At 32.4% G+C, this 71,302-nt stretch overlaps 7 protein-coding genes and 2 pseudogenes across 10 annotated transcripts in view; 4 read left to right on the forward strand and 5 right to left on the reverse strand.

Moving 5' to 3' along the window:
• Positions 1-3,536: 3,536 nt before the first annotated feature.
• Positions 3,537-6,106, reverse strand: LOC110717979 (annotated as a pseudogene).
• Positions 6,107-7,581: 1,475 nt separating this feature from the next.
• Positions 7,582-16,963, forward strand: LOC110717395 (lysine--tRNA ligase, cytoplasmic-like). The gene is made up of 17 exons (XM_021896079.1): positions 7,582-7,816; positions 7,907-7,985; positions 8,733-8,798; positions 8,938-9,103; positions 9,192-9,285; positions 9,526-9,611; positions 10,111-10,229; positions 10,313-10,375; positions 11,724-11,849; positions 13,279-13,561; positions 13,651-13,747; positions 13,854-14,010; positions 14,992-15,135; positions 15,221-15,289; positions 15,371-15,514; positions 15,648-15,715; positions 16,757-16,963. The coding sequence occupies exons 1-16, from the start codon at positions 7,728-7,730 to the stop codon at positions 15,711-15,713; spliced, it is 1,848 nt and encodes a 615-aa protein (XP_021751771.1). The 5' UTR covers positions 7,582-7,727; the 3' UTR covers positions 15,714-15,715; positions 16,757-16,963.
• A 2,534-nt stretch (positions 16,964-19,497) lies between these two features.
• Positions 19,498-22,159, forward strand: LOC110717840 (annotated as a pseudogene).
• Positions 22,160-29,841: 7,682 nt separating this feature from the next.
• LOC110717823 (RHOMBOID-like protein 13) lies at positions 29,842-31,902 on the forward strand. The gene has a single exon (XM_021896604.1). It carries the CDS (start codon positions 30,369-30,371, stop codon positions 31,182-31,184), a length of 816 nt encoding a protein of 271 aa, XP_021752296.1. The 5' UTR covers positions 29,842-30,368; the 3' UTR covers positions 31,185-31,902.
• A 2,011-nt stretch (positions 31,903-33,913) lies between these two features.
• Positions 33,914-39,228, reverse strand: LOC110717639 (protein ENHANCED DISEASE RESISTANCE 2-like). The gene is made up of 3 exons (XM_021896390.1): positions 38,963-39,228; positions 36,195-37,157; positions 33,914-34,512 (listed from the first exon to the last, which is right to left on the reverse strand). The coding sequence occupies exons 2-3, from the start codon at positions 37,139-37,141 to the stop codon at positions 34,509-34,511; spliced, it is 951 nt and encodes a 316-aa protein (XP_021752082.1). The 5' UTR covers positions 37,142-37,157; positions 38,963-39,228; the 3' UTR covers positions 33,914-34,508.
• Positions 39,229-40,461: 1,233 nt separating this feature from the next.
• LOC110717738 (protein STRICTOSIDINE SYNTHASE-LIKE 13-like) lies at positions 40,462-48,219 on the forward strand. Of its 3 annotated transcripts, none has more exons than XM_021896499.1 (7): positions 40,462-40,831; positions 41,465-41,561; positions 45,400-45,527; positions 45,931-46,522; positions 46,737-47,021; positions 47,219-47,386; positions 47,679-48,219. In XM_021896499.1, the coding sequence occupies exons 4-7, from the start codon at positions 46,152-46,154 to the stop codon at positions 48,085-48,087; spliced, it is 1,233 nt and encodes a 410-aa protein (XP_021752191.1). In that variant the 5' UTR covers positions 40,462-40,831; positions 41,465-41,561; positions 45,400-45,527; positions 45,931-46,151; the 3' UTR covers positions 48,088-48,219. The 3 variants fall into 3 exon arrangements, with proteins under 3 accessions (XP_021752191.1, XP_021752192.1, XP_021752193.1); XM_021896500.1 differs by having other exon boundaries at positions 41,469-41,561; XM_021896501.1 differs by lacking the exons at positions 40,462-40,831; positions 41,465-41,561; positions 45,931-46,522 and having other exon boundaries at positions 44,788-45,527.
• A 68-nt stretch (positions 48,220-48,287) lies between these two features.
• Positions 48,288-50,818, reverse strand: LOC110717739 (B3 domain-containing protein REM5-like). Of its 2 annotated transcripts, none has more exons than XM_021896503.1 (6): positions 50,712-50,818; positions 50,165-50,531; positions 49,796-49,914; positions 49,316-49,517; positions 48,959-49,092; positions 48,288-48,691 (listed from the first exon to the last, which is right to left on the reverse strand). In XM_021896503.1, the coding sequence occupies exons 1-6, from the start codon at positions 50,778-50,780 to the stop codon at positions 48,449-48,451; spliced, it is 1,134 nt and encodes a 377-aa protein (XP_021752195.1). In that variant the 5' UTR covers positions 50,781-50,818; the 3' UTR covers positions 48,288-48,448. The 2 variants fall into 2 exon arrangements, with proteins under 2 accessions (XP_021752195.1, XP_021752194.1); XM_021896502.1 differs by having other exon boundaries at positions 49,271-49,517.
• Positions 50,819-54,588: 3,770 nt separating this feature from the next.
• On the reverse strand, positions 54,589-59,232 carry LOC110717754 (ataxin-7-like protein 3). Its single transcript, XM_021896518.1, has 4 exons — positions 59,038-59,232; positions 58,596-58,669; positions 55,276-55,587; positions 54,589-55,130 (listed from the first exon to the last, which is right to left on the reverse strand). The coding sequence occupies exons 2-4, from the start codon at positions 58,638-58,640 to the stop codon at positions 54,948-54,950; spliced, it is 540 nt and encodes a 179-aa protein (XP_021752210.1). The 5' UTR covers positions 58,641-58,669; positions 59,038-59,232; the 3' UTR covers positions 54,589-54,947.
• A 3,357-nt stretch (positions 59,233-62,589) lies between these two features.
• LOC110717980 (B3 domain-containing protein REM8-like) overlaps positions 62,590-71,302 on the reverse strand; it is an 11,509-nt gene continuing 2,796 nt past the window's right edge. Inside the window, exons 4-9 of the mRNA XM_021896782.1 lie at positions 70,735-70,812; positions 68,025-68,382; positions 63,752-63,967; positions 63,113-63,237; positions 62,712-62,949; positions 62,590-62,600 (exon numbers count right to left, since the gene is read on the reverse strand). Of these exons, the coding sequence (XP_021752474.1) occupies positions 62,590-62,600; positions 62,712-62,949; positions 63,113-63,237; positions 63,752-63,967; positions 68,025-68,382; positions 70,735-70,812 (1,026 nt within the window). The remainder of the gene's footprint in view (positions 62,601-62,711; positions 62,950-63,112; positions 63,238-63,751; positions 63,968-68,024; positions 68,383-70,734; positions 70,813-71,302) is intronic.

Below are 71,302 nucleotides of genomic sequence, written 5' to 3' on the forward strand. Positions count from 1 at the left end.
TATGGCATTATCAAACACGGTAAGAAGACTTGAAGTCAACTTTTTTGTTGTTAAGGGAAAGACTTGAAGTCAACTTAGTGAGCAAATATAAGATCAGACTTTAATTTGTGGGATTGGTAGAATTTTCTAAGATACCAGGCTTCCATAGCATTTTGTATGGAAACTAGGTAGTACGTGTGCGATGTCCGGGATGTTAACTCGGTATATTTATGTTAAAAGTGATCGATATTATTAAAAATAGGAAGTTGATAAAAAAAAATCACAAGAAGCAAAATACTACTACGTATAATTGAAATCATTAGTGTAACAATTTTGATTAGATAAACTTGGATAGCAAACTAACCAACCAAATGGCAGGAAAATAATAGGAGGTTGTTATGAAATATTGGGTGGATGCCTATTATCCTTCTTGTATCATCCAAAATATTCTAAATCTAGGGTTTATTGTTTCCAAGTAAACCCTAATTATATTGTACGTATATATATTCCAATCATATGGAATAAAGATACATATTACTTCTCTCTCAATCTCTCTCCTATTCCCTTTATTTTATAATACGTTATCAGCATTAAAGCTTTAAACCATCAATTTAGATTAAAACCTAGCTAACAATCTAGATCAAGTTTCCGACGGACTTTTCCGGTGCTGGAAAATCACTTCCAATGACTGATTTCCGTCGAAAAAGTGTTTTCGACGGAATTGCCGTCGGAAAAGATCGTTTTTCCTACAAAAACGTTTCCGATAACCGGTTTCGACGGAAATTCCGTCGAAAACGTGTTTTTTGACAGATTTCAGGGTGTTTCCGACGGAATTTTTCCATCGGAAATCGGCAAATTTCTTATAGTGTATTCAGCTTTATGGAACACATGACAAAAACACTTTGGCTGAAGGATGTGATGTATCTATAATGTAATATAATTCATGTGGTTGTTAGTTGTTACCATATTTTGCAATAGAAATTAAAAAACTGAGTAGAACTATCAGTATAATGTTGTCAAGTTTCTCAGACGTGTTAAACTTGAGTGGCATCAATGCTTGCCTTAGCTTGTGCACGTCAATCTATTTCATAACTCACTCTCAGGCCTCATTCCTGATGGCCTAGCTCGGTGCCTCAGTTGCCACAGCGCGAATCTTTAGACTTGTCAAATAAAAAATTAGAAGTGAGGAAGTATTCCCTTTAATCTTGGGAAGCTTTCGTCTCTAAATTCCCTTGATTTGTCAAACAATAGCCTGTCCGGGACAATTGCACTCCAGCTGCAGGCGTTTGGGGGGTTGCTCTTTGCAACTAATTTTGGCATTTGTGAACAACCAAATATCCAGGATTGCACTATGTACGTCAGTACGTGAGTGTCGGGGTTGGATTCTACTTCGGATTTTAGTGTTGAAACATTATTGGAGATATGCCTTATTTCAGTTCGTGGATGATATCATGAACAAAATTTATGTGACAATTACTATATATATACATGCTCAGGGAAAATCTCAACTATAACGTGTAATCACATTAGAGACATTCTATGCAGTTTGATTGGATTTGAGTTTGTGTTGAAATATAGATAACCTATTTTTGTGCTCATGCATTGACTTGTTTCATTGAGAAGAATATCAGAGATTTTGCTCTTCATACAATTGGAAAATACCAGATCATATGTTAAATATATTGACAAAGTAGTTCTACATTTTGTTTCATTTTATTTGCAACACTTTTCATTTTATACTTGCTTGTTAGTTCTTATTTCAGTCATTGATATATTTAATTATCAATAACAATTAAAAAAAAAAATTGATTTAATGACTATTATAAGTTGTGGCATGTCCAAGTATCCAAGAAGACCATGTTTTTCTCGTTATAATAATAATAATAATAATAATAATAATAATAATAATAATAATAATAATAATAATAATAAAAGAACCGTATTTCTCCATAACCATAAATCACCGAAAATAGTCAATATAAATGCACAAATCAAAATACTGCATGTATAAAGAACGGAATTTTCACCATATACCCCTGAACTTTTTTGAATTCATCATATACCCCCGAGTTTTCACAAAAATACACCATACACCCTTGATGAATAATGATTGTTAACTTCGTTAGCCATTAAGGTTAATCATGACCCGAAATCACCCTAAATACATTCCACTACCTCTAAAACCACCCTAATTCCTTTTTCCCACCTCCAAAACCACCCCAAATTTCTTTTTCTCATCATCAAAATCAATCATACGGACATGGTTATGGAGATTTGGAATGGTTTCGGGGGTTGAAGAAAGGAGAGGAGTGATTTCGGGGATGGAGCGAGAGACTTAGGGTGGTTTCGATGCATAATTAACAAAATTCCACTTATCTTGTTGTCATTAGGGGTATATGGTGAATTATTATAACAATTCAAGGATATATGGTGAAAAAACCGTATACAGAAATAGAGGAAACAATAAAGTATAATGGTTTGAAGACATTGGATATTGTTATATAGAAGCACCAGTGGTCTAGTGGTAGAATAATTACCCTGCCACGGTACAGACCCGTGTTCGTTCCAGGCTGGTGCAAAGCTATGAAGAATTCTGCGCATGATGTGGCACTTTAGGGTCCGCCACCCTCTTCTGATCAACCTGAAGAAGCTAATGTGCATATGAGCTTTTTTTTACCTTTTTTTAAAAAATATATATTTTATTTGTTATTTTATTTATTTTGAAGTTGGACCAAATACCATAAACTTTAAATTTTTACATTTTAGTTTGTCAATGCACCATATTAATTAGTTCTTTCAAAGAAATGCAAAGGATGTTTGCTAATAGCTTGTAAACCAGGATAGAAATACAACTATTTGTTAATATGAGTATATATATTTTTTTATGTTACTCCGTACAAGGTAACAACGAACATGAGTAAGATATACATGTATGGGGATTTTCATTAATAGACTCTCCAAGAAAACAACACGTGATAGAAATCAATACTCCATAGAATATTTACTTGTATAATTAAATTAGATAGAATATGAACACTCTTGAATTTCAAATAATTCATTCATATATCCAACTATGAATAAATTAAAAATTCACTGCATTTTTAGATCATCATCCCCAGGTTTCACAACACAACTTATTTCATTTAGTTTTTCAATCAAACAAAATAATTTAATTAATTTTCTAATAAAATGCAAGTATAAGGAACAGATCGGTGATTGTTTCGTGTAGTAAGAGATCTTCAGTTTGTCCTCTCAATAAAGATCATTAGACTCTAAGTCGACTACTAACATATAAGAGAATTTATTTGTCATTATAGTTGTAAGTCACATGATATTTTCCATGTTAGAATTGGATCACACAATAACATAAATTATATACAAATATTAATTAACATTTGAATTGCCCTTTCTAGTCGCAAAACTACAACTCAAGGGCTTTAACTGAAAACACATATATATTGTTTACATTATGTTTACAACTCCCTTCGTTTCACAATATTCTTTCAAAATAAAAACTATAAGCATGGTATTTATCGTACAGATAAGTGCAATCAATGTCAAGAGCTAAGTAATTGGCGAACATTAATAGGTGAAATATCAGTAATATTCCCATCAATTAGACGTTTAGCAATACTTTGATCTATCACTGCAAACACTAGATGTTGGGTTACAGGGAATTAAATCCCCCAATAAACTCCCAACACCAGCGTTATGGCAACATGGTGAACCTATTATCTCCACACCTGTCATATTTTATCATATAACAAAATTTAGTTATCAAATTTGTATGATACAATTCAAAATTAAGGATGATATGTGGGTATTTTATTACGGATTTCACAACATATTTGTTCTAATTGGAGTCGTTATGGATATGATTTTGGTGGTTACACATTTATAGGGACGAGTATGGATATCAAAAACTATAAATAGTGGCTAGATGGTGGATTTGGAATCATAAATACTCACTTCATACCCAACTATTTCTCCAATAATTGAACTGATCCCCACCTTACATCACAATTATTTTATAATTTTATAGATATAAATATATACTCCATAACTCTTCTAGGTTGGTATAGGAACTAGAAAGATACTAGGTGGTTCATATGTGTTTAATCAACACGTATATATGAGAAGTGGATATCTGCTTAGCTGGTGGAAAAGGTGTGAATTTAGATCAATACTTACTTGGAGGGATATGGATGTTAGATTATACCAACCATGTTAATTTTTTTGGTCCGGTATAAGGGAGGGGGTTTCCAAGCCACACCCACTCCGCTTGTTTAACTTGTCATCCTTATTCAAAAGACTATTCACTTCTTAAGTTTAAATCTTTTTTTTTCTTTTTTTTGACGGGTTCTTAAATTTAATCTTGCCTATATATGCTGAGGACATTGATATACATGCACTATACACATCCCAATTGTAGCAAACTTAAGTGTGCAAAAACATTGTCGAACTTTAGTTTTAAATTTACAAAATAAATAACTAAATGACATATATATGAATCTAAAAACATACCATATGATCGGTAATTATAGACGAGATCGGTAAAAATGCCGTAAGCATCTCCATAAAGGAACTTAGATCCCTTAAGGTTGTTGTTTAGCTCTGTAAGAAGGCTCTTTAATTGGACATTATATAATTGAGCTAGTTGATTAGGGTACGCAGCACATTGATTTCCCGAACATAGATTTATTCTTCTCTCAAACGGGGTGCAACCAATTTGTGGAACATTTGTCACTAATATTTTCCTAGCACCCATATTATAAAGCCTCTGTTCAATATCACATGAACCAACATTAGCTCATACAAACATTATTTTAGAGATGGTCCATAAATCTAACATTGTACATTTGTACTAGGAAGCAATATAAACACCGTCGTTTAAACTAGTATATATATGAGAGTTAATTAGTTATAGAAAGACTAGTATATTAACTATTATGTTGTACTTAAAAAATCACGTGAGTTACGTGGTAGTAGAATTAACATCTTGGATTTATCTCTAATTTAAGTACTATAAGAATTAATAGTCTAATAACTATTAGTAAAAGAGAAAGATTTGATATAATGAAAATATTCATTATAACTAATTCAATTACATTTTACATTATATTTGTATATTATTAATAATTCTTAGTCAAGATCAGTGTATAAGTATGCAAAAATCAGAGTGATGCACTTATCAAAAAATATATAAGTATTATAACAAAGTAACAATAAACCTAATTTTTGCCAAAACGGCATAGTGCTCCCAGTTTGCTAATTAATGACATTCTAACTTTAATTCTTTTAAAGAAAAGCATTGTAGAATCTTGTTGTATATTGTATATGTCTCACCGTAAGTTGTAGTCTAAATTTAGATATCATGGTATCTATGAAAGCGTCAGGCTGCATCAATATATGACCTCTGATAATAACTGGAAGTAAGTAATTAGCAATGAAATCATTGGCACCAATTACTACGGAAAAAAAGGCTTTATTCATAAGCTCGTTTGTTGCTGCTTCTCCTATTTGAGCGATGATATCTTGCTCTGTATTTGCAAAATTATCTAGTTGCGCGTCAAAATTTATCCTCCCAATCTAGCATGTGTGACATGTTTATAGATTAGTACATATCTTAATCTAAAATAACGCAATTGAAATTTTCATTATGTTACAATATATGAAAAGAAGTTGTCATATTTTTTAAAATAATTCTTAGACGAAGAAAAAAGAGGTGGTCTTACAAAAATGGAGCCAGTCTCGTTGAGAATTCCAGCACCACCAGAAGCATAATTGACCCCTTTCAAAATCACACTCCCTTTTGTTGTTGGAGCCAAGGATGGCGGGCTATTTCCAAATTTACCAAGTGTTTGGGCTAAATCCATTAAGAAAAAAAAATAAAAATAAATAAAAATAAATAAAACCCCTATTTATATGTATTGTCTTACCACAAAGCTATGCTACATGTTATGTTCTTTATTAATTACGAAATATTAAGTAAAAATTGGGCTTAAATTGATATATGATTTGGGCTTAAGTAACACTTTTATTAGGTTACAGGGTACCTTACAGGTTCGGTTCCAAAAAATCGAGAACCTGAACCGTAATCTATTGCAACATATTCTCTATTTTATTACCCGGAACTGGAACCGGAACCTATTGTACAGGTTTCGATTCCGAAACCTGCGTTTCTTAAAAGGTTCTGGTTCAGATTCAGGGTACTCTGAATTTTTTATCACCCCTATTTAAGATTATGAATAAATATTTGATGTCTTTCTTAATTTATATTTACACAGTGTATTAAAAGACGTTCCAAATGATGTATATGTGCCACGTGATACTCTCCTCTATTTCTTTCTTATTAAATGTGTTACATGTCACTCTCCTCTTTTTATTTCTTATTGCATGATGTCATCATTATAAAATAAAAAAAGATTTAGAACCTCTACCTCTAAAACTAAGTGTCTTACCACCAAGCTACGCCATATGTTATGTTCTTTATCAATTACAAAATATTAATATTTAGTGGATTAAAATATGAAAAAATAAATTAATTACAAAAAATTGAATCCTTAATTTAAATGTATACTAATAATCGACCACATTTATTTGACGTGGGGCATTACACGGGATAAAATACTAGTTTGGTATTAATTTAGAAATGCATGACAAAATCACATACAAATTAGTAATGTTATATTTTCATTTGTTTATTTCGTATAGTAAAATGTTACACCGCGTTTAATATAGTCTACATACCAAGTAAATTAATTTTTGAATACCTACATACTTCTTATAATTTTACGTGTTCATGTTTATATAAAAATATTCGAGAAACAAGGGGTTCTTGGAAGAAAAATTGAAGCAAGTAATAAAATCCGGATGGAGTAATACTTCATCTTCCCCCCCTCTCATTTTTTACTCTTTCTCAACCCTTCATCTCATCCATTCTAAATCTATATCAAGATCTATACTTTAAGGAATAATAGTGGAATTGAATATACGGGAGCATTCAAAGGTAAATAATATATCTCAACTTTATTAATATATGGTTTTTTAAAATTAGGCTTTTAAATTGTTTAAATTCAATATTAGCGGTGCCTTTTAATTTGTTTCCGGTTACAATAATGTAAGAAGAGTTTATATGATTAGTTTTGTACAAATGATTTTATTCACCTTTGCATTATCATAGCGTGTGTTTCTTAATATTAATAAGGAAACATTTTTTTTAATGTTTTTTTATTTTTTTTATATATTTATATTATAAAAAGAATGTATTGCATTTTTTTACATAGTATTTCATTTTACTAATAAAATACAATTTAAATTAACAAATGTATTGATTAAAAAAAAATAATCTAAGAACGAACAATCCGAATATACAATAGTAGTACAATTATTTAATTAAAAAAACATATATTTAACCAGAAAAAATTAACTCTAGTGCATCGCGTGGGCTAAATACTAGTTAATCTTAAACATTTGAGAAGTCAAATTTTTAATTTTTTTATTACTTGGTGACCAAGTAACCCAAAAATACAAAACTTGGTGGTGACCAAGTAATAATGGTTTATTATTATTATTACTCTACAAAAATGTCCCCATAAAATAATTCTATGAAATGAAACAATTGTAAAGCCCAAACCAAAACCCCTAACACCTTCCTTCTCTATATCACTCTACTCACTCTCAACGCCGCCCTTCTTCAACCACCGCACTCTTTCTCTCTCCTCTCTTCTTCTTCTCCGCCGTCATTCATGGCGTCTCCGGCCGACGACGCTGCCAAGTCCGTCGCTAATTTGTCTATGGATTCTAACCCTAATCCTGAACCCGAACTCAGCAAGAAGTATCATATCATTCAATTCGTTCAATTTGTTTTTTTTTTTTTTTTTTTTTTGTACTTGCAATTTGATTGATTTTGTTTTTCTGGAATTAGTGCGTTGAAGAAGCAATTGAAGAACAAGCAGAAGGAAGAAGAACGTCGTCGTAAGGAGGAGGAGAAGGCTGCTAAGCAGGTATTTGGAAAATTGGAGCTTTGTTTTTGTTATATTGATTGAATTTTGTTTATATTTTTAGCCAGAATTATAGTTGTTGGAAGTTTTTCTATGAATTAATAGTATGTGAATTGTAGATGACTTGCTAAGTAGGTGTAACAATCAATTATTTGGAAATTTGAGTTAATTTTTGTAAATGTGATTATAATTTTGTAATTTGTATTCTGACATTTTGATTGTGTGAAGTTTTTGTATGAATATTGTGTAAATTTGTTGAATTGAGTTAATTTTATTTGGAAAGAAGTGCAACTTACTTTAGTGAGTGATAGATATTGTAGTAAGTAACTATTTGTCGCAGTTTTAGGTTATATTTTGTACTTGTATATATTTTATATCCTTATTTTAATAGGTTTCTTAGTGTGTTCGGCAAAATGTAGCTATAGAGGTAGCTGTTAGCTTTATGTGTAGGTGTGGAAATAAATAATTAAGTATATTAGCTCTGAAATTCTAAAAATATACGGAGTAGAAGAAAAATTCCAACAGCTACCTAGCTTTTCACAAAAGCTAATAATATTAACTTTTCACATGCTACTCCAACCACTAAACTCTACTCCCACCATTACATTGCCAAACACGAATATTTTTTTACTAAGTAACGGCTTGAATAAGTCAAATCACTAAAAGCTACTCAAAAGCTAGTGCCGAACACGCCCTATTGTTTAATGATTTTATTTGATAATTGTTTTGTAACTTTTGTTTTGTTTGTAGGCTGCAATGCCGAGCTCTCAAGGTCAGAAGGCTCAATTAGCTGACGATGAGGATATGGACCCTACTGTATGTAATTTATTCGATATTTTTGTTAGCTTTGATTAGTTCATCGTCGTGTTCACGGTAGTTATTAGGTGAATCTTTTGAAGATAGGGTTGTTTTGTTGATTTTATTGAATTTGTGGGTTTTTTTCGTTTTCCGGCAGCAATACTTTGAGAACAGGGTGAAATCGCTGGATGCACAGAAGGCGGCAGGAATCAATCCGTACCCACACAAGTTCTTTGTTACATTGAGTATCCCTGAATATATTCAGAAGTATGGTGTTTTGAACAATGGGGACCATCTTGAGGATGTGCAAGTATCGATAGCTGGTAGGGAATGTTAGGTTTGTTAGCAAATTAGAGGTTCATTGAATGATTAGCAATTTTGATAATGTATGTGTTGCCTTTTCTTTTCAAGGGAGAATCATGAGCAAACGTGCATCGTCTTCAAAGCTTTTCTTTTATGATTTGCATGGCGAAGGTGTCAAAGTCCAAGTGATGGCCGATGCTAGGTAATTGTTTACCATGTTATTACTCTTCTGCTTTCACATTATGCATACATGGGTTGTAATGTTTGTTGCGTAGAATTTATGAATGAAATAAGGTACAATGACACCTTCCCTACTTAAGGAGCTTTTTTGGTGGTAAGGGGGTGGGGGGTTGAGGTACTGAGGCTGTGTTATTTTTGTAGGAACACTTCTTTTTAGGTCTCTCCAAATCTGCTCTACACTAGTAACTTTTACGTTTTGCAGGACTTCTGAGCTGGACGAAGCTGAATTTTCGAAGTTCCATGCTTCTGTGAAACGTGGTGATATAGTTGGTGTAACTGGATTCCCAGGTTAGTGTTTTAGGATTTGTGATTTTGTCTGAAAATGCTGGTCTTTTTACAATTAATGCTCGGAGATACTCAGTGTCCCATATTGTTTTACCTATCTTTTACAGAAACACACATACGAAGTATACAATTTATTTAGGGGATGGAAAGGGAGGAGGGGAACTGGTTGGGTAGGTGAGATATGTCGAGCATTTGCAAAACTACATTTCTTTGCCAGGTGTCCCTGCGTAGTTAATACTTAGTTTCTCATTAATGTTACTATAGGGTTTGTGAAACTTCCAAATGAATGGATGTTTAAGTGTCCATTTTTAGCTTCTTGTTGTAAGACAAGTATAGAAACTTCAATGTTAGTTTTTTTTTGAAATTTTAACAGAGTTGTAGATCAATTCTTTCCTGAGTCTTCTTGAGGTTACCTATGCAGTGTTACCTTACATATATGAGCTGTCAATCTTGCCAGCCTTCCCTCATGCACTGACATACGTCATATCTTCCTCTGATGCAGGGAAAACAAAGAGAGGGGAGCTAAGTATTTTCCCCAAGTCTTTTGTTGTTTTATCTCATTGCCTCCATATGATGCCTAGACAGAAGCCTGGTGCTGCTGCAGCTTCAGAGAACACCAATGTAAAGATAGTCAATTTTCCTTTTGTTTGAGCGGTGCCTATTCAGTTTTCCAGCTCTACTTATAATTTATTATTCTATTTCAGAAAGGTGAAGTCTGGGTCCCTGGAAGTACAAGAAATCCTGAGATGTACATCTTGAAGGATCAGGTACTAGAGTTTTTTGAAAAATTATACTTTATGCCAGTTTACTTTATGTTATGCTCCCTCTGCTTACTTCATCCCTCCATCATGCAATTAGCTTTCTGGCTCCTATGTTATGCCAGTTTACTTTAGGAGCTATGGGCTTGTGCATTTAATTAAATCCCTACTTCAGGAAGTCTTCCTCCCTTTTCCATAGCACTGTACTGATGCCTAATGTATTGCACCATTACTAATTTCATAAATTCATACAACTATGTCGTAGTGTTCAGTGTTGGTTGACCCACTCAATGATTATTGCTATTCTGCTCTGGTTAAATGATGCTTTGCTGGTATTTTACAATGTAAATGTGAAAAGCTACTCATGAAAAGCTGTAGCTGAACTAAATATCAATCCCTATTATCCTGTCTAGTTTGTTGCCATCATTACTTGCAGTAAGCTGTATAGAATTGTTGGGTTTTTCTGATGGTGAGTCATTAAAGTACATATCTCTTCTTGTCTCATACTTTCTGTCGGGGGAGGGGGGAGAATTTTGTGATGTCGTTAACAGGATATAAAGGAAATGCAAATGAAACCTGTTGTGAGCCTGGGTTTGCCTTTCCCACTAGGGAATTGTATTTGGGAATGTACGTTTGTTACTCGTAACCGAAATCTCCCTGATACACTTTGTTGTGTTTCCAATTTCCAAAAATCAATATACAAAAAAAAAAAAAAAAACCCGAAATACTGTAGCGGCTGTCTCCTATTCTTTTCTCGTGGCGTCTAACCATGCTTGACTCTATCCGTTGGCTGTTGTTGCTCTTCTGATTTCCGGTGTCTGTTGATCGAATGGATGGTTTGTTCAAATATGCCTGTTGGGTTTTTCTTTGGAGAAAGAGGGGACAAATATATGGGGAAAGAGTAAATCTGGGACTTGAGAGAATTAAAATGATGAGATAGGTAGAGTTGGTCAACTGATGAGAAACGAAGGAAGTATTTTGTCAACCACCAGCATGGTATGGGTATTATCCATTCCAAACCCATACCTCCCTTGAACCAACTTAGTCTTTGGAGCTCTCTCAAAAAGGAGGATTATTTATTTTGTTGACCTAATATATTGCATATTATTTTATGGTCCACATAATTCTATGTTTAGGGAATGACACTATATTTTAATGTTTGAGGTTTTCTCTATAGGAATGTTAATCAATTATGCATTGCCAAGGTGTACATGTTTAAAATGCTTACTGCTGTGTATGGGAATGTAAACATTGTTTTGTTTCCTTTCCAGCTTTTACTTCTTTATTTGTAAAAAAAAGGTTTCTTCTTTTCCTTTTAGCCACGCTGATTTCAAGTTTGTTCTCTTTATAATTGTAGGAAACCCGTTATCGCCAACGATACTTGGATTTGATGTTAAATACTGAGGTCAGAGAAATATTCAGGACCCGTTCAAAGATTATTCAATATATCAGGAAGTTTCTTGATAATCAGGGTTTCCTAGAGGTAAATTTTTGTTTCTTCTCAGTTGAAATTTGTGCTTTCCTCTTGTTTCTGGAAAGGAAATTTTCTCTATGTTTTCATGATTTTTTTGGGTGATTAAGGGATTAGCATTTCTTCTCTTTGATCCTCACAATGACAATTGTTTTGTGCTTGTGGGTTCTGTACAAGTAGTTTAATATGCTGAATATCAAGAAAATATTTGTCATGTGCATGGGAAATTGACAACAGCACATTTCTAACGCTTCACTAGGCACTACTCTTACCACCAGAGGATTATAGCAAATTATCATTAATAGCTTAACCATTGAACTACAGGTTGCAGGTCAACACTGCATCTGATCAGCACTTAAGCTGGGACTACAAAACATCTCTTTACTCTGCTCATTATTTACCAGTAAAATGTCGCCATGAGTTCATTGTAGCTGTTCACTTTCTTGTTGTGACGGTCATTATTGATATGTCATAATAGTATTCTTGATTGGTGACTTTGAATTTGCTAGGCAGGTGGTTATATTAGGAGAGTTGGATATTGGATATTATGGAAAATGTGCATATCAGCTTATGTGTGGGATGAGAAGCATGTAACACTTTAAACCAAAACCATTAGACAGACAAACTACTTTAATATATATCAGAGGTTCTGTGAACTTAAAGTGTTACTGGATGATTAATTTGTGCATTAATGGATATTGCTTATTCTTATTGCATGCAAGACACTAAGTTAAGCAGATTTTACTGAGAAGGGTAATTGGATCATATAAACTGGTGGTGGCTGGGTGGAACCAATGGTGATTCCTGTTGAGGCATGTTAAGTCCAGGTAATAAATACTACTGAGGCTGCAGAAGGATTGATTAAAATGGTAATTAGGATTCAAATATAGGCGAAGATAAATCGTTGGTGGAAGGGGTGAGGCAGTGGTGATGGTTGCTAGGGCTTGATGGAGGAACCTATGACAACCCATTATACCCCTATGTTGAGGAAATAAGTACATCCTCTAATTAGACCCCTTACCAATGTCTTATTCCCAGTTATTATTTATTCTAAAGTTATTTGCCACTGGCCCTTACTCTTCTTATAAAACTATCAAGATGGATAAACTGTTATTGTTCTTTAAAAATGCCCAGTCCTTATTTGGAATAAATGTGATTTGGCAATCCATATCCCTTCATAATGGCATACTTGTTTTAAACATCCATATCCCTTCATAATGGCATACTTGTTAGAATTCTGATGCATAAATTAGTGGAGGATCTGCTGAAATTTCATGTTCTACCTTGTTATTTTTATTCTTAAATTTATTTTATTGTCAATGTATGATATTTTATGGAAATTATGTGGCTAAACAATCCATCATCTCTGGAATCCTTTCTTGTGTCTGGAAGCACTCATCAACTATTAATAATGCATAATCGATTATTTCCTTCACTTCAGGTTGAAACACCAATGATGAACATGATTCCTGGTGGTGCGGCTGCACGTCCATTTGTGACCTATCACAATGACCTAAATATGAAGCTATATATGCGTATTGCACCCGAACTGTATCTAAAGGAGTTAGTTGTTGGTGGATTAGACCGTGTCTATGAAATTGGGAAGCTGTTCAGAAATGAGGGTATTGACCTGACACATAACCCTGAGTTCACCTCATGCGAGTTTTACATGGCATTTGCAGATTATAATGATCTGATGGAGATGACTGAAAAGTTGTTGAGTGGTAAGCACCTCTGAGATAGATATTCTTGGTGTACTTTTTTTATTTTCTTTTTCTCCGCAGGTAGTTCTTAACCATTTGTGTTCCAACAGGGATGGTGAAGGAATTGACTGGTGGGTATGTCATTAAGTTTCATGCAAATGGGCTAGATAAGGAGCCTATTGAGATTGATTTCACTCCACCTTACAGGTATGTCTCTTGTTAATACCATCTTGATTATTTTTACTTTGAGTGTTTTAATAATAGATCTTGGATATTGCATGTGTTAAATACCCTTTGAATCCTGAAATTGCAGGAGGATTGACATGATAGAGGAATTAGAGAAAATGGCGAATCTGTCTATACCCAAGGATTTAGCTAGTGAAGAGACTACTCAATATTTGATCGATGCATGTGCAAAGTATGATGTGAAATGCCCACCTCCACAAACAACTACTCGCTTGTTGGATAAAGTGAGTTTCTATTTTTCTGTATGATGATGTGCATGTGGAAATATTTAGCCTCAACATCAAAGTTCCCTTATATTTGAGATGGTTATTGCAAATCTTATAGCATGTGCGTTTGTTTGGCAAGTTGTTCTAATGTTTGTGGTTGTTTCACCTGAAATCCAATGTTTGTGTTTGATAATAGCTGTGAAACCATTTGTGTTGCATACTTGTTGGAAATAGCTGTCTGCTTTTGGTGAAGCGCACGGGAAGTTGTGTGGGCAGTTTTCCTTACAGGCCCATGTGTATATGTGTGTGTGTGTGAGAGAGAGAGAGAGAATAATTTCTGATGACAAAAGCAATGTTTAGGCTGTGACTAATTGATTTAGGATTTGTTCTCCAAATTAAGGAGCACTTTATAAATAACAAGATAGTGGAATTTGGCTGATTAAAAAAGAACAGAAAAGTGGGGTTTGGTTAATTAAATTATAAGGAATAAAGACATAAAGCTGAAGGGACATTTATTCAAGGACAGGATTTTTACAGGGAAATGAGACTTCTATTGGGGACAGAGGGAGTATGTTTTTGATCTTTACACCATGTTTAGATTGAGAGAAATGAAAGGAAGAGAAGAGAGGGAATTTTCATCCCTTATTTGGATAGCATATGGAAGGAGGGATGGGATGGAATTGGAAGGATCCAATTTCCTTTAACTTTAATCAACCAAACCCTTCAACATTGGAAAGATTTAGAAAGAAAATAGATGCTCACTCATCCCCTCCCCTTCCTTTCCCTTCATAATTGCTATCCAAACATAGTGTTAGGCCTGTTAGACTTTGTGAAAAAACAAAAATAATGTTTTGGGTTATAGTATTCCATTATAAACAAGTACAATTATGCCTCATCAGTTATTTCAGCTATTTGCATCCCCCGGTTCTGTGCCCGCTTTGTTCCCACCCTATCCCCACTTCTCTTCTGAAACATACTATGCTTTAATCTTATTTGCAGTTGGTGGGACACTTTTTGGAGGAAACTTGCGTTAATCCAGCTTTTATCATAAATCATCCAGAGATAATGAGTCCTTTAGCTAAATGGCACAGGTCAAAGCCTGGGTTGACTGAGCGTTTTGAATTGTTTGTGAACAAGCATGAGGTATGTGGCTGACCTTTGTCCTTTTCATATCATTGTTATTCTTCCAATTTAGCTTAATGTATTTGTGTTTTTTTTCATTGCTCAGCTTTGCAACGCGTACACTGAACTAAATGATCCTATTGTACAACGCCAGCGTTTTGCTGAACAACTGAAGGTGCTGAAAGCTTGTTCTTAATCACTGAAATATTGGTCATGTCAGTATCCAAGATTGTTTTAAAATTCTCCTGTTTTTCAGGATCGACAATCAGGTGATGATGAAGCAATGGCGTTGGACGAGACATTTTGTACAGCTCTTGAGTATGGGCTTCCCCCTACTGGTGGATGGGGAATGGGTATTGATCGACTTACAATGATGCTGACAGATTCCCAAAATATAAAGGTTAAATTCTTATTCCTTCTTTGTGCACATCTTTGTCTGCATGTGAATGTTGGTGCATGCTAACTAATTAATTCTGTACTCCTAAATTTCATGGTTGCCTGTTGAGGCCTGACTTCTTGTGTTGCATGTACAGGAAGTCTTGCTCTTCCCTGCTATGAAGCCTCAGGATGAGCCTTCAACCACACCAGCTAAAGCCTAAAGGTACTGCAGCTCTTTTTGATGTTAAGCTAAACATAATTTGTAGACAAAATGCCTTTTTGTTAATGTTTAATCCAAACATAGTTTGTAGACAAAATGCATTTATCTGAGCTAGCATGGCTGCAGCATATTTCAGTTTGTTCTCTATTTTTAATGTAAGACTCGACTAAATTGTTAAAATATGGTAGATTCACCATAACATTTTGATAATCAAAATTTCTAGTTTGCTAAAATGTGGGTTTTAGCTTTGAGCCACCTGCTCCTACAGTCCTACTTCGTACTTATTCCTATTTAAATTAATGGTTGACAACCTTTAAATTCTCATTGCCTGTACCTAATATCATACAAGTATATTAGTAGTCCTCAGCTTTGCATCATTTACTATGTAGATGGGCATTTTGCTGTGATGTTAAAATACTTTCAAAAGATTTGAAAATTAAGTGGATATACTATCTTAATTGTCATGGTTGGAAGTATTTGGCATGTGACTTTGTTTTTTATAATTTGGTGTTAATTTCTAAATTAATAAGACGATAGAGATTGGTAGTTTTGAGAAAAAAGTGTGTGGGGGGGCAGCTATGACAGATTGACAGTGCTTAAGAGAATTATTGACGGAGGAAAATGAAAAAATGTTGCTGTTAGGGAGAAACTTGCAGTGACAGCAACGTAAGGGTATTTTCCTGGAAAAAGATTCATTTGGCAGAGGAAAATGTGACATGATGGATTCAGTATATGAAATTGGGGAGGAACTAAGGAAGTTGAAACCAAAAAGGTTGCTTGCTGGTGAACATTGAGAGAGTTGAAAACGTGTGTTTTCTAGATTGTTTTCAATCCTTGCATATATAGTGTCTGCTTCCTTTTGTTTCTGAAGTTTCAGAAATGTAGATTCCATAGTCGGCTTTAGTTTTAGAACTGGAGCACAACTAACCGTTTTGCTTAGCCCCTATCCTCAAGTCACAGTAATTCTTATGGAGTATATTTTTGGCAGTTCAATTCTCAACATTTATTCTAATAATAATTCATCTTTTTCTGGGACATTTGCAGGTGGAGCTGAAGAACACTTTTGTTGACACCACTGGCAAATGTTATGTGATTACTTTAGGTGGCTTGCTAATTGAATAGTAAATCATTTTCAATACTACTCCATTTTTGTTACTCTAGGAATCGTGTCATTCAGCTTTTTGTAACAGAATCATTAAATCTGATTATTTTCTGCATATTATTAGTATACATCTGGCTGTTTCCTTCTCATGTTTGTATGTTTCATATACTAACTAAATTAGCTGAACCAATGCTTGATTTTTGATGTTAGAACCTATCCATGAAGCCATTGCAGTAGCAATTGTCTAATCTCACGTTATAATTCAAAAACTTAATGTATCAGTCGGGAAATACCAATGTCCCCTATTATGTCTAAATTATCCCAATTATTAAAAATAAAATAAAAATAAAATCTACCTAAATTGGACCCTGAGAAATCCTTTTCTTACACTTGCATCAGGATAATGCATACGAAAATTTCCACAATTTTGATGATATTGGTTGATTACTGTATATCGTTTGATGTTCATCCCTTTGAACTGTATTGTTTATAGTTTCTTATCTATTTTAAATGTTTGGAACTTTGGATATTAATTGGTGTCTCATTAATCAATTTGGATTTTGGTACCGGCATAATTTGAAATTTTTTACTTGAAATGATTGATTAAATTAAATTCCTTTGAATAAAAATTACATATTTTATCATAACCATTAACCAATTAAAAATACTTCTTTTGTTCCATTTTTTTTTTAGGAAAAGTACCGAGTAAATTTATTAATTAAGGGACAAAATGTCCGAGAGTACATAAGGAGTAACCTCTGAAGGGCAATGATTAATCCAAATTTGCTCAACACCAAAAAAAACTATTCTAGCAAGATGATGGGCAACAACATTCCCATCTTTTAACATGAGACCACGCAAAGGAATTAAAATCACAACATAAAGACATAGCATCCTCTAGCACACTATCAGATCAGAGAAGAAAAGGGCTTCTTTTTAGAGCTTATCCACCAGAACTTTGCAATCCGTTTCAATAATAACATCTGCATAGCCGTAACGCTTAGCCAGATGTGCAGCCATAACCAAAGCTTTCCCTTCAGCCACCAGTACTTCTTTTGTTCCTTGTTGTTTACCTATGAGTATTAAAAGTATATTAGTGTTGTTGCACACATTAAGCATGTGTGTTGCATTGTAGGCTTGCAATTAAATTTGTACTTCCGTAATACAGTATTTGTTGTGTCCTAATAGTCTAATACTTCCTCTGTTTCTATTTATATGACTAACATTCTTAAAATGGAAATGTCATATTAGTTGACCCATACTATATATGGTAAACTTTTAATGGATAAATTCTCTAAATTACCCTCAAAAAGTGCACATGGGGGCAACTTTTGGGGTAATAAGATAAGCCATGTGCAATAAGGGACACAAAACTACAATTTCTCTCTCCTCTCCTTAAATATTGTGCCAAAGACTATGGATCAAGTAAATAGAAACAGAGGAATTTGTATTGCAACAATTAATGTGTGTTGCAACAACTAATGCGAGTCTATCATGCAACACACATTAATTGTTGCACATAATAAGAATCGGAGGTAGTATTATCTTAGCTGCAATATCATTTTATTTTATTATTTTATTTTAACCAATTTACATTGCTTAATAATTTGTATGGGTTATTGAAAATCAATATGGCTATTCAATTGATTTCCTTAAAAAAAAAAAAAAAAAAAAAAAAATCCTATTCGCTCTCTGTCTCCCCTCTCCTCCTTTTTCCCTCTGGAGTTTAATATTTATTAGCCGTTAGGCTGGAAATAGTCTAATTTCTATTCCGACCCATTCTCCTTGTTCTGTTTAAAATTTCATTGTTGTTTTCAATAAATCTACACGAATAGTGCAGATGTATTAGTCAATGGTGGAGTTGTTGGTTGTTGGTGTAGTTGGTCATTGTGTTAATTGTTTGTTTCTCCAAGAGAATTATTGTGGGTTAGGGTTTTCCAAAAAAATCAATCTTCTTCTGTCCTATTATAGATGTCGTATGACTTTTTATTAATGAATTGATTATTTAAAAAAAAAAAAAAATTAAAATGGTTAATCTTAACATCAAACTCTATTTTTTGGTAAATTAGACAAGATTTGATTACATTGCATTACAACATGTTTGGATGCATAAGATTAGATAAAGATCCAATTGAGTTTAGGTTAACAAACATAAGAATTTCCAAGTTCAATTTACAATTAATTTTTTTTTTGACAACTACAATTAAATTAAAATTTAATAAATTCAATTAAGTTTAGATATATGCAAATTAGGTGAATAATATATTTATCCAAAACTACCTTAATTAAAATTTAGATAATTTCAATTAAGTTTAGATATCATACAAATTAGTTGAATAATATATTTATCCAAAACTACGTTTATTAAATTTCAATTTTTTCTAAAAACATACTCCGTATTTAATATTTAGATCTTATCCAACTTCAATCCAAGATTATTCGAATTTGCTAAAAACATTACCAAGACCAATATAGAATAATCTTTAAAAATCCTATTTCACGTGAATCTTCCCAAAAATAAATCATTAATGAAATATTATCTAAAGCTACTTTATTACTTAATTACAATTTTACTCCGTATATTCTTATCCAAGTAATTATCATAATCCTTATCATAATGTAATTGTTAGCCCATTTAAACCTATAAATACCCCCTTAATTTTTCTTCTTTTCTTACGTACCTATTCATTGACTTAATTATTCTCTAAGAAATCAAAACCTTAAATTTTTTCTATTTTCTCTTGTTAATTCAAAAAATAATGGAGCTTGATTTATCCCCAAAGTTGTCAAAGAAGATCTATGGAGGTGAAGGCGGTTCTTACCATTCTTGGAATCCCTCCGAACTTCCCATGCTTAAAGAAGGTGACATTGGAGCCGCTAAGCTTTCTCTTAACAAACATGGTTTCGCGCTTCCTCGTTACTCCGATTCCTCTAAGGTTGCTTATGTTCTTCAAGGTATAATAAATCTTTTTTTTTTTTTTTTGAAATACCCTCAAATTTTGTACTTTATTTTTTCTAGCATGATTGATGTTTGAAAAGTTTGACGTAGTATTAGTTATTTCTTGATTTAGTTGTTTTTAAACATTTATTATAATTTATTAGTTTTTGAATAATTAATACATTAATCGTTTAAATTGATTAACTTAACTTGAATTTATTTTTCGCACGGCACTAAAATTATGATTTTTACTAAACTGAAATTATTTTTGCTGAACTAAAATTAATAGAGCCTTAGTACTCTCATGAGTTATGACAGAGTGTAACATATAAATTATGCATTACTCGTATTAATTTATATACAAATATTATGCAGATGTATTAGAGTTTGTGATAATTATTTTAAGTCAGAAACATTGTTAATTGTTTATGTTACATGCATGGTCAAGCAATGTCAATTTTAGACTCGTTTTTGGGTGATCGAAAATTCAACATATAATGTGATGGATAGTTTGATGTGTTGACCTTAGGCTTTGATGATAGATAATAATGAGACCTTAGCTTGTAGAATTCATATGAGATGATCTTATTTTGGTTTTGAAGATCTCTAACTCGAACTTTCTGATTCAATTCAAGAAATTAAACTGTCAATTATGGTGTTCTAACACCGCCTTTTTGTTACTACTTTTTATTCAAATACTTGGTCCTTCAGTTGTATGATTTATGTAACATTCTAAACATATGATTTTTGCTACATTAGGTGGAGGAGTAGCTGGAATTGTACTCCCTGAACAAGAAGAGAAGGTGATTGCAATCAAGAAGGGAGATGCAATTGCTCTGCCTTTCGGCGTTGTCACATGGTGGTACAACAAACAGGACACTGAACTAACTGTCCTGTTCTTAGGTGAAACCTCCAAGGCTCACAAGCGCGGTGAGTTCACTGATTTTCACCTCACCGGAGCCAATGGAATCTTCACCGGATTCACAACCGAGTTTGTAGGGAGAGCATGGGACTTACCCGAAGAAATAGTCAAGACCCTAGTCAATAACCAACCCTATAATGGCATAGTCAAGCTTGATGAATCCCACAATATGCCCGAACCAAAGAAGGAACACCGTGATGGAATGGTATTGAAGAAGCACCCTTGGATGTTGACATCAAGGGTGGAGGAAGAGTAGTAGTGTTGAACACTAAGAATTTGCCTTTGGTGGGTGAGGTAGGCCTTGGGGCTGACCTTGTTAGGCTCAATGGGAAAGCTATGTGCTCGCCCGGGTTCTCTTGTGACTCTGCCCTTCAAGTGACCTACATTGTTAGAGGGAGTGGCCGAGTTCAAGTCGTTGGGGTTGATGGTAAGAGGGTGTTGGACACGACGGTCAAGGCCGGAAATTTGTTCATTGTGCCAAGGTTCTTTGTGGTTTCTAAGATTGCTGATGATGAAGGTTTAGAGTGGTTTTCTATCATTAGTACCCCAAAGTAAGTACATTCTTTACCTTAGTATATTTGATACGTAACATTAGGAATTCTCTCGTGAAGAGGGCTTCCAAGTATTTTTTTTTCCTTTCCTTAACAATAATTACTTTGCATATACTTGTTAAACGTGACATGAAATATGTAACTTAAATGTTTTGTTGTGGTGGTTGCAGTCCTGTTTTTACACACTTGGCCGGGAAGACTTCAGTGTGGAAGGCATTGTCACCACAAGTGCTAGAAGCAGCCTTTAAGGTGCCTACCGAAATCGAGCAGCAGTTTCGATCGAAGAGGACTTCCGATGAGATCTTCTTCCCTCCTCCAAATTAAGAAGATGATGAACTATTGCTTACAAGAAATTTACTACAGTAATTATGTTTTAGACTATTAAGAATAAGCGATTAATTCGCATAATAGCGTACTCCTTACTTTAGATTTTTGTCCCCCAAGAATTTTATTTCAAATTTATCATGGAAATTCAATAACAATTTATTGGTTATGTTTTCGTAAAATTTGACACTTAATTGCTTTTTTTTTTTTTTTCCTGGCTTTCCCTTTTATCCTACCAATTACTTCCATTCTCTAAGTATTTAACTACTTTTATGGGTTTTTAAATTGATTTATATTAAATGATTGCATGTGTTATGATAGTATTCAGTTAAACGTATAAGATTAAACTAGAGAATGTGAACTAAGAGCGTGATGAAGATTTTTTAAGTGAGTCAAATACTTACGAAGAAAGAGGACTATAGACTATAGACTATAGGCTGTTGTGAAATAAAAAAAAACGAGAGAGAAATTGGAGAGAGAATAGATCAGTCTATATTATTTCATAGAGTGCGGATATATATACATACAATATAACTGGGGTTTGTTTAGATAACAATAAACCCTAGATCTAGAACATTCCGAAATGATAAAGGAGGATAATGGATATCCACAAAATATAATATTTCATAACACTCCCCCTTGGATGTCCATTATCGAAGAGTGTGCCTCGTTAAAACCTTATTAGGAAACCCTGTGGGATAAAAACCTAATGAAGGAAAAAGAGTACAACATTCGTAATACGTTCGAGATGCCGCCTCATTAAAAACCTTACCAGGAAAATCCAATGTGGGAAAAAATCATGGTCAAGGGAAAAAGAGTGCAGCGCATATTTTCTCCCTCTGATGAATACATAACTTGAGATCTTCTATTACCGCAACAATGAATCCAATATGGTTGGATATCTTCACATATGACGCAGAATAGTATCATTCCATGATTTTCGATCCTCCCAAATCTTCAAATCTTCATGCGAACAAGTGAGTCTTCATATCGATCACCATACCTATGATAATAATACATGTGTTTGTCCACACTTCATTTAAAATCTCTGTTTAAAGTTGTCTTAACCATTATACTTATGCCTTCTTCTGGACGTCGTGAATAATAGAAATTGATGATTATTATCCGATCAAACATTCCTTAATAATTATAGGGCAACACATGATATTATGAATGTTGTTCTTCAATCTCGTATGAATTATAATATAATATAACACATGTAATTATATATATTGATCATGGTTCTTCTGGACCATAAGAAAGCAGTCTCGCGCATAATTATCCCGTTAATATTCTTTAGAAGTTTCATAATTGACACGATAATTTTTCCGTGAGTACAAATAGTAAATCTCATTAACTCTCATATGCTCAAACTTCAGGTTGAGATGTCAATGATGTAGTTACATAGGCTTTTCAAGAGTTTGATAATAATTGCAATATTCAAGATATAAACTTTGTAGGGTTGGATATTTAAATACGTCGTATATAAGTTTTTCAGGAACTCTTCTTATATGATTCACAACGTGAAATTAAATCAGTGACATTAATAATTTCATCACAACTGTAAGCCCATTGGAATATTTCTTTGTAAGTTCCCATCAATGTTGTAAATACACCTTACTATACTTTGGACGAACATTTACACATACCACAATTATTATATAGAAACTTGTGCATGTAATATGAGATATAGAAATCATGATAAGATATTGAGCAAAATATACAATGAGTAATGCATCTAACAACTTCCTACACATGCAATAAGTAATTCATTAATCTATGACTCACACATGCACATGAACATAAGACTCAAAATGATGGAAGACACTATACAGTGTGGATTTAAAAATCCATATTTCATTAAACTTCTGGTCCATAATAAACTTTTGATCATTTTATGTCGACATCAAAATGGACATATATATTTCAGATCCCTTATTCATAGTCCATTCTATCATGCATATGCATATTATTCATCGATTCCATTGTGTACCGGCATCATAAAATTTCTTTAATGTACATTCCACATGCTATTTTGCAATGATATCTAAATACATTTTCAATTGGTACGTACCATTATGACTTTCTCATGTCATAGGCCATTTATTATAGTTCAGATATCTATATATACCACTTTTATTTGGGGTATTTCATACATTATGGTATTTATATACTATTATACTGTTAAAAGTGTTAACTGCACTATCTTGTCACATATCATATCTTTATTTTGGAACCGTCATCCAACCTACACTTCAGGTGTAGTGATTCAAGTATAATTGACAAGATTTTATCTCAATGTATACACATAATATGACCAAAATGTATCTTCAACGCTGTGCAACATGAGTCATAACTAAATATAAATCAAATCATAAATGTGCAACATATCTTGATAATATATAGACAAAAGTTGGCATATAACTTTTCAAACTACCTTTATAGGGATCATCAATTATATATTTTCCAATTGTTCCAACTTTTGCTAATTCTTCTCCCCCTAAGTTGATAAAATATCTCATTTATAGGGGCGTCTAATTCTATACCAACTTAGTATACAAATTTGCATTAAAATTCCTTTCATCGGGAGGATCACAATCAAAATAATTATCTTAGAAGATTTGTATTAAACAAATTTTATCTCTTCTAGAGAACAATTTCAATGAAGAATCATTTCTTCATTAACTTTACATTGCATGTGTATTTATTGTTACACTTTCCATAATATGTTCTCTTCTGGAAATCAATGTCAATAGGGAGACATCAACTGTGCAGCTGTACGTTTTTCCTTCTTTTCCAATTTCTTATGTGCTAACATATAATAGCCCCAATCAAAAAATTGTTGTACAAGAATAAATCACTTGCTTGTAATTCAGCTAGGTGGTGATCTTCTGAATCTTTAAAGAATTAAATATTGTATTTGATGAGCTTCTGGTCAACTAATAATTGACAATAAAATATAAGTTATTCTGGTGAACTTCTGGTCACCCTACTCTTTCGTATATATAAAAAAATTCAAAACCTATTAACTCTTGAAATTTCCCAAATTATTATAAATCACAATCCAAATATAGCTCAATCCTAAATGTTATGTCTTGCCATTCAATTTATTTTACATATCTAACGTTGAGAGAGCGTCAGCACATAATCAAATAAAACTTCAGGTTTCCATAACGGGTAATTATTTAACCCGGATGGCCTAATTTAATTATCACATCCAATCGTTTATCTAAATTTAAATTATGGTCAGTTTTCCAACACTAGTGATCACTTTATGAAACATAATTTATGCACGGCCATGAATATAATGTGTATAAGAACAATAACATGTAGTTTCTTTCTACATTTGGCAAGACAATCAACTAATATTTGATCCAATTATAACTTATACTCTGCCGGAGTATTAAGTATAATCTTGATATATGCTAATCTTGTTAGACATTTCATACTCTTCTAGAGTCTTTTATATAGTAATGATACATATCAATTTTACTAAACATAATCTCTTCTAGAGATTTATCACAATGTATCACTTCCTTAAATTTGCTATTGTTAATAATGGCTCTTTTCATGTTTTAAGATTCTTATCTTTAAAACCTATTGGGCTACCACGCTTCAAACGTGCTTTAGGTTTATTAGCATTAATGTTGTCCTTCTGGGACATTAATATTCATTGGAGCATTTACATTTGATTTATAGTCAATGACATTTATTCACATCCATCTTTAGGATGGTGTCATTGTAAATATTTAATAATTATGTGATCGCCTCTATTTAATAAAGGATATTTTTGATTTTAACACCTGACAAAAGGCTGAAAATGTTTTTTAACACCTCCAAAAAAAAAACTTTTATTTTAACACCAGACAAAAAAAAAAAATTTGGATTTTACCACCACTTAACTGATTCCGTTTACGAATCCGTTAAGTGGGGTCATGAGCCACGTGTCGCTTTATTATTGGCAAAAAAAAAACAAAAAAAAATTATTTTTTTATTTTTTTTAATTTTTTTATTTTTTTTAAAACAAGTAAAATGGTGACACGTGTCACTGTGGACCACACTTAACGGAATTTTGGGACGGAAACCGTTAAGTGGTGGTAAAAACAATTTTCATGATATTTGTCTGGTGTTAAAATCAAACTTTTTTTTTTGGGGTGTTAAAAACCAATTTCATGCTTTTGTCAGGTGTTAAAATCAAAAATATCCTTTAATAAATCATTGAAATTTAAGCAAAAGTATGTATCAAACTAACCATCAACATATCTTATTATTCATGTACAAGGATTACATAAAATAATGAAATAAATACAATCTCCCCCTAATCCTTGCATGTGGGGCATGAAATGAATTTAACAACCTTTAAATCTCTTCCACCTTTTAAGGCATAAATTCTTTTAGCAATGCATGTATCAAGCATAATAAAATTATTCTTATAAACTCTTACTCGTAACTCTTGTCCAATTATATTAATCTCTTATAAGTATGGGCATAATAAATATTTTTTTTTTACAAGTACGTTTTCCACAATGTCATATATCTCTTGCTCAAATAAATATTGTGCAATCATATTTAATTTACTTTCAATGATCCAACTTTAAGTAGGTACATCCGTACATAAAATTATAATTGAATTTAATCGCACATCAATCAGCATATTCATACTAAAACCTTATAGTTGTACAAATCATATGATCATTTTAATAAAGTCAATTATGAAGCATATGTACATGAACTATATCTAGAACTTACAGTTCATATATGAAAAGGAGTATGCAATTAGTGTATTAGTTGTACACTACTTGTCTTAACATTTCATAAGAAATCATTAGTATCTCATGTAATATACATAATCATTACAAAGTATTATTCATCAATGAACTCCTTTCACATATAATTAACACAATAAATGATTGTTGTCAAATTCATCTTCAAACAAGTGCTACCTAGAACGAATTGAGGTCTAACAAACATTCATGTGGCCAATAAAATATGACATCGTATATATATATAAATCATCACAACCATAAAAGTATAAGTAATTTTATGATCTTCAAAAATTACAAGTAGATCATTATACAAGGATAACAAAGCATAGCATCAAGATCAAAAATACATAGCAACCACGTACATATAGGTCTTCACATCAAAAGTGGCACAATATAATATAAATACTACCTTATATAAAATGACAATAGCTCTTTCAAAAAAATAAAATGACAATAGCCAATTTGAACTTTTTAAGGTCAAATATCCAATAGCCGATCCTGCCTATTCTTTATCGAAGACAAATCTTGTATGCTGAAGAAAAAAATGGCCATAAGTAACCATCATTTTTGGGCTTTATATAAACAACATAGATTGTTACCTCTATGGGATTACTTATAGACATCTTATTTATAACCAACATAGTGTAAGTGCTCAATAAACATAATGCGAATAGAACATTAACACTGAAGTGCTCATATTGTTTCGCTTTGATTCAGTCAAAACCCCCATGCTATCATAAGGATAAAAGATCCAACTTGGTTAACCAAATAATACATATTAACAAACGAAAGATATGAAAATTATACTTAGCATGATTGATTTCATAGTTCGACATCTTTAATTAGATAAAGCAGTGAAGTAATCATTCAATGAAAACAAATATAATATTAAAAACCAATAAAACCATAATTTTATTATTTAAATCATAACACACAAAGTCAATACAAGGCCTCACACAAATCAATAAAACCAAAATCTTACGAAGTACATAGTAAACCTTCATCAAAAACAAAGCGTACAACATACAATTTCTAGGATAGCGATTAACCAATAAAATCGGATCTCGCACAAATAATCAGTTTAACATAGATAATCACATGTTTAAAGATAACGCTGATTTAACAAATTAAGCGTAATCAATCGAATAAATCAATATGGAGCATTTCATAAAATTCATGGGTAGTCATGAAAATTAAACTGATTCATGCTAACTTGAACACATAATTATTTACCTACACATAATAATAATGGAGTATTATAAATCCAACCCTGATTCCAGCATTGAAGAACCAAAAATGCACACAATAGACAACAAGAAAGGCATTAAGAGAGTCTATAGCATTATCCTTTCTACCTATGAATATTAGCGACTGCTGATTAGTTAAGACCATGCTATACCAGTTAGTCTCTTTCTCTAAGCTATGTAATGAGTGATAACTGATAAGGGCAATAGCAAAAGCTCATTTGTCATCTGCAGACTCTGATTTCCACACCAATTCACTGGCATAAACACCTTAACTTTAACGGATAGAGAAACTGACGATCATTAGTAGTCACCAGAAGTCTACAAATAATTCTAAAACCCAGCAGGTCACAGTACAATAGCTCTAAAGGCCAGTAGTCGGTCAAAACCAATCAACAAAAACCACTTCACTTGAACACCATATTTACAAAGTACAATATGCTATTAAATCTGCTTCTGCAACTCTGTTTTACCATCAACCAACCACAACAAGTAATATAAATGAAAATGATACGCCAGTTAATAGTTCAAAAAAACAAAGAAAATGAATTTCTTGGTTTCATTAGACAAAGAGGGCACAAGTGAGGGAATCGTTCACCTAGAATGAGTTAGGTATTTTGAAGACAGAAATAGAAGGCTAAAAACTAACTATTCAAATGATAAGATTGATTGAACAAAATACGGTAGTTCTCTGACTCCAACAAATCATGTTCAATCAAAAAAAAAAAAAAAAATCATGTTCGCTTGTACATAAATTATTTACATAAAGCAATTTGGTAGTATATGTATTGTGTACCTTTAATTCGGATCTAAATTAAACGATTTGCGTAGAGCATTGGTGCTGATAACGTGTTGTGAAATAAAAAAAACGAGAGAGAAATTGGGGAGAGAATAGATCAGTCTATATTATTCCATAGAGTGCGGATATATATACATACAATATAACTAGGGTTTGTTTAGATAACAATAAACCCTAGATCTAGAATATTCCGAAATGATAAAGGAGGATAATGGATATCCACAAAATATAATATTTCATAACAATTGCTAATATAAAGTACCCACTCCAATCTATAATAATCTGCTCATGGTTAAAAAATTTCCCTCTAATTTTTTTAAATTATTTTATTTTATTTTCCAAAATCATGTTACGAAATAATTTTTTCTTTCTATTCTAAATCTTTCTCATCTTTTATATTAAGAAAAAAAATAATGTTAGTTATTTCAATGGAATGCAATCTTCCCTCCCAAATTAATAAGTCTTTTAGCAACTACTTATATAGAAATTTAAGTAGATATATTATTAAAAAGATATTCATATTTTATATCATACGAGTACACTTAAAATTCACTATTTAGAAGAGAATAATTTGTAAAAATTTGTTGAATTATAAATTGTTGTAAATCTCTATAATATATAGTAAAACCATGCGTTGTACGAGATTTAAGCTAATCTTAATTTAAAGGAGCATCAAAGTTATTAAAATTATACTATAAGCAAGTGTTTACTAAGGAAGTTTTAGTTAAAATGTAAATTTAGAATAATTTTTTTTCTTTTCTTCCCAATATTTGATCACATAATCCTTTATATGCAAGGGTTTTATACACATAATTATCATGAAATTGGATTTGATCACAGAATACCTTATATGCAATGATTTTATACACATTTATAAGATGAAATTACTTAGAGGTCAATTGTAAAGATAAAGAGTCGGAGATCGGCCCCGATGATATTATAGTAGGGGGATATAAAGTATGTATTAATTTATTATTATCGGGAGTTTTCTGTAAGTATGTTAACTATTGCGTATATTGTACATTATTTGCTGAGCCCATCTTTCAAATCATTGTTTTGTTTATTAAATTTCGAAATTTTTTAATGTTATCATTAATTAAAAGTTTTGTTCATACATCAATCAACCTATAGTTACTTTTTTTTGGTGTTTTACCCAATTCACCTTTTGGACTAATTTGGATTCGAGGATTAGTTATGGGTGATTAGGTTCCAGTCCCCTTCCAATTATTGTTACGAGGGATCGAACACGCGATCCTCCCTACCAAGTGTAACCCCAATCACCATTACACCAACAGCCAATTGGTATCAATCTATGCTTACTAATTACTCGTATTTTCACATACAGACTACGCTGTAAGATGAATAAAATACGAGCCTAATCTGATTATATTAATCACATTTACACCTTCCTACCAATAGTCCGATACCGGCTATGTACCCATATAGGCGTGGCTCGATCAACCTAGCCATAAGCCATGGCTAGGTAGGGAGCCGGAGGTGCACATACCAGTATACCACACTTCCTTGAATCGTTAGGTACGGAGGACTCTCGAACCAACTGCTTATTGCTTACGCCACAATCAAAAATAACTTCCAGAATTTCGTCGGTGCCCCTACTTTCTCTTCATCTATTTCTCTCTTGTTTCGAGTGATTCAATTCTTTGTTGCCGCTATTTTAAACTTAAAACCCTTGCTTAATTTTCATTACACAAATTACCCCAATTTATTTTGCGGATTGCACTTAATCTGGTCTTAGGAGTTGAAATTTTCATTGGAATTCGTCAATTGAGGTACATTTCTTGGTACCCATTTCACAAATTTGTAATCTTTACCATTTTTACTTAACAATTTGATCTCTTGATTGATTCTTAGATTTAGTTTTTCATAAATTTTGCGTTAAACCCTTGATTGTGTGATTCTTGAGCTTAATTTAGTGGGTTTAATTGCAATTTATGACCTGGGATTACCCCTAATCTTGTTGAAAAACTAGGGTTTATTGTTTTTATTAGAATGGGGAAGCCATTGATATATGAGATATTGGAAAAACCAGCAACTAGTTGTATTATAGCAATCTGCAGTGCAATTTGGTATTATATCCAAAAGAAGAATATTGGGTATGCGCAGGTGGGATTGAGCTATGAAACTGCTCTTGAAGGGCATCATTGGAGGTTAATCACGTCGGCTTTCGCGCATATTAGTGTGATTCATCTTGTGTTTAATATGAGTGCTCTTTGGAGTCTTGGTGTAGTGGAGCAATTAGGGGACATTGGTCTTGGGTTTCAGTTTTATCTTCATTACACTCTTGTGTTGATTGTATTATCTGGTGTTTTGGTGTTATGGGCTTATCATATTCTGATTAATAAGCTAAAGTTAGAGCATTTTCGACGAGTAACGGCTGTTGGGTATTCCTGTGTTGTTTTTGGGTGGATGACGATTTTGTCTGTGAAGCAACCGTCTTCTAAATTGAATTTGTTTGGGCTTCTTTCTCTTCCTATTAGTTTTGCACCGTTTGAATCGCTTATCTTCACATCGATTATTGTTCCTCAAGCAAGTTTTCTTGGGCATTTGTCAGGAATTATTGTTGGGTATGCTATTGGATGGGGTTTGATTCATGGGATGAACAACTACTGGGCTTTGACATTGTTAGGATGGATTGCTCTTGTTTTTGTTGGGAGTTTGAAACGTTCTGGTGCTTATGGTTTTGATTTCCTTGAGATTGAATCTGTTTCTGAAACTTCGCTGCCCACTGTTCGGTTTCTTGCACCTGGCAACGGTAGAACACTGCAGATGAGTTCAGTGCCAGCAGGAGGCGTTGAATTGGTTTAAACTTTAATGGCCTCAAAATGTCTATGATTGGAGCAAGAATACTAGATATATACACCATGCTTGGCTGACTCTTTTTGAACATGAGGTGGTTTCTTATTGCGATCCTTAGACTTTCTGGGAGCCACAGCTTGTTCTGCATTTGCTGACCTCTTTAGAAATGTACTACTTTTTTTGCTCTTGTTCAACCAACCTGGATAAAGAAGATTTTGACATATTGATGGTGCAGTATATTTACCTGTTCTGTTGGCTCATTAAAGGTCAGCTTTAAATTGGGATTCCAATATCTTTGTATATTGTATGGTAACGCAATTGAGATCAGATGAGTGTGTTTGCATCTTATCTTTCAGCTGGGAAATAGAGGGAGAAAATCTTATTCTTATAATATTGTTCCATTTTGTACATGAGACATGACTGGACATAATTAAGCATTCTTGAAATCATTACCATCCTACAACTGTTCATATTGTTATTTTGGCTGACTTAACTTCTTATAAGAGTTGCTTTGTACTTTTGTAGTCACTTTTGATCTAGATGAGGAAGCATAGTCTCTTGTTTCTGTTGTATGTGAACTTATTCTTGGCATAGTTGTATGCAGGGTCCCCATGAAAATTAATGTAGGTTGAAAGTTGTTCTGTATCCGGCCTTAGGTTCATAGACATGTCGAAACCTGGTTGGTTTCAGATGCTGCACAACAGTGAACTTCACGCTTTGAATATCACATTTTAGTTTATGCAACTGTTAATTTTCTTTGTTGTCTCATGAGGATTACACAAACTGACAGAGAAATCTATAAAATCTTACATGACCCAAAAAAAAAAAAAAAAAAAATTCCCAGTCTTGTCTTGATCTATCCAAATCCATTCCGGAGAACATTTGCTTAGCTTGAATTGCTAGCCTACTACGGTGATGCAATAATGGAATTTATTTCCAAATTGAACAAGTAATCCTTGAAAGATGCATTCTGCTGAACCTTAAGTAGTTTGCTGATATTTAATTTTCCTGTTCATGATCATTTGTTAGCATTTAATCTTAGTAGTTTGTTGAACCGTAAGTAGAGCACAAGTTTTGCAGAACAACCCCCGTTCCTTGACGCCTTTTTGTCCTGGTCAATAACTCAATATCTCGTGGCTTCTTTTATGTCAATTATTTATAATGAGAAAGATTATGTCTCTAAAATGTATTCATTCAGGGTTTAAAAGGATCGCATTAGAGAAAAATATTTATTGGCATTGCTGATTGTTGAGTTGAGTTGTGGCTGAAATTCAACTTAACAATACTCTTTAAACCACTGCATTTTGAGTTTAATGAATGGGATGTTCAAATCTCTACATATCCTAAGGACAAGCTTGTGTCATAAATGTTTGTGACCATGTTCGGGATTAATCTGCATAATTGGCTAAACTCTTAATTCTGGTGGACTATATGAAATGATCTGGTCTGGTTAAGTGTATTTAGGTGTTTATGGTGATGTTTATTGCTTAGCCACTGCCTAGTTTTTCAAATGAGTCCAAGTTTATCTGTGTCATCATTTATGGGGATCCTTTATTATTTACTGGATTGTGAGTCCTTTCTTTGTCTCGCCCTCGCTTCTCATTTCTATCTGTATCACTGTGTTGAACCAATCTTCACACTGCTCTGTTGGGCACTTGGGGCTTGCAGATGAATGTAAATCTGAATGGCATTACTTGTTCGTTGTTACTATTTTCATTCTTGGTGTGTTGGATCTTCGTCCATTTTCTTTACTGTTTTGATTGCTGTGTCTGCTCAAGTATCCAGTTGATCCCACTTGAATATGGTGATAAGTTCTGCTCTTGAGTAGACAAGATAATGTCGATTGTTCTTAAAATATACCTGGATAAAATTGAGTATTTTTTTCCCTTTTTTCCCTTCCGCTCACGAATTACACATGTATGTGTATGTATATGTAGAAGACCAATTCTGCCTTTCAGGCTCCTGTTGGAATGCCGACCGTTAACGAACTGGTTTTTTCATACTTATTATATTTTGTTTAGGGTCATTCCGAAGGAATTTACCTATAATACTAATGTACTCTTTCTTTGGGATCTTAATAAGAATATTATGAGTATTAAAGGTAATATGGAAATATTTAAATTTTAACCTGTTCAATTTATTGGTAGCACATTGTTTTGGGTAGGACTGAAATGAACCGTGCTTTATCTTTGGAACGGAGGGAGTATGTTTTCTTCATAATTGATTCACAATCTCTTGTTACATTGTTTTGGGAAGGATTGAAATGAACCGTGCTTTATCTTTGGAACGGGGGGAGTATGTTTTCTTCATATTTGATTCACAATCTCTTGTTCATTTTTCTGTTAGACATAACCAGTTCCCTTGCACAGGATGCAAAGTTTGTGGTTCATACGAAGTATTAAATAATTAAAAGGTAGACTTGAGAATCAGAAGTTGCTATTGCTTGGCAGCATGAACTATCTCAGGCGAAGCTGAAGCTGTGCTTACTTTTGTAATTCTTTTTAGAATCTCAGATGAAAATTATACATTCTCGTTAGCTTTTACTTCGTATTTCTCTTCTGTTACAATTCAGAGTGTAGCTAAGATTTGAAAAGATTTAGATAAAGAATTTCTCTTTTGTTCTAAAAACCAAATTATATGATTCTATCATGAGATATGCAGAATAATGCATCAGTAGCATACATAGATTTGTTACTAATCTGTTTCATATCGGTACATATTTCGTCATAACACTGAGATTACGGAAAAAATAAGTTTATTTTATTAGCAAACAAAACTGTCTAAACAAATTTTCTCAGTATGTAATGTTTCCAACTTTGGAAAAGCATCATCTTACTACAGTTCCCACTCGACCACTCGTCATTTTCAGATCCGGTCCGCTCCCATGCAAGATCTGTAAATCTGTAAGCTGATAACTGGTATGAAGAATAACACAACCAACTGGCCACCAGTTGAAAACTTGAAACTCCTAAATAACCTTCAGTCCTTCATTCAGTAAACTGTGTAAAACAAGCGAGAATTCAATCTAAAAAGAAACCACAAACCAGGTAATATAAGTGACATACACATAAACTGAGATATATGTTTAGAATTTAAAACTGTACATAAACAATCAACAATAAAAGATTTGTAGCTATAGTTGTATCCTAGACTGGGCTAAATGAATGAAAGAAATCTGAATTCTGACATGGAGGTTGACAGAATTATGAAAAAGAATCAGCATGTAGAACAAACAATGACAACGAGAATGTAGAATCCTTATTGCAATCACGCAAATCGTTCACGACTGTCCTGAGCATTATAATGTGCTTGAAGTCCTCAAAGCTACCTGGTTCATCTGCAACCAACAGTATAGATATAAGCATCTCAACAAGATGGTACAACATTATATTACCTCTATATGCAATTGAGAAGCAAAAAAAAAAAAAAAAAAAAAGAAAAAGAAAAAACAGAAATAAAGTCAAGTAACACAAAACAATGACCAATAGAAACGAAAATATTGCATTCTGGAAATAATATTATAGTAGCACAATGTTCAAACCATAGATGTCAGTTTGACGGTACTCTATTTCCCCTCTTAATGAACCAAGTACTAGAAGAGTAGCAGTAACTTCATGCTCTGAATGATGGTTATCTTATGTTTATATAATTATATTAAACTCAATTAGCCGCAAAAGCAAGAAGAGATGTCAAATTTGTAGAGGTGGCATGTATTGTATTAGTAGAATAGGTTGTGCAGTGTAAAGTTTGAGTTCATTTTAAAGATGAATGATACCAACACGAATCAATTCATTGGTCGCATTGACCCATTCTATTGAGCAAAACCTACGATGACCTGCATCAAACCTTGAACATCAGAATGTAACTTTGCCTCTTAGAAAGTCTATATTGTAATATGTATAAGCTAACTCATAGGGACCTGGTGTCCAAACGTTTAACTGCCTATTATACCATTACTTGGTTTCAAATGAAATCTCACGCACGGATCTATATACAGATATACTAGTAATATAGGTCCTAGTTATGAAGATTTACTTCTATTTATATTTTGAATTAAAAAGAGAACCTTTCTTCACATAGAAATACTACCACTACCATAGATAGGGTAGGTTGCATGATAATAAATCATTACCAAGTGTCTCCCCTCTTCATATATGTGCTACTAAGATTATAGAATAGTAAATTGATCAATTCTAGTTAGAAACCAGAGGATTCAGAACTCTATGCTAGAGAAGACTACGACAACAATTTCACCCAGTGAACATCTTAATACATACTGAAACTATCATCATATTAATTCTCATACTTTTGGTGAGAAGAAGAATGTGAACATATAAAAGGAATATCTATGCTAACAGTAATTTAATTAGTATTCTAACAACTTCAGAAAGAGCAAAAGTGGCCATTTTCAAGTGACAAGGAATCAGAAAGTCCTAATTCTCTGTTGAAATATACTATATGTCAATTAACAATTTATACAGAAACAAGCATCGTCGAAAAACTGGAAAATGAAAAACAATAGTAGTTGAAAATTTCGGTATAAGCAAACATGTTTCAAGAACATAGTAGATTTGCCTAGTTAGGTGTCACCCATTTGGAAAACTAGAGCCATTACAATAAGATTTAAGAACTCAAATATAAGCAGCAAAACAAGCAAATATAAGCTATGGAAGAGGAAAGTCAGTCATCATATATTATACTATGTTGATCCTAGGTGATTGGTATAGGGATAAAAGATGTTAAACACACTCAAGTCATATACAGAGTGACAAACTAACAATTATATATAGCTTTAGCAAGTAGGCCCTAGAAATGACTGTGTTCATAAGATTAAACACATTAAACTGACACAAATATTCTGGACAACCGCTGATTAAATAAGGAAAAATTCTGCGCCCCCCCCCCCCCTTCCCCCCACGTCGGAAATTAGATGTCACAAAGACTCGTCAATTTACTTCAAATATATAATGTATTCACATTATTAAGTCACTTATTTCTCTAAGCAATGGATGTACTTACGTAGATTTTGTGTTTTCAACATTATCAGCGTGATCTGAAGTTCCATTCACTTGTGGAGCGTCAGCAACTGCACCAGCTTCACTAGCACCTGGATGAAGAAGATTGGTGAAGCCTTGTCCAAGTGACTTCCAGAAACTTATACCAGGTGGCGTGGATGAAGTAATAGGGATCGCAGCAGATGATGCTTCAAATGACTGGGCTGAATCAGGGTTAAGTTCAGAGAATCTAAAAGCCCCTAGGATTCTCTCAGGAAGCTCTGCATCAGTTTGGCTCTCAATAAGAAATGCTAAATCAACTGTTAGTGATGTTATATAACCAAAGGCTAGATGAACGATAGCGTTAGCAACCACTGAAGAGCCAACATCAATGTCCACTTCTAAGAACTTTTCTCCTACACAATACTTGCAGGAAAGGGCTCGCCCAATAACGCAGATGGCCTGTTCTCCAACTGCTGTCCTAACAAGCCAGGGCCCTTTCACAATATTTGCAATTAATTTAAGCCTTGAATTTCGAAGTCCATCACCCCCCTTAATGAATTGATCTATCAGTGAACCTTCTAGGCATGGTTCAGTAGCCACAAAATATGCAATAGCACTGTAGTTCTCTTTACTTGGGAGTTGAAGATTAAAAGCCCAAACAAAAGGTTGGTTTCCCTCTGGAAATTCATTGTCAAGTACTTTTCTGATGCGGTTATTTGGATCTTTTAAGACTTCAGAAATCTTTGAAGAACTTTTAATCCAATCAAATCCCAAGGGCTTCAAAAGGTATTCCCCAGCAGGAACCTTCAGTTTAGTTGTAAAGTATTCTGGACCCCTAACCTTAAATATGTCCCCGGAAGGTGAAGCCCAACCATTGGGACAGTTGTCAGGTTCAAGCAAAGGAACAGCACCTTCTGATTTTATCCTTCTTATCCATTCAGGTTCATCATTATCATCATGCTTAGCCATTACCACAAAAGACTATCTGTAACAAAGATTGTGTTGGTAAAGAGAATAGATAGACAATAAAGATATTACTGTTTCAAGTCTTTCTTCTCAATGCAACAAAGTTGCATATAAAAAGTAAATATAAAAGAGTTAGCCCCTTTTGTCTATGATCGGTACAAAAAATAAAAATGAACACTAGCAAATTCAGAAAGCAAGCAAAAGAATAACCTAAAGCCAGCTAGAAAATCTCTTGTTGAAAATTTAAAGGGCTGTAGCATCTTAAGATGGTAAAAATCACTGCACAAGCAACTAAATTTCATATGATCCCATTATCCCAAGCCCAACCTCCTCTTTAGGAGGGAGGAAGGGATTGGTAAGCAACCAAGCTCTCAAAATCAGAGAGGAGGTAATTGTCTTAATTGAATGATGGTTCCATATCAGAGTTCGTCCCATTTGTTTATGATCAATCTAGAAATAAGAATGAACATAAGAAAGTGAGCAAAAAGAATGATCTATAGTCAGCTGGAACATCTCTTGTAGAAAAATTTGATCTTGAGGGCCGTGGCATCTCAAAGATGGTAAAATGTCACTGCATAAGAAACAATTTTTCATATGATCCCATCATCCCAAGCCCAACCACCCCCCCCCCCTTTAGGAGGAAGGGGGAGAAGAGGAGGAGGGGGGGGGGGGTTATGGTTATATAGCCGTCTCATTTAATGGTCTGACCTCAAAATACTGCTAGATGCGGGAAGCATAGAGTTAGATACGGGAGGAAGAAAACCATTAACGTATCTACAAAGATCACATCAGTTAATGTCTTTGACTCTTTACTTATAGACCTATATCTGGATACGGAATATCTATTAAGGTGGGTTGAAATAGGGTAGGATGAGGGTTATACGGAGCAAGAATCTCACCCGTGTCAATGATTAAAATCTTTCCAAAATGGACAATTTAGCAAGATATTAATCAAAACCTATATATAATCATCACAATGTCCTTTGTCATACTCACAGACATAAGAAACTATTCATCTGTATGTCTCGCTTAACTATAGTAAAAGTTCAATTCCCTCTTTCCCCCTTGATTCAAGCAAACATTTTCTCACAACTCTTCCAGTCTCTACTCCATCTTCATCTCTTCTCCTAAGTCCTCCTTTATCCAGTAAAGTATCAATCTGATCACACATAGTGCCTAACCTCATCTTTGCAATTCAGTCACTTAGCTCCCACTATCAATTGAAACTACGAATTCTTATTACAATTAACATCTTGTAGTCTTGTTCGAATTGCAATATTGTTTGTTGTATTAATCTTTTTTCGCATTGGCGCGAAAGAAACTCATGAGTTATATATTAGCAACTCTTCAACTAAGTTATAGCATCATCTATTTCATTCACACTTCCAATATATACCATGTATTTCTCTCCTGGTCATCATAAACTAGACTAACAATTTGGGAATATAGACTCACTTCCTCAATTGTAACAATCCTTTTCTTTTTATAGGTTTTTTTATTTGTTTTGAGGGGAGCTCAAAAATAAGTCAATCATTCATTCTAATGAGAATAACACATTAACCAAAATAAAAGCAATCTTTTCACAGTCAAAAATTGAGATTTTTTTGACACAAAATTAGTTCATATACATTAAGGATGCAATTACCACATAATATGAATAATTACAAAAAGAAAAAAAAAATACAAAACCCAGATTACAAAACAATCATATTATATGATATTCTTACACAAAGCTGAAAAAAAAAATCAACAAATTGGCGCATCGAAGTGACCAAAAAATATGAAATTTAATTTAATTACAATCATAAAGAATGAAAATCTGACCTTAAAGTTTAATTGTGATTGATCCGACTCCTTCTTTACCTTTAATTCAAAAAATAAAAATAAAACAGATATTTGTGGAAAAAGAAAAGAATGGGGTTTTTTAATGGAGGATGAAATAATAGAAAAGATTTGATCTTTGAAGAAATGAAAGAGTAATTAAGAGAGAATTAATTTGGGAGCAGCAAAATTTGTAATTGGGACCCACAAACTGCTGAGTCCTGAGATTTTAGCGAAAAGAGAAGTGATGACAAAGATGGGTGTACTGCCGCACTGGGTTGTAATTCTACGAGTATACGAAGTTAATCTCATTTACAGTTGATCAAAATCAGCCTGGCCCGATCGGCCCTGGCCCGAATTTAAACGGGCTTTGGGCAGATTATTCGTTAAGTTTATTGTGACACTAGTTTTGTGCCCCATACGATGTTTGGGTTGTTTATTTAATTTTAAAAAAAAACTTTTATCTAAAATATATATATTATTCGAATTTTCTACTCATGGATTAATAATCACTTGACAATCATATCTGTCTGTTTATGGGTATTTTATGGATTAATAATCACTTGACAATCATACTTATCCGTTTATGGGTATTTTATAGATTAATAATCATTTGACAATTAAAAAAAAAATTAGAAGTAATAATGTACAACAATAAAAAAAAAAACGGTTGTTTAAAGCTATGAACTCTTTTCTTTTTCTCGCAACACCTAAGGAAAGGCTAGTTGCATGTATTTTGTTAAAACTCGGTGGCATTTGGTGAATTTTGAAAAATCGGATGACATTTGGAGAAATTCGCAATTGCTCAGTGGCATTTGGTGAAATAGCCGTATTTTTAAAAGTAGGGTATAATCTAATTTAGAGATGACCAAAATCAGCCCGACCCATAGGCCCAACCCAACCCTACCCAAATTTGAACAGGCTTTGGATAGATTTTTCGTTACGTTTATTGCAACATAGCTTAAAGATACGTATCCTCAAGTGATCAAAAAAGGTAAATATATGACTGGTAATCTGGTATCGAGTAGGGTTATGAACCACGAAGTACGAAGTATTTATGTGTATAAATTACTTTGATTAAACTAACCGTTTATATTATTTATGTAACATTAAAATATCATATTGACACGTAAAAACTTAGAATTTCTATAAAAAAAAATTAAAATACAAAACGTAAATCGATAAATCAAAAGTTTTTTTTTTTTTTTTTTTTGGAAGAAAGCTAAAGAACTTTGTAAAACAAAGGGTGTATATGTTTATTATTTTATGTTGATTTCATGTAATATTGTTATTCCATTATTATTCAAAGATTTGGTACATCCTAGTATATCGTTTTTTACCTTATGAGTTTGATTTCATATCTTATCCAGTGGGAACGCATTTATTTTTGTTATCCCAGAAGAATCAACCAAATATAGAAGCAAGGGATATTATTTTTAATAATTAATAATAAATTTTCTTAGAATTTTCTTACATAGTTTTCTTTTGCTAAATAAAACTATGTAAGATTGACGTGGAATGTCATTTTTCCTTTTACACATAGATGGTCTGATCCTATCCATTAGAATTCAATGAGCCACCTTAGGTTGTCAAAATGTAAACCCTAATTTTAGTTATTCTTTATAAATAGTTCTTCTAATTTCCATACTATTGCATCAAAACAAATCATCTTCTTCTCTCCTCCTCTTTTTCATAACCTTTTCTTCTTCCTCCTAACTTTAATACCTTCAAAGATTTACCTTTTTTCTTAAAAAAAAAAAAAAAAAAAAATTGTATAATGGATCACTCTAGTGGAAATATTTCGACAAAATTTCTTTTGGTGAATTAGATGCGCTTTTATTTTTCCGCTGAATAAATACAATTTTCAATCTGGTATGCATTCTTATATATACCTTTCGATGTTTCAATTTGTATTTTGTTATATACAATCATCATTTATACATAAATGTTTGATGCTATGATACAATCATCATTTTGTTTCAATTCCTATTATTTTTCTTTTTTATCATTCTTTTGCCCTCTTCAAGTTAAATTATTTATGTAATTTTCAATTAGACTTTAGTATAATGAATCAACTAATCCATTTTTCTACATCTGATTTCAATTAATTAATTTATTTTCGCAAGGTTAAATCTTGAATGTGCTCATGAAATGAGTAAATATTACATTTCAAAATGTTTGGGGGTATAGTGATATTGATAAAAAAAAAAAAAAAAAATCTTGTAAATTAAGGTTACAATTAGTACAGAGCAACAACATTAACCTACTTAACGGTCATACTGACCGTAAAATCTTGACTATCTCTACAATACACGCAAAAAAAAAAAAAAAAAAAAAAAAAAATCTATCATTAATTAATAAAGGATATTATTAACATCAATAATTCAATTCGAAGATCATAGAAAGTATTTTTGATTGATATTGCAATTGCGTTATTGATCTATTTAAATATCTATTTATTTGTAGCTTGCTAATTCATACTTTCATTTTTTACAATTAAACTAGACAGATGCAAATTAAAAATGCAAGGGTTATTATCTATCAAAGTTCGTAGCGTGATGGATGATGTTGCTTCTTCTTCAGGGGAAAAGATGTAATTGAGGTAAATATAATAATACATCCTTAATTAAGTGTCATTTAATCGTGACTTGTTTAAGCCCTGTGCAACATATATATCTATTGTTTGATACAGATTCATATACTTAAAAATAATTTGCACTTAGGGGTTACTTACTCTTTTAGATCGCAAATTTAAAGATGTCAATATGTCATGAACTAGAATAAAAGTGATGAAAATTTTATGATTTTTTAGTGATGTCTTACTTGAATTGTGTATTACGAATTAATAACAACCTCAACGAGTGTGGAAAAAACTTATAATTATTTAGAGTAAATTCATTGATGACCTTTTCTCTTACTTTCTCCGTTCTTTTAATATTGCACCATATATAGAGTTGGACACAAATTTTTTGATAGTGGGAAAAAGGAAGAGAGAATGGTAATAATACAAAATTGTTTAACATTTAATTTTTTAGTTTATGTTTATAATTACATGGATAATTTTGTACTGTAATTTATTGACAATAACTTGTATCATTGGTTACATTGAAAATAACGTGCTCACAAAAAAATTGGAATTTGGCATACATGACGTCGCAATGGAGTTAAAATTAGGATAAAAATCCTCAATTTTGTTGTCTCCCTAGTCTCTTATCACACTTTAGTTTATTATGTCAATTTCATTCTTTTTTGAGCAAGTTGTTGTTATTGTAGTTATGTACCAGTTGCTGGTATTAGTTGGTTACTTGATATCAAGTACTAAACTCAATAATTTATATCTTTTATTGAAATGACTAATTTAATAATTAAAACTATTTACCGAGAACTATATTTAATTCTAAAAATAGCTAAAAAGAGGCCTTGAACCATAAAAATTTTATGTTTCCTTTTTCCTTGCAAACAAGTTATTTATTTTAAATAAAATAAATTCATTAATAAAAATCACCCGACATCTACCATATATAGAAATAAAAACTAACTAGAAAATAGAATATAAATTGGATAAAATAATCTTTTAATTGGAAAAAACCTTGTTCATCGAGGATGAGATTTGACATTGGTGAATACTCTCTTTTACATCCTTTTTTATACAATGAACATTCCACGAGAGGCCTTTCGATCTAATGTAGTTTTAAAATCATACAAAATTTTAATCCACTTGATTGTAGATATAGGATTGACCTATGTCTTAAAATAGTATATATGCATTAAAAAGTGCATTGTATAAGCATAACTTTAAAGGACTATTCATTTTACGTAAACAAATTGTTATCATATCTTTTGCAGGATCGTGTTTCATCTAAACCACAATTTTCCATATAATTTGGCCACTTGTTATTGTTGATTTTCTTAACTTTGTCTTCATTGGTGTTAGCAAGCTGATGTTATCTATCTTCGGCGGCGAATACGGTGGTGCAAGAGCTTCGTCACTACGTTCCAACCTCCAACATTAATGAACCATCAACACAATGGGCCCTATGGTTGCATGGTAAAAGTTTGGATCCACCATATTCGATAGGATATGTATAAAATTTTGTACGTTTAACCCACGTAACAAGTCATTGTTAAACATATTATATGTGCAAAGGAAATTACGACTTTAAATTATATAATGTTGCATGTGATACATTAAATCTTGATTGAGTTCTCATCCTTCATCTAACATCCAAAATTTTAGCTATTGTACGTTCTGCCTCTTATTGTTGTTCCTTAATAATGGAATATGCATTTTGGATGTTAGATGAAGGATGAAAACTCAATCAGAATTTAATGTATCACATGCAGCATTAGATAATTTGAAGTCGTAATTTCCTTTGCATATATAATATGCTTAACAATGACATGTTACGCGGGTTAATGTACAAAATTTTATACATATCCCATCGAATATGCTGGATCCAAATTTTTACCCTACAACCATAGGGCCCATTGTTGATGGTTCATTGATGTTAAAGGTTGGAACGTAGTGACGACACTCTTACACCACCGTATTCGCTGCCGAAGATAGATAACATCAACCATGCTAACACCAATGAAGACAAAGTTGAGAAAAATTAACAATATTGAATGGTCTGATTACATGGGAAATGGTGGTTTGATAAAGCATGGTCATGCATAAGTTATGGAAGCAGTTTATTTAGAGTCAAATGTATAGCCCTTTTTAAATTTATCTTATACAAACAATGCATTTTTAATGCATGCTATGCTATAATGGTTATTTGGTTACTATAACGTTGTATTGTAGTAAAGAAAGAAATACAGGAAGTAATATTAAGTAAAAATACCTATGTAAAAAGTCAATAAAAAAAAATTTACAGTGAAAATGAGTGAGATGGACTAGGTTCTTTTTAAGCAACCAATGATATTATACTTCATATATGTAGTTGTTATTTTTAAAAAATATAACATGAAGTGGTTGGAAATTAAAATATATTGATCTATTTTGGTTGTCGGTTGACACCATGATACAAAATAAAAAGAACTTGAAGTACGAATTATATATATGTGTTAATGTGTGTTGTTAAAAAAGGACTTAATCTCACTCAAATTGCAGTGTAATTTTGAAACTTCACCTAAAAAAGGTCTATTATAATTTACTTGTATAATGGAGAAATATGATGACATGAATTAATATGATTTTTACATGCATTAGAGTGCATCTTTTTACAAGAGTATAATCTTGCTTATTTGATATCTTTTTTCATTTCAAAATCTTCAAATCCACAAAAAAAAAAAAAAAAAATAATTAAAAAAAAATTCTAATCTTGGGTGCATCAATTGATAGCCATACCGGAGTGCATCTCAAAGGTTTGAACATAATTAATTTAGGTGATTATATGCTTAAATTACATATCAGAAATATAATTTTAGGCACACAAAATTCTACATTTTTCAATTGAATATATTTTACATGTTATTAAACAACGATTATACTACGTATGAAGACTAAAAATGTTTTAGTACTTTTACCTAGAAAAGGATTGACTAATAATTAGCTTAAGTAAGATTTTTATTGATTAATATCATCTCTTGATAAACTATTCACTTTGAGGTATCCTGTCTTCGTTTTTTTATACACCTTTCAAAACAATCAAATAGATTGAGAGATTTTCATGAAAATTGTTAAAAGAAATCAAAATTCCATAATTACACCACTTTTTATAAAAATTCCCTACATATCGTTCACATCATCTATTCTATTTAAAAATGATTTTATTTTTGGGGTGTGAACAAAACCGCTAATTGAATTAGCGGTTTTACCTTACTTAAAACCGCTAATTCAACTAGCGGTTTATCTGAGTAAAAAAAATCAGCGTAAACCGCTAATTGAATTAGCAGTTTTATGTAAGGTAAAACAACTAATTCAATTAGCGGTTTTGCTCTAAACTAGAGAAAAAAAAAATCATATTTAAAGAGGTTGGATGACGTGGACGGTATGTAAAGAATTTGATAACAATTAGAACAATTTAGGAATTTTTAGTTCTTTTAGCCATATCCATAAAAATCGCTCAAAATCAAATAGATTGGATCATTCCTTAAAAAAAAAATTAAAAAAATTGACCATTTTTTAGCATTTATAGTGCTTAAACTATGCCTTAAAAATTCATATTGCTTCGTGCTAATACGATCCTTGTAGCTAGCCGTACTCCCCTTTTATTCTTTTTATTTTTCATGATGTTTGGAGTCTTGCATTGTTTTTACAGAATTAATGCTGTGTTGTAATAAGACAATATCTCAATATACAAAAACAAAAATAAAAACTCCGTTATATATTTTGGAAACTAATATTATCGGAAACATATCTAACAAGATTTCCCAAGTAATTAAATATTTTTTGTAGAAATATTACTCCTATGATATTTAACAGATTTCATTTCCAGCAAGCTTGTGACATATTAGGAGTACATGGATGCAAACATAAATCGACAATAGATGAAAACACAATAAATTGCCAATTAAATTGGACATCATACAAAGAGCGACTTGACATTTCAAAATTAGTTTTGAGGTAATCTTTCACATCTTTCTTTATGTTTTTAGTAAATAAGATGTACTTACTATCTAAAAGAGCCAAAACAAATTTCCCTTTAAAGTAGATAAACATATGGAAAGATAACTTGTTTTTTTCCTTTAACGTAAATACTACCTTTCATATATGTTGTATTAACATGCATTATTGTACTTTTAGCATGAAAAGAGCCCAAACAAACTTCTATATGAGTCTATCTAAAATCATACAAGTGGGACTTAAATTCATGACAAAATTTTGGTTTCATCTTCTCTATTTTCATGCATGTATTAATAAGTGGTACTAAAACAAGCTCTTATATATGTAAAGTAAACAATCATTCATGGGTTATATCACACAATTTTCATAACTTTTGATATTGTCTTTTTCATTTCATATGTAGTTTCTACGAACAGTACAAATGTCATTGGCCAACAGATCAAAAGAACAAACTTACCCTCAACCAAAACCAACTATAAAATTTTATCACAAGTAATACATGCTCTTCTTCTAAATCCTACCAAAAGGAGCTTGAACTTCTCACCTTCTTTTTTGCATAACATCTATCTCTTTCATCCTTCATTTTCCTTCTAGAAGCCAAAATAATTGTCAAGATTAACAAAAATGGAGAAGAAAAATGCAATTAAAGATGAGGCTTTGTTGCAACACCCTTATCTTCTTGTATTAGTTGTTGTATTAGGGTTTATTATAATGGATCCATTTGAATTGGGTCCTTTGGGAGGGTATGAATTCAAGCCAATTAAGAATCAAATTGCACCTTACAATGAAGTAATGAAAAATTGGCCAAGAGACAACCAAAGTCGATTGGGCCAACACGGTAAATTGGAGTTTGTTGATCAAGTTTTTGGCCCGGAATCATTAGAGTTTGATAAATTGGGCCGAGGCCCATATACCGGATTGGCAGACGGTCGAGTTGTAAGATGGATGGGTGAGAAAATTGGATGGGAGACATTTGCGACTGTGACATCAACCTGGTTAGTTTTCTCTAGTATGAAATGTTCTAACCACTGACTATATCAGTTTACAATATGTTACGTCCCATTTTTTAGAGAAGACGACTCTAATTGTAAACGTGTATCTTTTCTTTGGTTTACATAATGCTACTTTAATCAATTTAAAAGATTTTAAGTCACTTCAATTTAATGTGATTGTTGAGATTACTTAAATTTTGCTAATGAATTTTGAAAGGTCAATGAAATTATGTGGAAAAGGAGTTGACTCAACAACAGCAAAGCAGTGGAAGTTCGAGCAATTATGTGGGCGCCCATTGGGCCTTAGGTTCGATCAAGAAACAGGAAATTTGTACATTGCTGATGCATATTATGGGCTTCTTGTTGTTGGGCCTGAAGGAGGTCTTGCTACTCCTTTGGCAACCCATGTTGATGGAGATCCCATACTTTTTGCAAATGATCTTGATATTCACAAAAATGGCTCCATTTTCTTCACTGATACTAGCAAGAGATACAATAGAGTGTAAGTATATCTTCTTCATTTTGATTCGATGATTCAAATGTACCTAAATACGCCGAAAATCACTTAAATATGTCTTAGAGATGTATCTATTACTACTTGTTTGTGTAGTAACTCGTAATCTCTATTACAACGTCTGTCATCTATTTTATGTTACTTTACATGTTTCAAAATACTTATACGATTTTGGGTTGTTACAGGCACCACTTCTTGATATTATTGGAGGGAGAAGCCACTGGTAGGCTTCTAAGATATGATCCATCTACCAAAGAAACACATGTTGTATTGGATGGTTTGGCTTTTCCTAATGGAGTTCAATTATCAAAAGATCAAACTTTTCTCCTCTTTACTGAAACTACTAATTGCAGGTTATAATCATTCTCCTTTCACTCTAATAACATGCCTTTTTTATTACTAGTAATAGAAATACTTTGCCAATCTCTGAATAATAAACCATGTTTCTATTTGGTCCGTCACAAAAATAAGGACCACTTAATATATTCACGACTGCTAAAAGATAAAGATGGTATTTTAACTCAATTTCCTTAAAATGGCCTAGATGATTTTCAAGATTTTAACTCATGTGATGAGTGATTAGTATTTAAGTACAATAATTTCGATGGGTGATGGATGCTAAGAAACTTGTTACATGTAACGCAGGCTTATGAAGTTGTGGCTTGAAGGCTCAAAAACAGGACAAGTAGAGGTGGTAGCAAATTTGCCAGGATTTCCAGACAATGTAAGACTAAACGAAAAGGGTGAATTTTGGGTAGCAATAGATTGTTGTAGGACAGCACCACAAGAGGTGATGATCAACAACCCATGGCTAAGGCGAATGTATTTTCGGCTGCCACTACCCTTGAAGATCCTGGCTAGGCTAATGGGGATGAAGATGTACACGGTGATTTCACTCTTCAATGAGGATGGGAAGATCCTTGAAGTGTTGGAAGATAAACAAGGTGTGGTGATGCAATTAGTGAGTGAAGTTAGAGAGGTTAATGGTAAACTTTGGATAGGTACTGTGGCTCATAACCACATTGCTACTCTGCCTTACCCTGCATTAGTTTAAGCCAAATTAGATGTGGTTTTGTTCATGTTTTTTTAAAAGGAGAGTGTTGTGTTGTTGTTTTAGAATTTCATGTAAGAGCTTAATTCATTAGATTTTAGAGGGATTGTTTGAATAAATTAATCATTGTACGTATAATTTAATAGCTCATGAAATGATTTGCGTGCAATTAGGTTTGACAAAACTGACTCATACTTGATTACCTGATTCAAAACCTAAGTTAAATCAAAACTGAATACAATAACTCGATTTTGAAGTGAGCTAAAAAACCTAACACGTGCAGTAGATTTAAGATTCAAGTACAAAATTGACCTCATTCTAATATGATAAGAATTACTCCATTTGACATTAATTAATTAATTAATTACAACCTTAGAAGATTATGAAATTTAATGACAGGTTCTTTACCGGATTGAATGAGCTCGAGAATGACAAAATCTCCGATTTTGAAGTCATTGGCTATATATAAACCTCGCAATTTTCCAATATAAGCATGTTTTCCCTTGGTATATTCGAAAGGCAGCACCCATTTACGTCCTTTTTCATCTATTACAACGTATTGCCTCTTGTCTAGCCCAATTTTTCTTGCAAAATCCAATGGAATGAACTGCACAATCACACCATAATCATAATAGGTGACACAAAATATATATATTTCATATAGTACTTCATAAATAGTACTAACTCATACAAGGATTTTTCGCCTTTGATATACATCCTCCGTCTAGAGACTTAGGTATAGTTTGATCGAACTATACATGTGAACTTCAAATGGAGGATGTATGTTAATTACCCATCTAAGGTAATCTAACATGATAATATGTCACGTACGTGTTTATTTGTACATACAAGTATACAACTAAAGTACACTTACCAGCTGAGCTGACTTGTAGCTATGATTCATCAAAACTAAAGTACAGTAAGGATGCCCAGTTGGTTTAAATCCAATAGTTTTCTGCTCTTGAATCTTCTTGTTCTCCGTTCTGTTTGATAACCCTTCATCGACATCTGCATACAAATTGCTAATAAAATCGACATATAACTAAAATATTTACACCGTAACATACTATATGCTCCTCCTTCTTTCGTCTCTAAAAGTTCTTTCTATTTAAACAGTGACTGTCTAAAAAAAATGGTTAAAATAAAAAAATTAAAGTTTTATCAAGCGTCGAAAATTCGTGCTTACGAGCAGTAGGATCAACAATAACAGAAACGTCGAAAACCAAGTAACCTTGATATTTTAACTCCAAGAAATCACCAATTTGCAAATCATGGTCTTCGCAAAATATATCCCATCCATCTTTGAATTGAACCTTATTTTTACTTAACTCGATCTTCACATCCCAAATTTTCTTACTCTTATCTCTTAATAAGGCCATCTTATTCTCTCCAATTTCTGATCCTACACCAATATTTATTGGCTTCGGGATTGACTGCATGCAAAGGAAAAAAAATGTTAAAAAGAAAGTTTTAGCATCTTTCTTTTGCTAAGACGCAAAAAAATGACAGAAATTACACCTATGTGGCTATGTGAAATATTTGTCACAATGATAGTGTAACATAAATTAGAACCACGTATGTCCACTAAAATAAAAAATGAGACAATCTTATTTTTATAGGAATGACCCTAAAATTAAAACAAATCACATAATCTTTAACAAACAGAGAGAGTAATGCGGAGTATGAAGTAATTCGTTATTAGACTTCTCACTAGTGCAACTGACTCGTAGCTGCAATTCTGTAGAACAAAAGTACTTGGTCTAGATCCCATATTTGTTTGCTCTAAAACGTCGTTATTATTCTCCCTTGATAACCCTTCATGCGCTACATCTGCATATATAGACATTGCTAATAATTTAACTTCACATATAACCAAATATAAAAAAATAAAAATATTACTCGTACTTTGTATATCTTTTATATTATTTCATTCTTTTCTAAAAGTTCTTCTAGTTTTGTCTGTGAATTATTTCACAATGAAAACCGATCACAGACGAACTTTTCAAAACAGAGGAAGTACTAAATAATACAAGTATATATATACTAATATACTTTGTAATCCATAGACATAAACATATACCTTTGGCTTCATTAAGAGTGGCACCTGAATTATTTTTCACGCCACAGGAGCTTAAAGCTTGCACTATTACATAGTTAGATTGATTAGATTCATCATCAATTGTTGCAAATTCGCGCTCACAAGCAGTAGAATCAAAGACGAAAACGTCGAAAACCCAGTAACCTTGATGCATAAACACCAATAAATCACCAATTTGCAAATCATGGTCTTTGCAAAAAATTTCCCACCCATCTTTGAATTGCACCTTATTATTAATCAACTCAATTTTCACATCCCAAATTTTCTTACTCTTATCTCTTAATAAGGCCATTTTCTCTCCAATAATTGCTCCTAAACCAAGATATTTGTAAAATGACTTCGGAATTGACTGCATGCAAAGGTAAAATAAAATAGTACTTAGCAAAGTATTAGCATACTACGTATATTATGTCGTTTTGATAAAGAAGGACAAAACTCATACTTGTATAAGACATGAGAAATAATTGTGACGTTGATAGTGAAATTTAGATTAGTACGGACTACGGAGTATAGTTTAAGGCGGACTTACAAAATTAGAAAGGAAACCGGGAATGAGAGGCTGGAAAAAGTGAGGTTTCCTAGGGTGGAATAACCTCATTTAGCTTCTCCAGAGAAACTTTCTTGTGTAATTTTGTTTGCTTGACGTAAGCTCAATGTGCTTTACAAACATTCTTGTGTAACTTTATATGGATGGAAAAGGGTATACCCTTTCAGTATGGTCTCTTTCCGTACAAAAAGAAAATTATATTTTCTCTGTTTTTTTAATTGCAAATTTGCAATAATTTAACCGAACACGTTTAATAATACACAATTTTGACCATTATATCTTCAATATTGTCTATTAAAATAAATTACAAAATGTTAATATTATAATAATTTACTTGTATCTATTCCTTCAATATATTGCATGATAATATTTTTTTTTACATTAGTAAAAAAAGAAAAATAATAAAATAAATAAAGTCAGTGTAAAAGTCAAATTGTTACTTTTAAAAAAAAAAAAAATAAAGGCCAAAAAAAAAAAGAAAAAAAGAAAAGGTTTGGTTGAACTTAAAACATTAACTCAATGTTTCATTTGGAACAATCTAAGCATATTTACATAGAAATTGTTGTAGATTAATTATGTAGTCTGTCTAGTCTCATTTAGTCATCTTACATACACCCATCAAAAAATTGATCATTTGTTGACATAAGTTTCTCTTAGTTTCTTTTATTAGATAATTTAGGTTTTAGTATTAAGGCCCTGATGTGTTGAGCTTAATTTCAGTTCAGTTCAGTTCAGTTCTTTTGCTAATTTATTTGTTTTATATGATTTAGATAATGATATTGTTAATGACAATTTAGTTTAGGCATGCCTTTAGGCCAATCTTTTTAAGTTAATCTTTATATCTAATGATATTGCTAATGATAATTAAAGCCAAATTTCATATTTTTTAGTATATATTACAACAACGACAATAATAATAATAATAATAATAATAATAATAATAATAATAATAATATTCATTGTTCAAATGGTTATAATTTTTTATACACATTATTATTTTTTGGTTTGTTTTTGTTTCATTTTTTAACAACCAAACTATTACAGTAGATTAATTTCACAGGCATTAATTAACATGAAAATAAAAAATTTAAACAAAAAAAAACTATTAGTGGTTTGAATTTCATTTTATTTTTCATAATTATTAGTGGATTAATTTCATTACTAATCCATAGTTAAAAATCATTAATCCATAGTCAAATATTTCAGTTCAGTTCAGTTCAGTTCATTTCAGCTCCAATCAGTTCAGTTCAATTCCAATCAGTTCAGTTGTTTTCAGTATATCGGAACATGCCTAAGAGAAGACAAATCTAATCCTTTCAATTAAACGGTTTTTTTTAAAAAAAAAACATAAAAAAAAAAAAAAAAAAACATAAAAAAAAAACTTTTACATTAAAAGCACTAGAGACTATAGGCTTGAGGTACTAGTACTGGAGGGGTGGGCTAGGCATTGATTGTGGATAAATGTGAGTAGTTGGGTCTTCACCGTACTATTTGGGGAAATATAAAGGAAATTGGACTTTGGACTCAAATACTTCTGAGTCTGACAATGATTTTTGAACAGGTCAAAATAATCACATAGACTTTGGTCGGGGACTAGGGGAGGTCAAACCGAGGGGTAGAAGTTGGAACATTTCTTGCTAGTGCTTTTAATGCAAAAGGTGCAAGTGCAACTGTTGGAACAAGCGTGTTTTGGTGTGTGAATTTTGTGGAAAATAAAAAGTCCCATATTGGTGGGAAATGGAAGTTTATCCTCCCTTATATTAGAGAATGTGGAGAATTTAGGTCTGGCCCTTGGGCTACCCACATTTTGTGGAGAGGGAGGACTTACCTACAAAGCCCACTAATCACACACACGCACGCCGAACTGATTTTTTAACAAGGCTTAATTACGTAATTAGTGCCTTGATTTTTGCTAAACGGTTTTGACTGATTCCTTTATAACCGTTTTAATTAAGTCAGAGTTAATGTTACTGTTTTTTTTTTATTGTTTTAACGTTAATCAATTTTGAACGGTTATTGAAATTGATTTACAGGCCGTTTTCTTCTTGACCGTTTTTGCTGATTTTTAGGCATGATTACCTCTTAATCTGTCGTTATGCTGTTACTTGGTTTCAAAAAACGGCTCTCTGATTTTGGCTATAAAAACAGAATGGGTTAAGCATTTTAAACACAGAAAAAAAAATTCTCTTCTACATCTCTCTTCCTCTTCAAATATTCGAGCAGTGTTCTTCATTTTTCGGTGTTTAGTTGCCCGATGGTTCTGTGCAAATCCACCGCTACTTCCTTGTTTTGAGAGGTTGTTTTATCCTGGGAGACATCCGATTACGTACAAGCTGCTTGCACACCTTCGAGGCAGTACCGTGAATGTTCTAAAGAGAGCGACATAGTCTGCGACTCAGTCTCATTCCCGGTAACTTTGTTCTTACTGTTTTTGCAGTTCCGTTAACAACAGCGACAAGCCAACAACTAACAGAGGCTATAGTTTTTTGTTTTTGTTTAACAATACAGCCTCCTGTTTTTCTATATGGAGAAAGATCCTATTAAACGCAAAATTAAGAATGTTGTCCTTAATAGTTTACTGACGAAATTTGCTAAAATTAAAGTTACTTTATCAAGTAGTACTAAATCTAGTAGTAAGGATTATATTTCATAATCATGAAATTGTGGAATCAATCTTCACTAGCTTAGGGACAATTTCAAGGCGGAGATTTTCTTACTCTAGCTTCCTCCCCAGAGGCAGTACCGTGAATGTTCTAAAGAGAGCGACATAGTCTGCGACTCAGTCTCATTCCCGGTAACTTTGTTCTTACTGTTTTTGCAGTTCCGTTAACAACAGCGACAAGCCAACAACTAACAGAGGCTATAGTTTTTTGTTTTTGTTTAACAATACAGCCTCCTGTTTTTCTATATGGAGAAAGATCCTATTAAACGCAAAATTAAGAATGTTGTCCTTAATAGTTTACTGACGAAATTTGCTAAAATTAAAGTTACTTTATCAAGTAGTACTAAATCTAGTAGTAAGGATTATATTTCATAATCATGAAATTGTGGAATCAATCTTCACTAGCTTAGGGACAATTTCAAGGCGGAGATTTTCTTACTCTAGCTTCCTCCCCACTCTCAAGATGTTAGGGACAATCCTATTTCTAACATCATATAAATGACCTTAAAATGCTATTTTAACGAATCAATAAAAATAATAAGCTTAACAATTTAACAGCAATCATTCTCGATCTCGAAATCATAAATTTCAAACGTTACTGGCATAATTTGTATAGCTGAGATGAGATCAAAGCAATTTCCTGCTTCGTTAATGGGTAATAATTAATTCGACTACACAGCAAGTCACGAAGACCCCTGAGTTATGAACTTGAACCTACACATAAACTGATAAGCCGAGCGTCATATCAGAACCCAAAATCACAATAAAGGTTACATTTTTTTTTACTTGCTATTTTGTAAAAATTATACATAATTAACTCTTCAATCTAATTACTCCATACTTCATTCGACGTAATTCCCACTCACAAGCCGAGTCAGCTAGAGACTCTTGATCGAACAATTGCACTTCCCAAGTTCAGTAATGTAGTACGTAGGACTGTGCACAAATGAACATTGCTGCCACTGGGAGGGGGGAAAAGGACGTTGTCATGAGGGGTTGTTAAGACTGTAGCATCCCCTAAATTCATCAAAATCTACTAACAAAATTAAGTGGCACTCTATTTATGGAGCACATCTTGTTGAACATAAGATCTAAATTCAGCTTAAATAGAAGATAACCTGTAAAAAATGAGGAAGTTTTTTTATTAAAAAAAAAAAAAGAAAAGAAAATCAACCATTTACCCTTATGTGATCCAGATTAAAATGACCTAAACTAAATGATTTTTCAATTGAATCTAGCCTGAACCAAACACAATCCAAATGACCTGTTTGTATCTCAATATCGTCAATGGCATTACATCCCATTGGTGTGAAAAAAAACTTATATTGGTAGCTGTTCATCTTACATCCTACTCAGGAGTTAGTCCAATTTACTCATGCTGTCATGCATTTACATTAGTACTAGAATTCTAGCAGCAGGACAGAAAAAAATAAACCTGCGACTACTTGCATGTAAACTTCATACTCTGAGCTGCAGTCTGGAAGCCAACGTAGTTATACAAGCCTTGCATAATAGTCTTGATCAGCCATATCAATTTTGTTTTTCTAATTCAGTTCTCAAGGATCTTCAGCTGTGCCGTTGAGGAATTCGTCACCTGCACCACCTGGTGATCCATTTGATAACCGATTTGTTGCAGGGGAATTTGAATAAGCGGAATATACAGGAACTGGGCTGCTTCGAGAGTATCGATTCTGTGCCGTAGTACTACTTCTGGTAACTTTAAGACGGGCCTTTCTACCCTGTATGTATTAACAAAGATAGGTTTAATAGATTCAGACAAATGATCAGCTAAAAGAAAACAAATTGTTGAAGAGCAAAACAGTTTCTTACAATATAAATTTCCACATCTTTACTAGGAATTACAGTATATTAGTTTCAAAATACCTTTCCCATGCATTTCTCCAAATGTGGTGCAAATCTTCCAGCCGCAACAGATCTCCCACAGTTCATGCAATCAAATACGTCGTTTGCTACAGTTGGGTGAGTTTGTCCAAAAATGTCCACTACGTGCTTTCCATTTACTTCACCACTATTACTTGAATCAGCAACCTTTGCCCTGGCTTGTACCGACAACTTCAATTCTTCTTCCTCTTCTTCTATATTCCGATCAAGGCCAAGCCTTGCAATCCGGTGACACTCTGATGCAACATCAACAATGATCGAATCCAAGAGGTCACTAAATAATTGTGATGGAAGCTGCAAGCACAAATCTCATACGTTCAGCAATTAAAACACGGTACACACGTAACAAGATATACATAAATAACAAGGTTCGGCTATCCTGAATGGTCAACATATGAGTCAGGTCAACTCAATAAAAAGTTAAAGTTCACAGCCATCCCATATTCAAAATCTCTGATCCACTGCAGAGACAATGTCACATGTTCATATTCATACATGTTATATCAGGCTCCAAAGCCGAACTCTCTAAACATCACTGAAATCCTGAACGAGTAAATAAAGATCCTAGATCACTGAAGCATCAGTGAATGAATGCTTTTCTTATTTATTAGCTTGCGTCAGATATTATCAAACATCAATTAAAATAAAAATTGAAACTTATTGTATATATTACAAAGAAACAACCTCTGCATTTTAACTAAATTTGAAAGAGAAATAACAACCCTAAAGCAGTCTGTTACAGATCTGTACATAGATCATAGAATTAGATACTTAAACCTTGATGGGTATGTCACAGAAGGCTGCAAATCAACCCAAAATGCAATCCTAGATAGATTTAGACACATACTAACCTTCCTGGATCTGACTTCATGAAATGATGTAAATCAACCCTAAATGCAATGCTAACGAAAGCTGTCGAAACACATTTGCTAATGTTGCTACAATAACACCTCAAACCCCCTCCACACCCCAACCCCTACCCCTCAACCCAAAAAAAGGAAGCGAACACTCAATCATTTTGGTAGTATTTTTTTTATTTATTGTATCAGCAGCAGAAGTCTTCCTGTTGCCCCATCTTTTTCACTAATCAATCTTTCCTATAAATTAGAGCAACAATTTTTCATCTTGAAGAACTCTCCTACACATACCAGACCAGTATCTCTTGCTTAATTAGCCAGGTTCCTACAAACCTACAGACATATAAAACATGATAGATAAGCTCTCATCAATCAACATCATCCCTGATGCAACAAGCGCCACTTTGATTATGGAGATGATCAGATTTCATCCACCATTCAGCACTATCCATATTTCAAAGCAAAGTCCAAAATTCATGGGCTCGTCAAATTTAAGCAAGGAAGTACCATCCCAAGTTCTTTAATTCAAAGACCTCTAACCTCAATCAAGTGCCTCTTTCACAACAAGACACCAGCAATTAACCATCAAGGTTGAATTCAGCATAAAACCAGTGCAGCTTCTATAGAAATATTTCCTCCTTCATAACCAGTCATTTATGGATAAACTACTCATGTAATTTATTTCTTACAATAACCCAAGGGCCACTTTGAATACAATCAATACAAATAGTGAAGCTTTATGAGGGTTGATCAATACAAGGATATTTTTTATCCTAGTAAGCCCAAAATATTACAATTCAAGTTATATGTTTACAATGAGTTGATGAGGCTTTTAGAGAATTTTGGTCCCTGCTACTTTATTTGACGACAGGAAACAGAACAAAGAGGTTCAATCACATTGATTTGGCGGAAAAGGTTCAAAAAAGATTAGAGTATTGCTGATTTGCAGTGCTCTTACATTTCACCAGCTATAAAATTATAGATATTTGTCTGTTTTCACCGATGTTCTGTCTAAGTGTACTGATTTTTCAGTGCATTGTTGGTGGAACAGGGATAGCTGGTGAAACTTAGTGAACATAGATAGCATTGTTTATCAGCCTATTTCTGCAATGATATTGCCTAATGTTTGTGTCAGAGACTCGTCATAAAGCAAATGGAGTCTTCAATTAAGCTTGATCCTCAAGCAAGCTTAGAAAATCATAATACATCCAAATAGAGGTTTGTCCAATGTTCCTGGAAAAATATAATAAGGCATAGGACGAGAGCTATCAAGGTCCTAGCCACTTGGCACAAGGATGGAATTCAGAGAAGTTTCATCAATAGTTTGCTACTTGCAGCTGGACATAAAACTTTCACTCAAGACACATTGTCTACCTTGGGTGCAGTGAAATATCCCTTGAAGGTATGTTATAGAAGATAGTAGCACCTCAATAGAAGACAGCAGAGGAAAAGACTTGTTAACACATTTGAGGTGAGCAACCTGCATGTATCTTTTTATCCCTCTGCCTTCTCCACTGATCAAGAATAAGGTTGCTTTTCCTTACGGTAGTATCCATTAAAAAGTAGGAAAATTTGGGGGAAAGTTGATAGAAGTAGTAATTAAAATTCAATGAAATTAAATCATCAAATGGGGTTGCAATCCCACTTATCCCAGTTTTTCAAGTGACTGGACACTCCCAATTCTAAGCGAAAATAAAGTTAAACCCACTCAATATATATTCTGCTTATTTTTCTCACTGATCTCCTCCCTATATAAAGATTCTTTACTTAATTTCCTCCCTCTCAGTCTAAACTCCTCAAGTTATTCCCCAAGCTGCCTCATAACTGAAATACACTACGATGCCAATAGTGTTCCTCCCCTCCAAAGGTTAGTCTATTACACCTATCTAAATGGTTAAGTTATTAGTAAAACTTAAGAAAAGGAGCAGTTCCATAAGATGAAGTAATGTGCCTTGTTTGAGCTTTGTACCAATAGCGGGAAATGCAAAGTTGCAGATACATCAGACAAACTCTTTAGAACTGCAAAGTGTCAGCCCAATGTTGGAAACTAGACCAATTCCCGATTCTGTGTTTGGGTTGTAGTGACTGGTGAGAATAGATTGGGAACCAATAACGGATTTACTTAAAATCCATCGATAACACCTCCCTCTCTTTTTTCATTAACAGCATCCTAGTCCTCTAGTAATCTATACTATTAAACAACATGCCAATTGTACTTTATGTCAATTTGTATTCCCATTTCCATCCATACGCTATAACCAATAATTAACCGATCCACCAACGACTTGTTTTAGCCTTGAAAACAAGTGACTGATTCGTCTATTTTGTTGGTGATCAGATCACAATTAAAACAATCATTTTGAACTTATAACCATCAAATTAAAAGCCAAAAACCACAAGAAAATTATAACGAACTCGGCGGCAAGACAGAAATCGGCTAAGTACCTGAGAGTTTGATGAAGATGAACTATCTTCATTAGGCACTGACATTGCTACAACTAATTGCAGATAACTGGCACCTGATTTCAATTTCAACAAAATCACAACATAATAAATTTAAATTTCTTTGATTATATAATCAACAAGATTTAAAATTATAAACTAAAACAAGATAACTCAACATAATAAATTATAAAACTGCAAAACCCTGATAAATAATTGCTACAATCAATTCAGATGTTTAAACTTCTCGAAATCAAAACTTAAAAATACAAAAAATAATTATGAAGATAGCGAGAAATCGACAAACGAATTGAATTTGGATGAAATTTTATGAAGATGATTGAATTTAAATATGTGATGATCAGAGATAAAGTTGGTATATATTAATCAAAGAGAAATTAAAACTTGTTAAAAAAAAGTAGGAGAGAGAAAAACGTCGACTTACTGACGAAGAAGACAAGACGGCAAGCCGGAGAAAAGCCGATTGCGCGGAGGAGCAGGCGTGCGGTCTAGAGTCCTTCCCTGATTCCCTCTGTAGCAGCTTGGCAATACTGCAACTTTTTGCATCAATTGCACGGCCAAAATAACTAAGGGGTCGGGTCGTTTGGTTTGTTACCTTGGAATGGATTTTACGATAAGTAAAAAAGGTATGAATTCTAAATTTCGTATTCGTCTAAACTTGTTTGATTTATTTTTGAAATGTTTTTTACATTTTATTAGATTAGAATAGAGTTATGAATTTTATATCTAGTATTTGTCTAAACTTATCCGATTTATATTAGTTTAGTTCTTGTGCGATGCACGATTTTAAACAAACACATTTAAATATTAACATACTAGTAAAAAAAAAGATTCGGTAGAGACAAAGGGTAAAATATATGAAAGGTTTATTAGATAAAAAAAAATAGAGGTAAATGTTAAAAAAAAAAAACCAAAAAAAAAAAACCAAAAAAAAAAAACCAAAAAAATTTGATGATGTCATCATAGCAAATTAGCAGGAAAAAAAATTCCCGTGAGAATGACATGTGTAGAATTGGGAAAGGGATGATGTCAGCATGTTTTGTTTTAGTATTAGAGCAAGATTGGCCCTAAAGTCTTAAAACTTAAAATGACATCACTTTTTGATAGATCTCACTAAAAATAATATCATTGTAGTAGCTAAAACTCTTTTAATACTCACTCATATTTAGCACTTTAGCCTTAAACTCACTTAAGACTTCTCATACCATATATTATTATAATTTATTTATTTTTATTTTTTACTCTTACTTATAATTAAAAAAAAAAAAGTAGGGTCACACTCAAGTCTTATGTTGAGTCTTGAATTTTCAAAACTCAACTTGAGACTTAACTAAGATTTCTAAAAAAAATAAAAAAGGGATCAAACAAATAGTCTTATTTTAAAACCTAAAATGATGATATCATGTGGAGTCTTAACACTCAGGGCTAATCTTGCTCTTAGTTAATAGATGTCGTCAAAGGAATTTATTATGAATCTTAGGGGGTGAGGTGGGTGTGAGATTATAGGAAATGGGATGGATTTACAAACACTTCCAATGTGAGATTTCATATCTAAAATGCCTAACAAAACAGTAAAATAGATGAAATGGACTCGATCTAATTCCATTCCAAAAGCTCCAATCAAATAAACCCTAAATAATAAGTATGAGAAAGCCTATATCCTTAAGATATATATATTGATTCATATAATTAAAAAGTCATACATTCTTTATTTAATTAATTTACTATTAATGTCTAGTAGTTCAAAAAGCGGCAACACATCATATAATGTACTTTTTTTTTGGAAATTCTATTTAGTAAACTTGAAGTTTTTAAAAATCTTAGCGGTGAATTGCAAATAAACTTATTATCATTAGTAAACTCGAATATTTTTTTACTGAAGATAATAGCTTTTTCAATATAAACTCACTAACCATGGTTAATTCATTTTTTAATAATTAAATTATTTTTTGAAAAAAAAACACAACCTCTCCTCTACCCAGACCATCACTAATGCCATCGCCGGTCTCTTTCTCCTCCTCTGACCGAGCACTATCCTCCCACCAACCATCGCAACCACAACCTTCCTCTCTTTCTCCTCCTTCCACCGCAACCTCCCTTTCCTCTACCCAGATCAAACCCAAACCTACAACCCAACGTTGACGATTTCGAAGGTTAGGAGTTAGGGTTTCAGGACGAAATCGATCCATTTAGAGCCCTTGCTTCTAAAAATCAACGGCGACAGTTTTGAAGGTTGAGGAAAGGGCCGATTAGGGTTCTGATGCTAGGGTAATGGGCGGCTTGGGATTTCGGGGGTGGTTTCTAGGGTTTTCGGGGGGAGAGAGGTGGATTTCGGGGAAGTGAGGTGGTGGTTCAGGGGATGGGGATAAGCGGGCTAGAGCTAGCAAAAGCTGACCTGACTCGAAAACCAGACCCGAACCCGACCCGAAAATAGCAGGTTTGGGTTGAGAGTTTTGACCCGAAAACTTAAATGGGCCGACACGAACCCAACCTGATAATTAAATGGGTTAGGTTAAGGTTGAAATTTTCAACCAGAAAATGATCCACGTAACCCGAATAAAATAATTGGGTGAAAATCAAGTAGGGTCAACCCAAACCCGGCCTGATAACACGAGCACAAATCATGAAAAACTCATTTAAAAAACGTAAGGTAAAGTGTTAGATAAGCACAAGCCCCAAGTCCAAAAATCTTGCCTAATAAAAGGTAAAATCCTAAATAATCTCATTTGGGGTTTTCTACTATTTGGCCGTTGTACTCTAGATTCCATGCATACACTATCTCTCATCTTCTTCTTCTCCGATCTCAAAGTTTCAAGTCTTCAATGGTTTCTACGCCTCTAGTTCCACCTCCTTCAAGGGTTTCATCTTTTTCAATCAATCATCCACCGCTTCCATGCCTCCAAGCCACCGCTTCCCCGCTTCCACGACACCGTTGAAGTTGAAATCTTTAATGATTGTATTATGTCTCCTCCAACATTGCTTTAAAAATAATATTATGAATTTAAAAACATTTGCAGCTTTTGAAATCTTCTTATTCATTGAGTAAATTCAATTTGTAACTATATTATGTCTCCTCCAACATTGCTTTAAAAATAATATTATGAATTTAAAAACATTTGCAGTAAATTGTTGTTTGTCTTAATATTTGAAAAAAAAATGGTTTAATAAAATCAGACTATTAACAAGAATCAGCAATATACCTGATTTGAACCACAATAAAAAAAATCAGGTTAAGCAGGTCATTTTCGGGTTGACCAGAACCGAAAATATCAAGTTCGATCGGGTTGAGATTTTCAACCCGAAAACTTAAATGGATCAGATTTGGGTTGGAGCATAGCTAACCCGAAATCAACTGACCCGAACACGAACCCGACTCGACCTGATCTGTTTGACACCCCTAAGCGCGGCAGGGACGGGGGAGGCCGGTGCACTGGCAATGGAGGGAGCTGAGCGCCGATGTGGATTGGGGTAGGAGAATGGGTGCCAGTGCCAGTGCCAGTGCCGACGCCGACATGGTGGGATGTTGGCGAGGAAGGGGTGACTTTTTTTTAAAACAAATTATTTTTAAAATCACTTAAATGTACCAAAAAAAACCTAATTATAGTTAAATACTTAGTTAAAATTAGTCATTAATGTTATAATTAGCTTAATATGAAAAATTCGAGTTTACTGGTACACGTAAATAGGGGTGAGGATCGAACCCCGATCACACCAAGGGGAGATGGAGGGACTAACCATCCCTCCACTCCTTCATCCTCACAATAATGTACTAATGATGATTAAGAATTTAACATACATATATATCATATATATATCGCAATAGAAAGTCATAAACACAAAACGAGCTATCTTGTGAAAACTTTTATCGGATGTCACGATTGATCTTCAAATCCAATCCGACTCATTACAATTGGTGCATTTGATACAATTATTCTACCATAGTCCACTTTGCAAAAGGTCGGATCAATCTAATTAATCAACTCATCTCTGCAAATTAAAAATAAGTTCAATTCAGTTATATGTCAATCAAATCAACGCAATCAATTACTCTACAATTAAAATTATAAAATTATGATTCATAAGAAATTAGTAACTTACTATAGAAATTCATTTTTGGTGTTTCTCCTGATTCAATGAGCTCAAAGACAACAGGATCACCAGTTTTCAGGCCATGTTCATTGTGAAAATTTCTCCACTTTCCAATATAAGCAACACGACCCTTTCTATAACTCCTTAATGAAACTGTCCATTCTTTCCCTTCTTCATCTTTTAGCACCATTTCATCACAGCTTTTGTTTACTAGATCATTTTCTCTAGCAAACTCATTCGGAAGAGGCTACAAATATGCCAATTGCAATAACATTAGTAAAAAAAGACAGATTGGAAAGGCGATTAGGGAAAACTTGTATATAATGAATGAACGAGTGTATTGTATAGGATGAACATGCTTGATCTTACATACGGAGTACAATATAATCACGAATGGATAGTACGCTTACCATTCCTCCCCATGTCAAGCAGTATGACTTCACAAAGGTTTCGCAATACGGAAATTCCCTAGGTTTAAAGGTAGCTTTTGACGTTGAGTAGACCTTGTCATTTTTGTTCAACTTCAACCCTTCAACTTAGGTAGACAGAAAATAAAAATGCTTAGAAAGCAGAAATAATTCCATTATCATTGTCATCTGTCTTGCCTTGAATAGAGTTGTAACACAAATATTTATTTGTACAAAAGATATTAAAATAGTAAACATATTTAGAAAAGAATAAACTCAAATTGACACCTCTCCTATATATCAGTAAATGCCATAACAATTTGATTACATATAGAGTCATAGACCCCAGAAACTTAAATTTAGGGTAACACGATAACATACTTAGCTAAAAAAAAATTAAAAAAAATAAAATTAAAAAGAAGAAGAAATGCACCAATGAATCAAAATTTTTATTTTTTCAAACCTTTTTCTTGAGTAACTTGAATTAAGCACATGAACAGCCTCTTTCTTTTTAGATACATAGATTATATATCACAATTATTGCTCATAGAATCATAATTAATAAAAATATAACATAGCAAAGATATCAAAAAGAGCCAAAACTAGTACGTTAATCTAGTACTAAAAAGAGTAAAAACTGACCTTTCTCATTTTTGAATAAATCCTTGATTTTAAGATTGTTCAAACTCGAAGATTTGACCTTGTTTGTAGATGGTTGATGAAAATCAGCAGGAAATGGACGCTCACAACAAGTAGGATCAAAGACGAAAACGTCGAAAATCAAGTTTCGATGATGTTGAAACACCAAGAAATCACCTTCTTCCAAACCATGATCCTTACAAAATGTCTCCCATCCATCTTTAAAATGCAACTTTTCATCATAATAACACACTTTAACAAACCAATAATTATTAGATGATTTAACTCTTTGGTTTCTTAACATGGAATGCTTTTCATTAGCCTCCTCTTTATATTCTTCGCCTATATACTTGATAAATGACTTCGGTATCGACTGCCATACATGTAGTGCAACAATATATATAATTAGTCATAATAAGGTACGTGTACTAATCCACAATAAGAATGCGCGTTTTTACTGATTGCTTGATTTACAAAAATATAACTTTAATTAACAAATTTAATTATTAAAAAGTATGTAAATATAAATTCTTTGAGAGAGAATATCTTAAGGGAAAATGACTTACGAAATTGGATTGAAATCCTTGTAGAAGAGGTTGGAAAAAGTGGGGGTTGATTGGAGAGAATGTTTTCATATTAGAGGAATCCTCCATTTTTAGTTTAAGAGTAGTGTGTAAGTTTATCTGGTTCAGATTTCAAGATTTTCTTAAATAGAAAATAAACAGGGTCTTGTAAGTAGTGATTAATGCTCTAGGTAAATCAACAGATGGTACTTTATTATTCTGCCACAACTATGACTTCTACGACTATTGCACTTTCATTATTTTATTTCATTCTATAATTGAAATGGAGAGTCTATACATTGCGCGGGGTCTTTTAGAGTACATGACATATACAAATTTCAGATTAGTTGGTAAAAGAGTTGTATTATATTTTAATTAGTGAGATTAGATGTGGGTTTCCGAGCTAAAGAAATGCATGCATCAACATACATTTGTTGGGAATTAATCTTAACTTAGTTAGAATTTAGTACGCACTAAGGGATATTGAGGTACCCTCACAAGTCACAACAACATTGCAACATTGTATGGTAAAAAGAAAATTAATAAAATTGATGAAACTTAAAATGGTTCCTAAATAGAAGGTTAATTCAATATGTGTCGCACGTCCATGTCTAAATTTGGCTTTGAATTCATTTGTTAAGATTATAACCCAATAATGAGTTGGGACGATCAGTCCCACATTAAAAACAAGAGGGCTTGTGAGTTGAAACTAATTATCTTAGATTGGAAAAGAAGATTTGTGATTATTACAAGTATTAAGATCTATTTTAGTAATTTTACCTATTACTAATTGGTTTTAAGACCAGATTCAAGGGATGGATTTATATGGGGGGTGTTAAATGTCGCTCCCAAATTACTAGGCGTCGCTCGCATTTTTTCCTTGAAATTCTATATTTACCCCTCGTATATAAATACTCAAGACACTTAGACCACATTTCACGCTCGATAAACTTTAAAAATATGAAATTAAAAAAAAAACAGAAAAAATCACAAAAATAACTAATAATACTAATACTAATTATTCAAATTATCACAAAAATAATAATAATCACAATAAAAAATAAATTATCATACAAAAATTACATTAATAAATTTGATTAATTAATTTCAAAAAAATATCATTTTGATTAATTAATCAATAAAAAAAATAAAAAATAAAAAAATTGGACATCTGTCTAAAAAATCAGGATCCTCCATGGTGGTTCCGCCTAAAATTTCCGGATCCACCATGAAGGATCCATATTTTTAGGCGGATGTACGTTTTTCAAAAAATAAAAAAAAAAATTTCGAATGACTTACAAAATCCTCCAACGATGCCTCCGGTGTAGGATCATTTTCGGCGTCCATCGTCCTAAACTTGTCGCTAAAGCTTAATAATATTTTTCTAAGTTGGGCTGGATGTAGTGGGCTCGGGAATATTTTTAACCAAGTTGTGGATCGAAATTTTTTTAACCAAGTTGTTAATCGAATGTGCTCGGGAATAGTATTAAAATGCTCGGGAATCTTTTTAACCAAGTGGTGGAGCTTTACATAGTCCAAATTATGGAAAGGGCAATATGATCCTTTCATATCAAAATGGGAGCGATGTCTGGTAAATTGAAAGCGACGTTTAGCAGTTCACATTTATATGTGGTCAATTTCTTCTCTGATATGGCCAACTCAATAAAAAAATTAAATTAATATCATAGGTTTTGTTAATTATAAGAAAAAAATATGAGTACATAGTTTACTATGGAAATTGCGCGTGCTAAGAGCTCTAATACCTAGGTATATTAAAATTATGTATTCTTAAATAAGTGTTAACTCGTAGAAGTAAATTCATGTATTCAATTCCTTCTCTTGCTTTTCATTGATTCTTATTACGCACAATTTTTTAGATAAACAACATATGTAAATACCAAATTCATTTTTATAACAAGATATTTAGCGAATACTTCGTTCACAAAATGTCGATTGAGCTGATCTAATCGATTAATACATTTTAACATACATACTACAATTTGCAAAATGTAACGTTATTTAAATTGTCTGCATTAAATGATATAGGACTTGAAAAGTCATGCAAAAGGAACTAATTGATCAACTCTTAGCTGCAATTAAATTGTGCTCCATTAATTATCTGCAGACCATCAACTCAATTCAACTCTGCAAAATGCAATAAATTGTTGTAATACATTACGAGTAGCTAGCTTACGTACATAATACAACCCCTCTACCTCAATTATTACTATTATTAGGGGGGAAAAAACTAATATTGCTTGGACAATATTAAATGTTTATATAATCTTTTTAAGTTTTTTTACTCCGTTTTATTTTATAAGATTAATAATACGATATAAATAATCACAATGTTACATGTATGTATGTATTTACGTATATGTAATGCTTAGATATTAAGAGTTGAGTGTCTAACTATAGAAATTCATTTTTGGAAAATCTTTCGAGACAATAAACTCAAAGACGATAGTATCACCAGGTTTTAGGTCATTAGCAACGAGAAACTCGTGTGGCCTTCCAATGTAAAGTAAATACAAAAACCACGCTTATGGTACCTCAATGGAAGTAGCCATTCCTTTCCTTTTTGATCTATAACTGTAATGTTGCGCCATTTATTTGCTAGGTCGTGTTTCCTAGCAAATTCCATGGGAATAGGCTATTGGTCATTAAGCACAAAATTATTTCAGTGTCATTTCACTCATTTGTTTATTATAATCCTTAATTAACATTAGTACTATATGTGTCAAAAAAAAAAAAAACATAGTACTATTTAGGATTCATATATCGAAAACTAACTGAGTACTAAACTTAATTGTTAAAATTTGAAATTTGGTATGGAATAATATTTAGGAAATTTTGTATATTACCACCCACAAAAACCACTTTTTAAAATTACTACCCAAAATAAATTTTATTTTAAGTTGCCACCCATAAAAGACATGAAAATTAGATTTTACCACCAAAACAATTAAATCTAACGTTTTAAAAAAAATTCTTTGATTTTCGTGCCAAAAACATGCTTTTTAGAGGTTTTGGGGGCCATTTTTGTTCAAAGGGTCCGATTTGAAGTCAAATTGAAAAATAATTAACGAAAATGCCTCATTTTGCGTGTGTCACGCAAACCAAGGTATCTTTTAGTACGCAAAACGAGACATTTACAATCATTTTTTGTAAATTTGGACTTCAAATCAAATCCAAAGGGGAAAAATGACCTCAAAAACATCTAAAGAGCATGTTTTTGGCTCAAAAATTGAAGAATTTTTTTTAAAATGTTAAACTTAATGGTTTATTTTAATAGAAAGTGGTAAAATCTAATATTTTTGTCTTTTATGGGTGGTAATTTAAAATAAAATTTTTTTGAGTGGTAATTTCAAAAAGTGGGTTATTTGTGGGTGGTAAAGTACAAATTCCTAATATATGGAAAAAAAACATTGAATTACATTTCACAACATATTTCCTCAGGTTTTTTTAGTTGTCGTGCGTGTTACTCTTTTTTTCACTTTTGTCAATTTAAGACTTCAACATTTAATACTTCATATGTATAATTACCAATTAGAGTAGTAAAATTAGTTGATATTAGGCAAATATGTATTAGGACAAATCAAATAAGTTATAACCAAATAAATCATTTCTTACGTTAAAATCATAGTAAAAGTGGTTAGATCGATGATGGAGTTTGTGTGAATAGTATCGACTAAAAAAACGAAGGAACTAACCTTTCTGAATCTTGCAAGAGCCCTTTTTTGATTGAATGTTTGAGCTAGGAGATCTCACATTTTCTGTAGTTGCATTAGTGACACCAGGATATGGACGTTCGCTATAAGAGGAATCAAAGACGAAAACGTCGAAAACCAAGTTTTGATGATGCTTAAACACTAAGAAATCACCAATTTGTAAACCATGATCCTTACAAAATTTCTCCCATCCATTTTTAAAATTCAACTTATTATCAAAATAACACACTTTTACCATCCATAAATTATCCTCAACTTTATAGTTTCTTAATATAGCAAACTTTTCATCAGCCTCTTCAATGTCTTCTCCTAGATGCTTGTTGAATGACTTCGGAATTGCCTGTGCGCATCCAACATTATAGTTAATTCATACCACGTATAAATGTTACAATTAAACGTTTATCAACAAATATATATAACTTATATTATATGGTTTAAAGGAAAAGAGATTAAGATAGTTACAAGCTAAGAAATTAGATTGACTTACGAAATTAGAATCAAAACCCGGCAAAAGAGGCTGGAAAAAATGGGAGTTGATGTGAGAAAACTTCTTAGAGGAACCCTCCATTTTTAAGACTATAAAGGTTACCTTTGGTTTAAGGGTTTCGTTAAATAGAAAAATTGGGGTCTTGTATAAATGCCTTTTATATTTCCAAAACTACTATCATTGCACTTTCATTGTTTTATCCAAATAATCAAATATAGTCGTGCATTGACTTTGTTAGATTTATTACAATGTCTACTTTTATTGATGTGTATGTAGTGTACAGCATGAAAATAAGTTACTCTCTCTTTTGTGTTGCATGAACTTGGCCATTTTTTAATACTCCCTCCGTCCCTTAAAGATCGCCCCCTTATGGGCAATTTTCACGGGAATTAATAAATATAAATAAGAAATAATAAGAGTACATTGGGAAGACAAATTTATATTAGATATGCAAAAAAGTAGAGAGAGAAAGTAAAGAAGTACATGAAAAAGTTAAATATGCACAAATATTATTGTAAATTGGAGAGAATTTTGGTAAAAAAAAAAAAAAAAATATTACTGGTTGTTGGAAAAGGCAAATGGGGTGAACATTTTGGGACTAAAATTTAGCCAAATAAGACTATCATTAAGGGACGGATGGAGTACGTTAATTAAGAGCTTGTTTTGTTGCACTTATATAAATAAAAAAATATATATAAATATAATTTAAGTAATGAAAAATCCCAAATGCTTAGGTCTATTATTGTTTAATTAACATAAAGTTGTTAAAAATAAAGGAATTTCAACTTTATAGGAGTTTTGAGTATCATGGAAAATTATTTCATTAATTACTTCCTATGTTTTTATATTTTTGCCCCATTTGACTTTTTATGGTCTCCTGATGCATATTAAAATGTAAGTATATCCATTTTCATGTGTAAAAATTATTAAATCTTAGCTTGATATTCATACAATGTATGTACAATAAAACGAATTCAACAAGATCCCACATGAGTATATTACTCCGTATTTTTTATAGCTTTATGTGAATTTATGGTCAAAATTTTTAAAGTTTGACTGGGGCAAAAAAATAAGGGATGGAGGGCCGGGAGTACTATCTAACCTTTCTTTGGTCATTTGCAGTTTACAATGCATGCAATTTTTTTTCTTTCTTTTTTTTTATTTTTTTTAACGAAAAATTTACTTTAAGTAACCAAACATATTTAACAAATTTCTAGAAAATATGTGAAGGATGTCACTTCCTATATACAAATTCTTAAATGGACTTGGTTCACACAAATTTATTGTGGATCACTAACATTAGAGATACTATTATTGTTTTATTAATATTAATAAAAAAAAAAAAAAGGTCACTACATTAAAATAAAGGTTATTATGTTGAAATAAAAGCGATTGTGACATTATAAAAGCTATAAGAGGTTAATTTTTTAGGATGTAAATAGAAATAACATTAAAGGTCACACAAGTTTTAATAAAGATTACTATGTTAAAAAATAAGGATACTATGTTAAAATTACGGTCACTATGTTCCAAATAATGTTAGTTTTACGTGTATATAAATCTCAGGTCCACAATAATATTATTGTAGACCAGACGCAAGAATTTCACATGAAACATAAAGGCAATTTATCTTTTATTGCAACCAAATAAGCACTAAAAACATTCAAAATGTAATATTAACATCAAAATGGATAACTTCTGCAAATGTGAATCTAATGTAAAGTTGTAAACTGACATACACCACTTATATAATTCGGATGTGTGTTCAAGTAAAAGTGTAATACTACTTCCAAAAAAAAAATAAAAATAAAAAAGTATAAGTGTAATAATTCTTACATCTTAAGCGGGAGTTTATAAAATTTATAAGGTAAAAGCTAACGAACATCCTTGGGGTATTGGATAAGCTAACTAAAAGTAGCAATATTAAATTAAAATGAACATTAATTACAACGATTGATGCGTGATTTTGACATGCATTCCCAAATTAATACTACTTTAAGAAATATTTTAAATTTTTATCTGACGCCATGAGGACGTTCGTTAGCAAGATCCAATAAATAAAATTTTCATGAAAATTTTATATTGGTCGTTTGAAATAAGAAGAAGCAGTTTAATTTAATAAACGTAAACCATCACAAATCTAAAAAAGGGTACATACTATTATCAATTATTTCAAGAACAAGAGTAAAGAGCACTGAGTACTACTTGAAATTTCCCATTCACCACATTCAAGTACACGGATCGGACCGTATTTAGCAGAACTTGAAATGTATCATTTCTCCTCTGCAAAAGAAAATTAATATAGTATTAATTACCATTACATTATCTGTCAACCATAAAAGTTAATATACAGAGTATAAATATCCACAAATTTATTCAATATATCAAGTATTGATTTTGCTAAAATGTGTTCGCTCACAACTTGAAACCATCATACTTAATCAAGAAGATTTAGTTTAAGTAAGCCCTGTTCATTTCACCTTTTCAAATAATATTCAATAGAAATAATTGTATTTTAGTCAAAATAAGTTAAGTTTAAATAAATCAGTAAATTAAAAGTCAGTACTCAGTAATTCTAAAAAACAAATATAATTGAGAACCACTAATAAAAGTATTAACCATTAAAAAAAAAAGTTTGGAATAAATAATTAGTTCAATCAATTAAAAAAAAATTTAAGTTTAGCAAAATAATTTAAATTTAGTAAAAACAACCCAAAAAAAATAAAAGTATTAACCATTAAAAAAAAGTTTAGAATAAATAATTAGTTTGATC

The sequence above is a fragment of the Chenopodium quinoa genome, unplaced genomic scaffold (genome assembly GCF_001683475.1).
Source record: "Chenopodium quinoa cultivar QQ74 unplaced genomic scaffold, ASM168347v1, whole genome shotgun sequence".
Classification (NCBI taxonomy): domain Eukaryota; kingdom Viridiplantae; phylum Streptophyta; class Magnoliopsida; order Caryophyllales; family Amaranthaceae; genus Chenopodium; species Chenopodium quinoa.

What these genes read in the sequence shown, in the direction of transcription:
- LOC110717395 (XM_021896079.1), top strand. Translation starts at nt 7,728, where the DNA reads ATGGCGTCTCCGGCCGACGACGCTGCCAAGTCCGTCGCTAATTTGTCT. An exon ending in CAAGTGATGGCCGATGCTAG is followed by an intron (nt 9,286 to 9,525) that starts GTAATTGTTTAC and finishes TACGTTTTGCAG; the next exon opens with GACTTCTGAGCTGGACGAAG. An exon ending in TGGTGTAACTGGATTCCCAG is followed by an intron (nt 9,612 to 10,110) that starts GTTAGTGTTTTA and finishes CCTCTGATGCAG; the next exon opens with GGAAAACAAAGAGAGGGGAG.
- LOC110717754 (XM_021896518.1), bottom strand. Translation starts at nt 58,640, where the DNA reads ATGTCAGTGCCTAATGAAGATAGTTCATCTTCATCAAACTCTCAG. An exon ending in CATCTTCATCAAACTCTCAG is followed by an intron (nt 55,588 to 58,595) that starts GTACTTAGCCGA and finishes TTGTGCTTGCAG; the next exon opens with CTTCCATCACAATTATTTAG. An exon ending in TGGAGAAATGCATGGGAAAG is followed by an intron (nt 55,131 to 55,275) that starts GTATTTTGAAAC and finishes TAATACATACAG; the next exon opens with GGTAGAAAGGCCCGTCTTAA.
- LOC110717823 (XM_021896604.1), top strand. Translation starts at nt 30,369, where the DNA reads ATGGGGAAGCCATTGATATATGAGATATTGGAAAAACCAGCAACTAGT.
- LOC110717739 (XM_021896502.1), bottom strand. Translation starts at nt 50,780, where the DNA reads ATGAGGTTATTCCACCCTAGGAAACCTCACTTTTTCCAGCCTCTCATT. An exon ending in CCGGTTTCCTTTCTAATTTT is followed by an intron (nt 50,532 to 50,711) that starts GTAAGTCCGCCT and finishes CTTTGCATGCAG; the next exon opens with TCAATTCCGAAGTCATTTTA. An exon ending in GCTACAAGTCAGCTCAGCTG is followed by an intron (nt 48,692 to 48,958) that starts GTAAGTGTACTT and finishes GTGATTGTGCAG; the next exon opens with TTCATTCCATTGGATTTTGC.
- LOC110717738 (XM_021896499.1), top strand. Translation starts at nt 46,152, where the DNA reads ATGGAGAAGAAAAATGCAATTAAAGATGAGGCTTTGTTGCAACACCCT. An exon ending in GCGACTGTGACATCAACCTG is followed by an intron (nt 46,523 to 46,736) that starts GTTAGTTTTCTC and finishes GAATTTTGAAAG; the next exon opens with GTCAATGAAATTATGTGGAA. An exon ending in AGCAAGAGATACAATAGAGT is followed by an intron (nt 47,022 to 47,218) that starts GTAAGTATATCT and finishes GGGTTGTTACAG; the next exon opens with GCACCACTTCTTGATATTAT.
- LOC110717639 (XM_021896390.1), bottom strand. Translation starts at nt 37,141, where the DNA reads ATGGCTAAGCATGATGATAATGATGAACCTGAATGGATAAGAAGGATA.